General features: G+C 40.8%; 1 protein-coding gene across 2 annotated transcripts; it reads right to left on the bottom strand.

Moving 5' to 3' along the window:
- Positions 1-524: 524 nt before the first annotated feature.
- Positions 525-24,162, bottom strand: DDX58 (DExD/H-box helicase 58). Of its 2 annotated transcripts, XM_027663700.1 has the most exons (18): positions 23,860-24,162; positions 23,608-23,739; positions 21,993-22,171; positions 19,527-19,677; positions 17,608-17,733; positions 16,661-16,774; positions 15,553-15,706; positions 14,420-14,678; positions 13,542-13,704; positions 13,026-13,127; positions 10,685-10,842; positions 9,917-10,052; positions 8,889-9,037; positions 7,569-7,659; positions 6,683-6,853; positions 5,034-5,185; positions 3,064-3,213; positions 525-1,355 (listed from the first exon to the last, which is right to left on the bottom strand). In XM_027663700.1, exons 1-18 carry the CDS (start codon positions 23,963-23,965, stop codon positions 1,059-1,061), a joined length of 2,790 nt encoding a protein of 929 aa, XP_027519501.1. In that variant the 5' UTR covers positions 23,966-24,162; the 3' UTR covers positions 525-1,058. The 2 variants fall into 2 exon arrangements, with proteins under 2 accessions (XP_027519501.1, XP_027519502.1); XM_027663701.1 differs by lacking the exons at positions 525-1,355; positions 3,064-3,213 and adding an exon at positions 3,587-3,983.
- Positions 24,163-60,948: the final 36,786 nt, after the last annotated feature.

Below are 60,948 nucleotides of genomic sequence, written 5' to 3'. Positions count from 1 at the left end.
GGTATTTTGGACACATAATTCTACATACATACCTTATTACACTATCAAATGCATAAAGTAAACTGCAAATGTCTTTCTTCCTGGTTCCAGAAATACTGAATATTAACCTCATTGAAAATGTGTAGAATCAGCAGGTGCTTTAAAGGGTACAAATATAACAATGTTTCATAATTGTAGCAATTTCCATTTTTCCCAGAAAGGTCTGGAATCCGACTAGAGAGAAGGAATTCATGGCTGGGCTTTGCGAACGAAGATTTGGGAAGGGCTCTACCCACGTTTGTTGCAAGCGCGTTGGTGGCTAATGAGGCCAATATGAGACAGGCATGTCCAGTTGCAAAAGGCACAGCAGAAAGACTCCTTAGGTGGTAAATTCTGCAAGACACGGTTCTTTCTGCGTTGTCTTTTCTCCTCAAGGGTGATCCTGCGTGTGTTCTCAAAGGAGACAGCTGCGTTATAGATGGTGTGTCTCCAGACCTCCTGACTGGAGGCCAGAGTAGACCAGTTATGGTGATCAATATGGCCAAGGCTGAGATGTTGTTTCAGGGAGTCCTTGTATCTTTCAGAGAGAAGGAATATATATATATAAAAATAACATTAAAAGTAATTTTTTTAAAAGTAGCTAGAGTAGTGCCTAAAGTGTTTGTACGTGTAAGCCATATTGTCTGCATGGAGGTGTAATCCAGCCAGTAGTAGTAACAAAGAAGATGCTGCTTCACACGAAAATTCTTGAAGCTGTGGCCTGTCACCTAAAGTTAGATGTTTCATGTTAGTTGTTCATCTTGATCTTATTTTTTTTCAGATCAGCTTCTTCATAGGCACAAGAATTCAGACCTAGATACTTAGGCACATGTTCATCCTTCTCGTGAAACTTCTAGTGAAATATTTAATTATATAGCAAATTTTTTTTAGTGGCCATACTAGCATTTTATAGTCCAGCCAGATGTGGATGAGGGGCCCAGCATATCAGCATAAAGAACAAAGTTTTTTATACATGAAAAATGATCATCCAGTATTTCAGCTGAGTGCAGTAGGGTGATATATCCATTAAAATGAGGAGTTCAGCTGGATGTTTCTTCATCAAAATTCTTCAAAGAAGAATTAATATTTTTCCATTTCTGAAAGTCCATCTGTGTCCCAGTTTCAATGTCCTCTACTACAAAGCTTCTGATTTTGATGATTGGTAGATTATCAAATGTCTTGTACTTCACTGTGATCCCCCAGTCATGCTGGCAATTAGTTTTTTGGCAATGCATCTTGCTTTTTTTCTCAAAAACATCAAATGGACGTGGTTTCTGGTGAGGCTTCATTATATAACGCTCCTTGAATGCATCTCCTAGGACAGTGTGATGAGAGTCCTGAAACAACACATGGCAGAAGTACTTAGTAGTAGAAACAACATTCCTCATTTTTTTCTGATGTTCCTCTTCCCTTCTCAAGTATGTTTTCCCTGTTAAGGTGATTCCTGTCATGCAGGAGGCTCACCTTCCAGCCCCTTTTACTCATTGCTCTTTTTCCCCCCAGTCCATGGAATACCAGGGCCCAGGCCTAGGCTTATCAAAACCAAAAAAAACCTGCTTTGTATAACCAGTCACCAGCTTATATATATTTGAAATTACTAAGCTTTTTAAGAAACCATGCTTGCAGTATTTGAGCCTTGTGCATAAAAGTAAGAGTTATTCAGACAATGGACAACTTTGAGAGACTCCTGCTTTCCATGAGGGGTGATACAATTACTTTGGAGTGGTAGAAAAAACAGCCCTAACAAGATGAAGGAGGTGCAGTTGATGCTTATAACGTATATAATCAAAGATTGCAGAAATTAAAAACCTTACTTGAAAGCATATTTATAATTTGCACTGGAGTCTGAAAATGCTAGATCCTCCTGAAAATGCATCTTCCATAAAATATATAGGCTGAACTATGACAGAACTCAGTTTGTAGGCATTATTTAAAATGATTTGAGGGGTTATTTGCAGAGTACTAAGCAAAAACTCTTACTGAGGAGTCTTCTGAGCTCTTGGATCAATCTGCACAGGTATAGGCGATAAGCCAGCAGCGTACAATGAAGTAAAAGTCAGAGGTGCTTTAGATACCCCTTGAGAGTTGCCAAAGAAATGTAACCAAGTTTTCACAAAGCTGAGCTATTCCCAACTTCTTGCCCGTGCATCTTGCCTGTGCAGAGGAGTAGTGAACTCCTTCTACATTCCAAAAACAGCTGGTAAAAACAAAAATATTTTCTTGATGAATAAGGGAAGTGCCTGAAGGTAAACACTCTGTAATGCTCAGCTGTGGCCTGAAGCCTCTTATCACATCACAACTGCACTTTTAAGAGCAGGACAAATAGAAGCAGCTTCAAGAGAACAAATTGCAGAACTATAGAGGCTCAAAGTGCCCAGAAAAGCCTCTCTTCCATGATCATCACTTTCCATTGTAAAGAGTATTGCCTTCTTTGGTCTACAGAAAACACCTTGATGTTCAGAAAGAGTACAATCAGAATGTCTCTGTAAGATACATAGAAGCAATGTGAATTACCTGAAGAATGGAAAACAAAATAATACTGAAGAATTAAAGGGTTCCTCTTGTGAAACCAGGGTTTACCTTGCTTTTCAAAACTGAAAACTGGCCCAGAAGCCAAGGAGTTAAACAGTGAGCTGATCTCAGTACCTCGTATGGGTAATTTTTAGTTGACAGAAATGGTGGGAGAAATCTCTCAACTGCAGGGAGACTTCCAATCTTACACTAATCAGGAAGTGTAAATATCCAGCAGTAACACTAATAGGTTACGTAATTGAAGATCAGGTGGTTTTCCACAAAATTCATCAGTTTCAAAGGGCCTTAGGAAAACTGAAGTGATTCCTGCGATATATATTTGCACACCTTAGACATCATCAACTAATATATCAGACTATAGAAGAAGTCACACCTCTTCCTGTGGTTTACTGATTTACTCAGAATTTCTTTTCTGGTCCAGTTTGCACAAAATAGCCAACTTCCACACTTATTACCAATGCTGTTGGTTCAATAATGCTGACTTCCCTGATGTTCGTGGATGTGTTTCCATACCTTTATAATTCTGATGTCATCTGTACAGCAGGCATAGGCTTTGCATTTTCCACACAGAAGATTTTTTTTCCCTTCCACTACTTCATGTTTTATAGTTTCTTTCTTCCTGCAATCTCGTAATACCTTTTCCTTCATTTGCAGGCCACGTATCTTTATTAATAAATAAAAATCAAGATCATTATGAAATTAGAGAAGCCCCGGTGTCAGCTTGAACATGACTCAGGATATGTAACATCTAGGAACCTATTACTTAAAGGAAACAAAACAAAATAAAACATGCCTTGTTCTAGCAACTCATACCAAAGAAAGAACATGGTATTATTTGCCAGGTTTAGAATGTAGGACTAGAATAAGACTATGCGATGGACAGCATTTATGCTGCCTCTTCCTCCTTCCCCTCTAGCCCCTTGTGACCTCTCTGCTTGTAAGGCTCTTAAGTCTGTGTGAAGACTAAGTCGTGTGAAACTCCCTACAGCACAAGTAGCACTGCTGCTCTGGGAAGCTCATGGTTTGGAAAGCAAGTGTAAGAGACCACAGAAACTGCAGGTAGAGAAAGAAGAAACAACCACTGGAGCTGGGAACCAAATGCAGAAACAGAATCCTCTGAGAAGAAGCAGCCATACCAAACCTTGGAGGTGAGACAAGAAATTTCACCAAGGCCAGAGGGCACAGCTCAGTCTCCGAAATCTGTAAGTCCAAGGGAATATGGCAGAACTGTGTATAAAGCCTTTTTATTTGGAGTGGCTTCCACTGGCTTATTCCAGTCTTCTCTGAGCTCTGGGAACACCATTGGTACTGGCCACCAGTTGTATTTAACTCCATTCACCCCCATTTTCTGGGTCCAGTCATCCAGCCATTTTTTTATCAAATGAACAGTGCACCCACCCAAGCCATGAGCAGGCAGCTTCTCCAGGAGAATGCTGTGGGAAATGGTGTCAAAGGCTTTACCAAAGTTCAGGCAGACACCAACCACACCCTTTCCTGCATCTACCAAGCAGGTCACCCTGTCCTAGAAGAAGATCAAGCTGGTCAAGCTTGACCTGTCTTTCCTAAACCTATCCTGTCTGGACCTGATCCCCTGGTTGTCCTGTACGTGACAGGTGATGGCACTCAAGATGATCTGTTCCATGACCTTCCCTGGCACCAAGGTCAGGCTGACAGGCCTGTAGTTCCCTGGATTCTCCTTCTGGTCCTTTGTGTAGATGGGCGGTCACACTGGCCAACATCCAGTCACCTGAGACCTCCCTGGTTAGCCAGGACTGGTGATAAATGATGGAAAGTGCCTCTCTGAGCCCCTCTACTGAGCCAGCTCCCTCAGTACCCATGGGTGGATCCATGTCAAACCTGTGTGAGTCTAAGTGGTGTTAACCAGTTCCCTTTGGATTATGGGCACTTCATTCTGCTCCATATCTCTGTCTTCCAGCTCAGGGGGCTGGGTATCCCCAAAACAACTGGTCTTACTGAGGCAAACAAGGCATTAAGTAACTCAGTCTCTTCTTCATCCTTTGTCACTATGCTTCCCCCCACATCTAGTAATGGATGGGGATTCTCCTTAGTCCTCCTTTTGTTGTTAATGCATTTACAGTAACATTTTATTGTCTTTTACAGCAGTAGCCATATGAAGTTCTAGTTGGGCTTTGGCCCTTCTGATTTTTGGCTGCGTAACAACACAGCATCCTTGTACACGTGCCCAAGACAGCCTCCAGCTGTCACATCTCTCACAGGTCCTTCTCTGTTCATAAGCAACAGGTCATAAATTCTACCTCAACTTGTAAGTTTTTTGCAGTTACACTACAGTTGACATTCTGCAAGCAAGCAGTACACACTGTGCCTTCTCTGCTGATCTAGCCTTTGTCTGAAATCAAATACAATGAACACCTTCCTCAGGTTATTACTTGGCCCTAGACAGGTGAAGGCTCAATAGGTAATGCCTGTGAGATTTGAGTATGAAAACGGCACAAATCACAAACCTTTCTTGCAAATGTTGTTTCATCCCAGTTCTGCAGGTTTTCAATAGCTGCATTCATCATTTCTTCCTTATAACGGTTCTGTTTTTCATTCTCAACCACTTCCACTTTGCTTGTCACAAGGACGCACTTGCTGTCTTTTGCCCTTCCACGACCTATACAGCAACACATTTTTTCTCTTTAGTTACTCCTAACAACATTTACAAATGTGGCCATAAGAGCCTTTTGCGTGGCTGCTTTTGTTTCCAGTGTTCAGATTCAGGTAATGCTACTTCTGAAAAACATTCTCTCAGCTCTTTCTTCTTCAATAACAAACCAGAACAAGATGTCCCATTCCAGGTATCCTCGTGGATATCCCCCAGCCAGTATTGTAGTGCCTGCTTCTGTGGCCTCCCTCAGCTAGATTCAGGCATGCTTTAAAATTCAATTATTGTATAGCATCTTGCTTTCTTCTTGTGGTGTAAAATAAAAAGATAAAGGGAAGAAGTTCATCTCAGTCTTACTTATTAGTTTTCTGCCTTGCTAATTGGTGTCTATTAAAAACACCCCAAACCTATATATCACAAAACCCTGAGAAACTGGATATACAGTGCTGACAAGAAAAGAGACAACAAAGCAAGTGCCATCTCTGCCAGCTGACTGCTGCCTGCCTGTTTTTTGTTGCTGATACACAGGCAAACTAGGAACTACAGGGATCTTATACCAGTTTAGAAGTATTTCACTTACAAAGTGTTCACATTTCCTCTCGAGCTCCAGTTCCACAAAAATCATGACTGTATGTGGTTTAAAACTGACATAACCCGTTTCCTTTGGACTCTTTATGGCTTTTTATGAATAAACACTATCCTTTCACCCATACAGGTGAATTCTGGGCCAATTATTTCATTATAAGACAAATATAAGAAAATCACAGGACACAAACCCTGAAAACAGAAGACCGAGTACAATGGAGATCACTTCTTGTCAAGTCACAGTGTTAACTTCTTGGGTGAGAGTACAAAATATTCCAGATGCACCCTTGAAAGACTAGGCAGTTTTATGCTCTTTAGGAATGTTAAGCAGAAATGAGTATTTAATGTGGCTCTTCATTCCCCTCTGCTGGCTGTACTGTAAAATCACCAAAATTCAGGACCAAATTCTTGACATACTTCTTTGGACAAGCCAAGATATTGCCTTTTTTTGGTCTTAAATGTCAGAGGTCTGCATATGTGAAGGTCTCAGGTACCCCGGAGGAGCTGGGTTGGTAAGTGGGCAGGGGAAGGCCTTCAGAAGCCAAGGCAATACATGAAACTCCATTACAGCAGTCCTTTGTCACAGAATGATTTGCACTATTTCTGACTACAGCTCTTCCAGCCATAGTTCTGCTTACTTGTAAAATTATCTACTTGAGGTATCAGTCCTCAACAGTTCAATAACCTAGTGCAGCATGGCTAATTTGCCTGGCGAAAGAAAAGTCACACGACATCAAGGATGCAGCTCTGTGAACAAATTTGTCATGTCCCATCATTCATCTGACTTTGCTCTGGGGCACAGAAGAACAGCAAGACATGCATGTATTACTACAGTATTTCCAGTGTGCCATTCAGTAGCACTTCGTGTCCATTTCTAGGCCCAAACAGGTTTCTAAAGTAATAGCTCTTAACATTCCATACCTCTGACTTGGATCATTTTGGTGACATTACCGAAGTATTCATAGAGCACAACAAGGTTGCACTCAGAAATATCAATGCCTTCATCAGCAACAGATGTAGCAATTAGCAGTCTGCTGTCTTTGTCGGTTTTGAAGGCATCCAGCACACCCTTCTGCATTGGCAGGGTCATACCTACAGCAACAGAGAACAATGGCAGGGAAAAAAGTGCTGAAGAGTTCCTATCTTGAGCAAGATGCCTGCATTTGCTCTTATTTAAGTGATTAGAAATTAGTATGTCCTCTTGAACTGGAAAACTACTTTAAGTTTGCATATGCAGCTGGGTATGTATTATACCCACTGAGCAGGGATTGCTGTTGTTGTGTCACAGGAATTGTCATCCCAGGAAACACCATTTCAGACAAAACACCCAGCTGATCTTTATTGGAGAGACCCATACAGCTTAGTTAAAACCCAAGCTAACTCCTGACTTAAGCCGTAGATAAAGTATTTTGGCTGTAACTTCTGTTTACCTTAAAATGTCTTTGTTCTATCAAACACAAAATAAGAGACAGATCTATAAAAGGAACAGGGAAAATACTAGAATTAATCACAAGAAGCCATGATAGTAAAGTTTCTAAACTGCTTTTGAACTAGCAAAAGAATCTTGCAGAAAAGGGCTACTGACAGTGTTACTGCTGCTTTAACTAAAGATTCTGGATAGAAAAGGCAAGGGTCTACTTAGGAATTGGTTAAAGGTCTTCTAGATATGAAAGAACACAAGTGCAAACTTGTATGACCTTCTTGTGTTAAAGAGCACAGAGGATGAACACAGGAAAAGCAGAACCATTTTAGCAGCATAGCCTCCATAGGTTTAACCTATGTTATATCTCAGTGCAAATCTGTGTACCTGTTTTATGTTCTTTTCTTCCCTGACCCATCAACGCATCTGGCTTTATGTGGCTAAGTAGAGGGTTTGCTTCCATCCACTTCTTCAAAGCCTGGAAAGCAAATCAGGGAGTTAGATCCTCTGTCCAGGTTAAATGCTAGTTTGAGATAGACAGGTAGAGCTTGCCTATGCTTGCCTAGAAAATTAATACTTCCAAAAGAAGAACTAGAAGCAGAAAAGAAGGTGGAACTTGTGTATCAGGAGGGAATATTTATAATAGGTGAGAAAGGAAGGGTCACAGCTGTGATGCCAGATTGAACCATGCCACAACTGATTTCCACTTTTCCTACTCCTGCAACTTAAAGGCTGGCTAGAGAGCAATAAGCCTTTCCTTGCTAAAAAGTGTGCCTTTTTCTCTTATAAACAAACAGATCACACACTGCTACACCTCTGGGATCAGAGGAAAAGAGCTGCTATTTACAAACTGCATTTTCTCACTACGCAGTGAAAGTAGTGCCTCCAAACTGCCCTTACAGAAGAACAAAATTCAGCCAAGCCATGGTAGGCTTTTAAATCTGAATTGAAAAGCTGCCAGCAGATGCTTGGTATTGTTAGCTTGGACTTTACCCTGCCTTTAATTTTTTTCTGGTTTGCAATTCATCCAGCATGTCTATACCCAAGGATAAAACAAGTGGTTGTGTCTCTCAGCTGATAAATCTGTTGACAGTAGCCGGAGACTAATGATACTTTGCAGTAAATGTTTTAAAGCTACTGGAGCTAATGATTAGCAGCACATTTACTTCAAGCATGAACATTTTCTGGGAACAAGGCATTGGAAGGGAGAAAAAAGGTCATCCAGCCTACATCCTTGATCCTAGCCAAGTATGAAATAGATAAGTGATAAGAAGAGTCCAGAGAACATCTGCTCTACAAAGTCTTTCCTTTTTCTTGATCAAAAACAGGTGCTAGGACACAAACCTCCTTTACGCCCATACAAATCCTCTGGGAAATGTATAAATACCTCCTGACGTGCCATCAGTAATAGAGCTGCTGATTTATAACACTGCCACATTAAAGCCAAAACGCTTGCAACACATCTTGTTAAAACTGACTTTAGACCTGAAGTAAAAATCTGGTGGCTTAACAATCAACTATGACATGTAGTAAGATGTGCTCAAAGACACCACCCCTGCGCCATAGTTTTCAGAAAAAGAAAAAAGATAAATTTAGGAAGATCAAATATATGCATGTTTTTCTATTTCAGATCCAAATGGGAAGGGTAACAGATGAGGCATTGTTTTCCCACTTCCCACTCTAGGAGCTTTAAAATGGAATTCTTACAGCTACTAAGGCTCTTGTCTTGGCAAAGAGAATAGTGCGAGTTTGTGGGTTATAGCGGTATGCTTCGTCCAGGATGGAAGCAAGCTCTTCCAGCTTGGGGTTCTCATTTGATTCATCTTTTGAAAGGGCAGTCAGTTCTGGTTCTTTCTCTGAAAGAAAAGAAAAGAGGTGTCTTGAATAATTTAGCTCCTTTAATTCAGAAAGCAGAACTCCCACACAAACCTACTTTCAAATACCACACATATTCTCTTTAACTTCTCTTTTTAGCAGAGAAAGCTGTTGGTTAAATGCAACAAAACTCCCAGGAAAAACAAAATTATGAATTTCTCACATTTTGTAGCAAACTGACAGGAGAACTTCTGTGATATACTGTGCATCAAAACACAGCAACAAAACAAAATTAGTTCTTGCACAGAGCACTGTTATTTCTCCTTAGGAAAAAATGGACACACAAAGGCAGACAGCCCAGTGATTTAAAATTGCAATCAGCACTGCAACACACCAGAACACAGGCTGGAATATAGCCCACTGCTAACTAAATCAGAAGGCAGAGAACAGTGCCACCTCTAACTTTCAATCAGAAGGGTACAAGGGGTCCCTGCTTCTACCCAGAAGCCTGGGATTTATCCAGGAGCATTGGACAGGAGGTCAGGCAGTGCATTGATCATTGTATGTTGGCTTATCTGGATGCCAGCATCCATGATCATAGAGTATTGCAGTACTTGTGGGGCCCACCTGGAAGGATACTGCTCCCTTATTTCCAGGTCAGGCATTTAAGAACCTACTACAGCATCCAGCTACAATGGCTACTGTTTTCTTAGCTCTTGCACCAGAGTCTTGCAGTCCCAGAAAATAAGTCCCCCCACACACCTACTCTAACACTACATTTGCACCCACACAGACACTAGATCTTCTGAAAAGTGCCGTTTCAGGAAAAACAACTGCACTTACTCTGAAGAAAACACCTGGACCATCCTAGCATAAACTCTCTTCTCCCCTGCAATTGTCACAGGTACTGTGGGAAATACCTTGAAATTTGTTCGTCAGTTGCTTCTCTAACTCTGTATATGGCCCATTTTTCACATTTGTGAAAAATTCATTTAGGTAGGCTAAAGCATCTTCAATGCGTGCATCTTCACTGATAATGAGAGCATCGTTGAATTTCTGCTCAGAAAGAGACATACACATTTAAGCCTCATTTTTCATGGGACAGGATGAACACAGATTTTATTTACCTAGATTAAGTACTACAAACCTGTGATGTTCTTCCATTTCCATGACAACACAAGCACTACAAAGTCTCCTCTGCATTAATCTGTTCTTAGTGAGTATATTAAGACACAAGTCTTCCACACTATGCTTTAGCCTATGTCTAATTGTTTCAGTCTTCAACATCCTCACAAGGGGAAGCAAAGTGGCAGGCACTGATCTCTTTGCTCTGGTGACCAGTGACAGGTCTGGAGGAAATGGCATGAAACTGAGTCAAAGGAGGTTTAGTTTGGATATCAAGAAAGGGTTTTTCACCCAGAGGGTAGTTGAGCACTGGAGCAGGCTCCCCAGGGAAGTGGTCACAGCACCAAACCTGTCTGAATTCAAGACGAGTTTGGGCTCTCAGGCACATAGTGTGACTCTTGGGGTGTCCTGTGTAGGACTCAATGGTCCTGATGGGTCCCTTCCACCTCAGTGTATTCTATGATTCTAAATATAGCAATCAGGTTCAACCCCTGCTTCTAGGTGTATCAGAAGGAATAAAATGACTCCACCTCTGTGTGGAAGGAAAGAAGATACACATTTACCCGCAAGTGTTCGGTACAAATGAAAAGGTCTCTACAAATGTTGCTCTCCTTCTCCTTATCTGCCAGCTGCAACAGTCTGCATTTCTTCTGAGTGAGAACTATCCACTGTTCATATTTCTGTGTTCCAAAATCATTCTTGTTCATTTGGGAGATAGTATCTAGTAAAGAAGGAGGAAAAAAAACCACATTTGTTCATCTTGACTAGTAAGTAATAACCATTAGCCAGAGGATAACACACTTCCCATTAATGTTGGCTCTGAAAAGCCTATGCAGAAGAACACTGTCACGATACAATCATGGAACCACTGAGTCTGGAAGGCGTCTGTGGAGATCTTTAGTTCAACCTTCTGCTTAAAGCAGATAACCTAGAGCTGGTCCCTCTAGATAATGTCTAAATGGACTTGGAGTTCTTCCAAGGACAGAGACTTCAACTCCTTTGGGCAACCTGTTCCAGTGTTTGACCTCCTTACAGCAGAAAAGTTCTTCCTGATGTTTAAGTATTTCTGTTTGTGCCCACTGCCTCTTGTTGTGCCTCTGAGAACCATCTGTGAAGAGTCTGTGTCTTCTACATTCCCTGTGTTTCAACATATACCCAGATGTTAGGCTAAAATTAACCCAGTACAATTCCACTGAGGATCTGTGTACATATACACATCTGCAGAGACTTTAGCAACAAAATTAGAGCTCACATCCTACAAGAAACCTACAGTATTCAAAAACCTGCATGTGCATTGCTCCTTGAATTACCAGCTACTCAACAGTTAAGTATTCATTGTCAAAAAGTCCACAAGCATATTCTCCAAGGCCCTGTGTTTGAGGCAGAACTAGGCAGTACCTGTTTGTTGCCTACATACTCTGCCTGAGTGCTTCACAGACTTCAGTAATCAGAGGGTCCACAGAGGGAGAAGCCAATGGCACTCATGCAAGAGGAACTGTGATGCAGAAATAAGCTTCAGAAGTGTTTGCTTAAGTTAAAGTGAACTTTGAAATTCTCAGTGTATTTGTTATTTGATGGGGTTTCTTGGGATGGTTGTTTTGTTTGGGTTTTTTTTTTGGTTGGTGGAGGGGTTTTTTGTTGGGTGAAGTTTTTAATTTTCCCTTCCTACCCCAGAATATATCATCATCATATCATGGCTAGGCTTCGCGAACGAAGATTTGGGAAGGGCTCTACCCACATTTGTTGCAAACTCCAGAATATAGTTCACCCTCAAATATCTGGAAAGTGTAGTGGAGGGCAGGGGAGGAAATCTAGAACTGAAGTAAACAGGTTTAAGGCACTGTAGTCAGTGGGCTAAAGCCAGTCTAAGCACAGACAACATCCTTTAATTCAGAGCTGGAGAGACCAAGACTGATCCTGAGCATAGCCATCCACGGGTCTCTACTTTGTACCCCTTCAGCTCAAATTTTTTATAACAGCCACTTACTAGATACCATTTGAGAATTCTGCAAAAGCAGAAAAGACCAGTTTATTTCTGAAGGACTGCAGAATTAGGTGTCAAGATCATGAGACCTAATGATCTTCTCATAGTCATGCATTTTCCTCTCTGCACTATAGCTCCTGAAGCTGGAATCCTACTGACAATTGTTTAGTTTCTTGGGTGGCCATATCCTCTCTCTGGTGTTGTTCATGTTCCACAGATCCTACTCCAGAAAACTACCTCAAATGCTTTTCAATAGAAAATAATGGACACCTGGTAAACAGTGGAAGTAGGGGTAACCCAGAGGCATAAAGAGGAGGGAATGCTGACCAGAAAAGGTGGACAGGGCACCCTTAGAAATAACTCTTGAGTGCAACTCAGAGGTCAGAGAAAATACAAGAAATGTCAGAGCAGCAAGTGTGAAAATAAACTTTTCCTATAAGGAAGAAATTACAACATCCAAAGTAGCGCCATAACTGTGACCATTCTTGTTTTCCCAACAGAGACAGACTTAGGTATGAAGCAGTTGCAGAAATATTTAAATAAGAACATATAGATACCTCTCATCAGAGAAATCCAGCTCATTGCATTTTGAATGCAAGCCCCTTTATTTCAGATTCTTTAATTCAGAAGGATTTGACAGTGTCAATAGCACACCATTCTTAGCTCATGAAACACAGGTTGAAATTCAGGCAAAAAGGTTTCTGATTGTCAAACTAGTCATATATAACAGGAAAACAGTTGACTGTCCTATCTGTAATCTCTTATTTAGGAAATATTGGTTAAAGGCAAGTTAAAAATTAAGTAGAAAGAAAGTGGAAAAGGAGTGACTGTTCTAGCAGCTATAGGATTCACACTGATATAATCAAATACTGAACTGCAGTACAGGCATATTACAGAATCTTACCCTCTGAGTAAATTACCTGATGAGTAAATCTTCCTCATCATCGCCTCTGTTTCAGACATCAGACCTGAGATAATGTCTGCAAAGTGATTCTGAGCTCGCATTTTAACCCATCTGACATCTAGAGACAAGAAATAGAAGTCAGTGGCCTAAGTAAGTAAAACATTTTCTGCAGCACAGAACAAATTCTTGTCTAGAAGTATGCTCTCTATGGTGCTCTATGCAATCACAATCAGGTTTACTGTTAGTGAGTATTGTAGTTGCACAGAAAGAAACTGCCCCCAGCCTTCACTGGCAGAACTGGAAAAAAACCAGAGAATGTAGATTACAGCAAAGAGAAAATGTGACCAGTGAGCACTGCCTTACTGCACAGAAACAATGAAATGCAAGCCTAAACTCTTTTCAAGCTAGCAGAAAGCAAAGCTCCAGCTTAAGTCTTAAGCTTTTACCTTAATCTAAAAAAAGGGGAATTGGATAGCTGCCTTCATCATGGTGCTTTGCATCTCACAGGAAAATAAAAATGAAGTGTGCTTACGTGATTCTGGCTTGTTTCCGAATCTCTGCAGATCCTCTTTGTTCTCTCTGACAGTAGATATGGCCTGTATGTCAAGGCAGGAGCAGAGGGTACATATGTGCTCTATAGTTTCCTTGATGTTCTTGGCATTACCAACTCCAACAGAAGCAGTTAAACCTACAATCTGAGCACATACAGGAATAGCAGTGGTTGCTCCTTTGTCACAAATGGAATAAAACCAGGAGACACTATTACCAGTCACCAAATTGCCACCATCTTCAAATACAAGATAACAAAACAAGCAACAGAAGTAAACAAGAGGCAAACATGAAACCTTGAGAGCGAAATCTTGTCTGCACTTGTGCCCTCTTCAAGGCACTCAAAGTATTTAAACTTAAAATAAATTATCCAGCCATTTTTACCCATAACCAGCTGTATTTGTCAGTGCTTATCACACAGAGAAACAGCAAACCCACCCCCAGAACCATCCTTTGCATTCATTAAGAGATGTCTTCTCAGCTGGATGAAATCCTCCTGCCAGGAGAGGCAGTGGCTCCATTTTATTGTCACAGAAGACAGCAATGGAGAGGTGACAAGAAGATTACTAAATTACATGTTTTTTTCCGGTTCAGCTTTCCTGTTTGCTCTCACGTATTCCAGTCCTTGTCATGCTTGAACAGTCCTTGGCAGCTGCAGAGAAGATGTAACATGGGAAAAAAAGCCTGGAGGTGTCCAGGAATGAAGAAGTGTTCCAGATGCTACTGTTCCAATTTGCAGCCATTGTTAAATGGAAGTTTGAACTGGATCAGCACAAAAGGCAAGAAAGACTTCAGGCTTTGCTGACTACATTGCAAAATACTTTTCTTTAATATTTCCACCCCTGACAGCACGGGCCTTACCTGAGGCAGTTGGTTTGCAGAGGAGTTAAATTTTTGTTCCAGGTATCTGGTCATTAACACATTGTAAGGGTGGTTGCCTGTGGTGTTGTGACACTCATCAAATATCATCAGAGTGAAGATGGAGAGAGAGCTAAGGATCCCAGTCTCGATGACATTCACAAGAATCTGGGGCGTGAGCACAATGATGTCACTGTCCTGTATAACATGTTCTACCGAGACATTTGCAACTGTTTCACCACATATTCCTTGAACAGAATATCTGGGAAGAAGATGCAAAAGATAGGGTATGAAAAAAGGTATCTTGCAGGGCAAAAAAAGCTAGAAGAATGGACTTTTTAGCAAGCCTGAAAGGGAGTTACTAAGTTCTAAATGTCAAATAGCTGGAGCAGGCAGTTTGACCACAGAAGCTGAGATAGGAAACTGCTGAGGGTAAGCAACTGGATTTCAACTACCATTAAGTGAAATATATTAGATTTGAAGAGTGATGAATTTGTATATTTAAGGTGCATCTGTTAGTTGTCATGTAACATCCCTTTTCTGTATAGGTCTGGCATCACGGGACTGTTTTCTGTTCAGCAGTCTCCTTTTCTTATAAGCTATAAGGAGATATATGTTAATGTTCAGTAATCAGGTCCTTCAAAATCAGAAGCTATAGGTTGTCAATGCCCCTCTAAGCTATTTTCAGTCCCATCTGAAAGATGGACTTTCATTTTCTGATTAGAGGTTGAAAAGTCAAAGCAGTTTGGTTCCTTCCATTTGGAAAAAGAAAGACTCTGAAAATGACAAGAGGAATCTCACTGCTGCTGCCTGGAACTGCCTCATCTTTGGAAGCAGGGATGAAAGGAATCTCAAGAGAGAATACACTTCACCCTTTCCCAGAGATAAGCACAGATACTTTAGCCATTTCCATAGATGTGCAACAACCAGTGCTTAAACTTTTCAAAAGCAGACTTCAGATTCTCCAAACAAAGTCTGCCATAGCATTGCCATTCTTGCAGCTAGGCATCATCCTTATGTTAACATGAAACACTCCTGTTCACCAGTAAACTTGTTATGTTTTGCCCCTAGCTACAGGTGACCTAAAGGGAAGTTTATTTTCTGTGGAGGAAGACATCAGGTAGAATTACACTTACCCACTTCTTTCAAAATGCTGTCTGAATACATTTTTCTGTTGTTCATACACTGGCACTTTGGTTGCAAGAAAGACAACTTTTGGCTTTTTTCCAGAGGGCATGTTTTGCAAATGGTGTTCACAAATCAGAAGCGCCACGAAAGTCTTTCCAGATCCTTTAAACAAAAAACATGAAAGGTAAAGCACTAATACAAAAGGGTGCATTTGTAAGCAGTAGCTTGTCTCATCTGGATGCCCTGTAACAAAGGGGAGTTGACAAGGGGGCTGTTACACTTCCAGACTCTTTTTTTTTTGAACACATGCTTGCTGCTTATTCAGGTGAGTAATCATCTGTTCACTCTCACAGTCTCAGTCAGTAAAGACCACTAAGCAGAGGGAAATTAATACCCATTTGCAGTTGTATTTGAGTTCTTTGAAATCACTGAATCTAGTTTTGCTCTTACATCAAACCAGACTATGGTATAGACACTGGGCACTTTCAGCTTCCTTCCTTCCCCATGCAGTCTTGCTCCTCACACACTTCTTTTCCTTTGGCACTGAGGCTCACTGTGCAGGCCATCCAGAGTTCTTCTTTGTCCCTGTCTCTCCAGGGCTTAGGGGAAAATTAGGCTCATAACATGGAAAACATGGGTGCAAAGAAAGGTGATTGATCTGTCTTTGCCTGCTAACTTCAATCTTCTTAACTTAGCCCTGAGCTACTGCAAAATTTCTGTGCTGTCTTGATGTTGAAGGCATTGCAGTAGAGAAAACAGGGGAGCCTCAGGCTAACTCATCCTATTTTTCCTTCAACTTGCAAGTCAAATTTCTTAAATGTCTGCAAAGATCAGTGACTGATTTTACCTCAAAAATCCACACCAGAGACTGAGAAAGTGGAAGTCAGAACACGGAAATCTGAATACAGGCACTGAAGTGCCAAGAGGAACACCTGTCTTGCTCAGTCTCTGTGCTGCCCATGGCTATTAATTTCAGGTTAGATATGGATCTACTGCAAGAAAGACTGTTTTTAAATATAAACAGCTGAAAAAGTTTGACTTAAACCCTTACCCTTCCCTATCCTTCACAGCCATCTACACTAAGAGAATCTTTCTAAGAAATGTCTATTTTCCTACCTGTAGGGGCACATATCAATGTGTTTTTCCCATTGATAGCAGGCTGTGCAAGTTCAATCTGGTAGCTTCGAGCCTTCTTTGGTTCATAAACAGATGAAGACCGATGGACCATTCCTAGGAAAGAACCATGTTTTTGTGAAGTGTTCCAACAGAAATGCGTAAAATATATTGTGCCCCATACAGCTGCTGTGTAAAATGATAGATAGGGTAGAAGAGCCCTTGCAGTCCACCCAGAACATTCCCCAACAGCCTTTTAACAGGACAGATGCACCAAACATGAATTTTGTGTAGGTTTGATGGCATACTTTTGTTACCTCTCAACTGTGCTTCCTAAAATGAACTAATTTCAAGGTCTTGGCTGACAACTCTCACTTAACCTTGTCCTTTTTTTCAACTAAGGAAAAACCCACAAGGGATTATTTTTCCCCAAATGTATGCACAGTATTCCTTCCAGCCTTCTGCTCTACAGACTTTTGAAGTTATTACTCTTAAATTGTGGTCTTTTCAGAGGGTTTTCACTTCTGGAACAGGAACTAGAAACCACTGGTGGAGCAAAATTTGGCATACAAGATATGACAGCCACTGCACATATCCTTTGCAGCCACATTCAGCTCTTTAAATTGGTTAATATCTCATCATGTGTGAAGTAGTTATATCAGAGAAGAGACGCAGCAACAACAGTCTGGTGTTTGGAGACCTTTTTTATAATGAGCTGACAGAAGAACTTCTCACTGGAAATGTGATAAATGAGAGGCAACCCCTAACATTTGCAATGCCCAGCATGAGATCCTTTAAGCATTAAAACAGAAGACAGCTAACTCAAGTCAGAGATTCGTACTAGTTCCTCAGTACCTTCCTTTGTGGCACACTACATCCGTGTCCTTCAGGAGAATACCTGAAAAATGGAGAATACCAACCACAAGCTGTTTTTAATACTTAAGTCTTACCTGAACCCGAAGAAAGATTTTCACTGAGATTATTATCACACTCTGCTTCTTCAGCAAATGTTATCGTGGTTTCAAAGCAATTCTCAGAGGCACCTGTCATTTCACCATCAACATCTTTGCCATTATCTGTATAATCAGGGAAAAAAAACCACCATATTGTTGATCCTTTTGATTTTAAAATGTTGTATTTGCTGTGATGACAAGGTGATGGAGTTGGTCACTGGCATAGAAAGACTACATAAAATGATGCTGCATCCAGGCTCCCTTTCAAAGAAGATTGATAGCACTGAGAATCCTGGGTTTAAAAAAACCACATATTTGGTGCATGTATAGCTATCCATTAAAAATCAAAGGAGATAACAGATTGGGAGGAAAGCGATATCCTCTGTGTTTACCGACAAGACAACACTGTGTAACATGGACATTAACTACAAGCATGAAAAATACTTAGGAGTTCAAAGCAGCTTTGTAAATTCAAAGCTCTGTTCTCCCTTTCTCCCCACCTTCTGAAAGGACCCAGAAATGGTAAGACTATCTCCATTCTTTCTCTTACACTATAATTGAAGGAGATTACAAAGATGCTAAAATTTTCTTTGGCCTCATAATTATTACCTTCTCAAAGAACCATCCCTGGGCTTTACATGAAGAGTTTCTTTGCAAGCAAAACACATGATCATGATAGTGCTGCTTTTGGAGAGGGAGAACAAGCACATTTGCACCCCAGTCCAGCTCCAGAAAGTACACAATATCTGCAGTTAGCTTCCACTAGCAACACTTCTTAACTGCTACCAGGAAAATGCTTCCAGTATAGACAGTGTTTCTTCAACAGGCTGACTTTGTTTTTTTAAGCTGGACGTTACAGGAAGCTTCCCCAAAAGACAGTGATATCTTTAACTTATAAAATATAACTGTCAACCAAATAATATCTATAGCCACCAGCTATATAAAATAATATCTATATACATGTAGGTATTGTTCTTATCTATTATTTTACATGTAATTATTTAGAAATCTATTAAGTATGTATATAACTTTACACATATATAATAATCAAATCTCCAGATAAGAAATTACACCCTTTGACTACAGCAATAAAAACATTTAAAAATGAGAAATATTGCTTAAGAAATCACTTAAATATAGCTTGTCCCAGTCAATTAATTAATTAATTAATTAATTAAAAACAATTTAAACAAACACTTAGGGTTTGGGAGACAGCAAATACAGTATGAAGAAATACAGTCTAATTTATCTAAAATAATTTATTTTGTGGCAAAATAATGTATTCTGCTCTAAACTCTCCCATGCTGCAGGCTATTCATATTGGTATTTTTCAAGTAGGGAAGGTAAATTCAATGACAAAAGCAAAATCTTATGACAGGCAATTCTGCACTTTTACAAAATATGGATACTTGGTAAGGGCTGCTTATCAATTTGTCAAAGAAAAAACTGTATGATCTGCTCTGTAGATCATAGAAGTGTATCACTCTCTAGACTATCAAATTACTAATCAAATTTTATCAGAAAATATTGCATCTGTTGCAACTCAAGCAACCAAAAAGATGGCAAAAGGGGAATTACAGAAGAAGAGAAGGAAGAAAATAACTGTTTTGCAAGTTTTATGTCTTCAGACCCTGTGCTGTCTGATTCTGATAACCAAAAAAAGGTATTATTCCTAATCATATGGGAGGAAAAATACTCAAAAAACTAATTTCTGACTGTTCATAGGATAATACCTGTATTTCATATTACATAAAAGACATTTTAAATAAATTCTAAAAAGGATTTTATTTTTAGACAACAATAAGCAAGGTAGTCCAAAGATATCCTTTTAAATTGGTCTTATTCTTCTGAAAAAAAATTCATCTGTCTGGTACAAGAACAGGAAAAGAGCATCATAAAAACAATTCAAAATTTACCTTCTCTTAAATTCCACAGTTCACTTGCATTGTAATATCCTGCCATATCCAATGCCAGATGAAGACTTTTCGGCCAGTTTTCCTTATCCGAGCGACAGAGACATTCAATGAGTTTAGTTATCCCCGCTGCTTTGCTTCTGTATTCACAAATCTGCACACACCACAAACAGAAATTGCTGTAGGTTCTGAGTGATCAAAAGCACTGTTCTTTGCTTGGTAGTTGATTTGTTATGTCTGATGTTCAGTTGAAAATTGCATTTCCTTCTCACTGAATAAAAGCTTTTCCAATAAAATTCAGTCATTTACCTACTGTTGGTTCAGTTCTGCCAGCCTAGCTGTATAGTAAACTTACCTGGACTACATCAATAGGTAGGCTATTTGCTCAAATATTCACAAGCTCTGAAACATCACAGAGATAATCGGTGAATTTTCATCTGGAAAGGTCCTTGTAATAAGCTGTATCTGCCATAAACCTCTGAGACTGAACTGGGCCCCTCAGTTCAGGAAGGACATTTGTAGCATTAAACCTGCATTATATGGGAAAACTGTGGTTTAAACAGGTTTTAAAATGGCTTTTGGTGGTCTCTTTGCAAACACATGTTTCTTCTTCCCAGCACCCCCCATGTTATCCATGCAGGAATGTCCTGGGAAGGTGTCCTGAGGTGTTTCCCATTGGCCTTTGTTAACCTCTTCCTGTGATTGGGTGTTCCTGTAAGCCCCTTGAGACTTCTAATTGGTTACTCTGTGAATCCTCCTAAACCCTATAAATGTAACATCCCCAACAATAAACGCTCTCTTGCCTCCTCTCCACACCCGGTGTCCTGTGTCCCTGCCGGCCATGGGGCCACGTGCGGGGGGGGAGGGGGGAGCACCTCTCCCCTCCAGGCTCAGGGCCTGAAAAGACCCCTGAGAAACCCCTGGAGTTCCCTTTCCCCATCCTTCAAGGCGTCGCAATGGTTCTTCAGATGGAAATGGAACTAGAACTGGGCCGCCCCACGCTGTGAGTGGGGAAAGGGATCCAGAGACATTGAGGGGCTGGAGCAGGTTCAGAGAAGAGCAACAAGGCTGGTGAAGGGACTCGAGCACAAGTCCTATGAGGAGAGGCTGAGGGAGCTGGGGCTGTTCAGCCTGGAGAAAAGGAGGCTCAGGGGAGACCTCATCACTCTCTACAACTCCCTGATAGGAGGTTGTAGCCAGGTGGGGGTTGGTCTCTTCTCCCAGGCAGTCATCAGTAAGACAAGAGGGCATGGTCTTAAACTGTGCCAGGGGAGGTTTAGGTTAGATATTAGGAAGAAACTCTTTACAGAGAGGGTAATCAGGCATTGGAATGGGCTATCCAGGGAAGTGGTGGACTTTCCGTCCCTGGAGGTTTTTAAGATGAGACTGGATGTGGCACTTAGTGCCATGGTCTGGTAACCATGGCGGTGTTGGATCAAGGGTTGGACTTGATGATCTCGGAGGTCCCTTCCAACACAGCTGATTCTATGATTCTATATTCCTATGGTTCCATTCCAGAATATGGAAAGACAAAGGTACAAAATTTATGGCAGACCTGATGTTTGGTCAGATGCCATAGCTTTCCAAACGTTATGTACCTCCATAGAGAAACAGCACTTTAAAAGTAAAAAAGTTGGAAACCAACCTTCTCGGGAGTCGTAAGAAGTGAGAACACCTTACACACTCCTTCAGAGGGCATTGGTACTTATTATTAACCAGTAAATCATTGGTAACATGGTAACATTATCAGTCATTGATAACAGCACTGGGTAGCAGTATGGCAGCTTCACATCCAAAGGCAATGAAAACACTATCAAATTCTGTGACACAGCATTTAGCTAATGACTTCAGACCAGAAGTTCCATTTCACCCTACCTTTAGGTGCTGACAAAACCCAAAGAGCTACACAAAGTTTCTAGTAGTTGCTACAGTTAAGGTAATAGAATATGTCAAATCCCATAACAAGAAAGAATCAATGTAGGCAACACATAAATGCCACTTTGTCTATTTTGATCTGTATTTTTAGGAGTGTTAATGGAGTGTGAATGCTCCAGAAAGGGTCTATTTCAAAGGCATAGTAAGGCACCCATTCCCCTGCAATGTGGCACCTTGCAGAGCCCCTGAGATCTCTTCATGTGAGACTGGATTCCACAAAGATATACAGCTGAGCACTGTCGATGCCAAAGCCACCCAATCCTGCTTCCCTGCCTGCCATCCTTTTGCGTGCCTCCTTGTCCACCAAGCCAAAGGGGTGAAGAATGAGAAGTGCAAACAGCACTGCTGTGGGATGCTGCAGCCACACAGCAAGGCCTCCTCTAAGGAGAGGAAAGAAAGTCCTTCCCCAGGGGACTGTAGCCAGCCATCCTCCTTGCCCAGCCAGCCGTCACATGGGCACCAATTCGTCCCACAGGTGAGGCAGCCAGCACTTCTCTGCAGCAAAAATAAGCAAATACCAGGACTTTACCATACCTGCAGGATCTCATCACACTCCCTCTCTATCAGGCATGTGTTTATGTAAGGCATGAGTGCTACTGGGTCAATTTCTAGCATTGTTGCTTCTATCCGCTTCAACAGCTGTCTGTGCAGTTCCAGTTTTTCCAGTTTGCTGAAGTCCCAGTTTTCTATTGCTTCTGCCAGTCCAGTGTAACCTTTCAGAAAAAGAGACAAATTGTTACTATGAATTCAATCTCCAGCTAGAATAGGTAGGAACAAGATGAAAAAAATCTTGCTTTCTCAGCCACACTGGAGAAATTAAAATTATTTTGCCCAATAAATGATGAAAATCTAGGTGAACCACAAACAAGTTTTATTTAATAAGTGACTATTTTCCCTTAGAAAAAGGGAATACAAGTTTCTTTGTATGCCTAGCATGAAAAACCCCCTATGCTAAAGGAACACTAACGCTTGCAAATAGGAAAAAGAGTTACAGAATGTTACAGGTCACATCACTCAAGCAACCATAACCACCCCTGTCTTTTGATCATACAATCCTTGGATCCTTGCAGTCCATGATACTCTTTCAGAGGATTTCCCACAGCACAGGACACTATTCAGAATCACAAGCTGCTTTAGTCCCCTTTTATTTACCAGCTCTTTATCTTTTAGTCCTGTCCTTGGCTTCCCCCTTCTTCAAAAATCTCTACTGTATAAGATTCAAGTCAGTCCTTAACAGACAGCACTGCAGATACCTGAAGCCTAGATAGTCATCAAATAGCTGTCCTGGAAAAGATAGTGGCAGAGAAGCATATTTTAAGGACTTGTATGATTTGCTTGAGGGGTGGAAAAAAGCAGATCTGGGTCCCAGAGGAACTTGTGGGCACACAGAAGGAATTTGCCTAACTCCTTATTTTCTTTTGGAGGAGCAGGAGAATGATGTATACACTTACCACTGTGTCTTTAGACTAGTTACTGCCTACTGCTGCATCTGCCAAAAATAAGATTAATCCCAAATTCTAGTCTCGAGCCCAGTTAACAAGAACTTGGGATAGTACTTGAAATCAGCAAATTAACTTTTTCAGTTTCCTGCTGAATATACACCAAATTGAACACTATCAGCACGTTCAAGGAAGAATTTTTTGCAATTCAGAAATTAGGACTATCACAGGCTGGTAAAAAGTTGCTCTGGACCTAGTATTTGCTTTAAGGGAAGACTGGGCTATGTCCAAATGATAAGAAATTTTGTAATATTTATTCACTGGGATCCTATAACTATTAATAGTTAAGAGTGAGGAAATTAAACCAGAAGCGGCTTATGGCATGAGATTTTGGGGTTCAAGATATCTAATATATCACCAACAAGAATCTACGATAGAATATCCATGCAGAGAGGAAAGCTGGCAAATCCAGCTCCTTCACACACCTTCCAACAGTTTTATTTCCAGCCTCCGCCAACCTGCCTTTTCCTACCGCATCTCACCTGATGTGGCAATACCTACAGCAGAAGCCCACGGCCAGCGTGGTGACCCTGCACATCCCGGGTGCGCCGGGCTGCTCTGCCCAGCTCCCGGCTGAGCGCGGGCGGCACCTGCGGCGCTGGCAGGGCTGGGAGAAGCGGACAAAACCACGCTCGCGAGTGGGAACCGACCTGCTGCAACAAGGGCGTCCAGAAAGCCCCGGAGCCAGCCTTCCGCCTCCAGCAGCAGCACGGTATCCAGGAACAGCGCGGCGGCCGCCGTCACCCCCTTCTCCTCCTCCTTTCGCACTCTCTCCTTCATCTCTAGCAAGGGCCCAACACAGGCAGAGGGTGAGGGATGGGGGAAGGGGTTGGAGAGAGGCGGCAGGGAGCGGGGACCTCCCACCCGTGGGGCTGGGGGCAGCGGGCGCTGCCGGCTCTCACCGTCCGACAGCCAGTCCGTCATGTTGCTCAGGATGTAGACGGGGTTCAGGATCCTCTCGATGTACCGCCTGTAGCACCGCAGGTTTCTCTTCTCCTCCGCCGTCATGGCGAGGCCGGCTGCGCACCGACGGCGGCCCCGCTCTTGGTCCCGATCCCAGCCCCGGTCCCGGCTGCGTGCGCGGAACCCGCCCCAGCCCTGCGGGAGCACGGCGAGAGCCAGTAAGGAGCAAGTGGAACCCGCCCCCAAGCTGGGAGCGACGGGAAAAAGAAACTTCAAGCCAGCTGAAGAACAGAAACAGAAAGCGGCACGGCAGGGAAAGGCTGCTTTGCGCTTGCGTCTGCCCTACGCAACAGCAAAGGCAAAAAACCCAAAAAACACAACAACAACAACAACCACCCCAAAACAACCAACCAACAAAAAAAAAAAACAAAACCCAAAAACAAAAACAAAAAACAAACAAACAAACAAAAAAAACCCAAAAAAACCAACAAAAAAACCCCAACCAACCACCACAACAACAACAATTAAAAACCAAAACAAAACAAAACAAAACAAAAACAACAAAAAAAAAACCAACCCAGCAAAAACCTCCCAAAACCGACCATGCACGTGGTTGGAAAGACTGTTGACCAACCCCTTTTCTGGCTGCAGGTTTGGGAAAGCACAGCGAGGAAATAGGACCAAAGGCATCTCCTACCCCTTCTTCCTTTCTGCCCTCAGAAAGCCCTATACGGGTTTTTATCGGCTGTATCCCGGTTTTTAAAAGATAGAAGTACTTAAAGTTTTTGAAAACTGTATCAGGGAAGTGGACATCAAAGGAGGAGAAGGCTCACAAAGGGGGCCATCACGTTGCAGAGCAGAAAGCACCCAGAGTTCAGAAGTGCTGCTAAACATGACAAGTCCATATGCAAACCTCCTTCTAACCATTAATATGTAGAGTGGATGCATCATATTCAAACAGATGACTAACAGGTAGTGGCCCAATACAAGATACCTGCTTTCTAAAGGCTTAGCAACACAAAACCACAGAGTGATGGGTTTGCACTGGAATGGCAGGGGATAGCAGGGGACAGAAGGAGGCACTTTGAAGAAGGCATTGACATTGTATTTTCTACTGTTCTCTAGTCCATCTTTACTATCAAGTATTCAACATCCCTTCTCTTCACTCTTCTGTCTCTTCCACCTATTTCTAAAGGAGTTATAGGAAATCTTGTTTTAAATGATCCCTGTACCACCATGCTGTGTTATCACTGATCACTGCCCTCTCAAAGAGCCCTAGGATAGGAAAGACTTGCATATGGACTTTTAATATTAAGTCTGTGCAGTGGTATGGACTAGGGGAATGTCACACTCAGTTGAAGGTTACCCACCCTAATCTAGGGAAACACCAGTTAGGAAAGGACAGCTCCTACTGCAAGAAAGAGACAGGTGAATAAGTCCTAAATGGCAATATCAGTCACCCTGCATTCTTTGTACATTGCTCCTATGTTTCCCTCCAGTTCTGCAAACAAAGCAGAAGCTTATGGACGTCCATATCTGAGCTTATCTTCCACAGAAGGGCACATTAGCCTCCAATTGCAGAAGAACAAAGTAAAAACAGATGAGTTTAATGTCAAAATGAGCAAACAGGTGGGTTAAATTTTTCCCCTTGATCATGTCTCTTGCACTCCCAGGGAAGCCCAGATTACTTAGAAGCATGAAGTCAAACCTTTTCCTCCAACCCCCCCAAAATCATTATTTTCCCTCCAACCATGTGCAGAGCTAATATTTCCAGGCAGAGACCCAGGCCACACTGCCCCTTAGCTCTTGGCATGCCCTCAAGCACCACATCAACACCTCAAGAGCACATAAATAGTTCAAAATAAATAAGTAATATGCACAATTACAGAACTGGTCCAGTAATGAGACTGGGATTGTGGTTTGACTTTGTACCTGCCAGGTCTTTATCTGGTATGGAAAGGAAGGACACTAAGTGTTCCCATTCACCTCTTTAAAAAAAAGTAAAGTTGCTTAATTTGCAGCCTAGTGATGTGGCAAACAGCCTACTTTGACTTCTCAGGGATTACTTTCGGTTTTGTTTACCCAGTCTGCTGCAGCAAGAAGATCCCTCAGGGTTGAGTGTAACAGGGTGGAAGTGTCAGCCTTCAGACTAGCCACCCAACTCACCCTGCAGAGTGCAGCTATCAGATGGGCCAGTGACAGACACAGCAAGGAGCATTTCCTGCTCAGCCTCTGGGCACAGAAAAATCACAAGTGCCTGTTATGGCTTTCAATCTACCAATGACAAGTGATTTTAGCACTCAGGTTCCATCTAGCAGAAGGAGAGTGTGTGCAAGGCCCCAAAATTAGTGCTGCAACAGGATAGGAAAAGCCTTGCCACACAGTAACCCAGTCCCATGCTTTGAAGACGAGTGGGAAACAAGCTCTTTGCCTGTTGCTTCTCCAGCCTTGACGTGCCATTCTCAAACAAAGCTGGCAGAGGGAAAAAGCACCTGTGTACAGCAGGTGGATGGCACCTGCTGAGGAGGGTGGCTCCAGGCCGGGTCCTGCAGAGAGTGGGGACCAGTCCAACCAGGCTGTAGATGCACCTGGTGAGAACAGGCAGCTGTCCCAGGCTTGTATCTACCTTAGTGTTTGCAGGGTGGCAGTGCAGCAAATCAGCAAGTCTGTGGCCTGTTGAGCCTCTCACAGACATGTTTGCGGTAGCTGGTTGATGCTGCTCCTGCTCTCAGTGTCCAGGTGCTGCAGCACAAGCAGTGGGTTGCAGTGGTTCGGAGGATGCTGCATTGTCACAAGAACATGCTGTGGTGCTGGGAATGCCTTAATGTGTTCATGCTATTGCAAGTCATGATGCTGATCTTGCAGATCTTTCTAGGTCAGCCTGCAGGAAAACTATTAGTTTTTCCCTCTGAAACTCTTGAGGTGCTTGAAAGGATCCCCAAGTGACCCACCAAATCCTGCTTTTAGTCCAGCAGCTGGTGGAGGGAATGCTGCTCCTATGGTCCATGAATCACCTTTTTCTACCATTTTCAGAGCAGAGCCTGTGTCTGTGTACCTCAGCTTTAGATTTTGCAGGTCCGACTCTTTCTGGGTTGCCAGATGTAGATTTCCCCCAGCATCATTACCTGGAGGGTGCCAAGAAATTGTCCTCATGACAGAGAGTGCAGCACCTTAAGTGGTCTTGAGGCCAGTGGTCAGCCTTACGTCAAAGTTAAACTGATGGAAGCACAAAGATTGAAACTACCAGGTGTGGCAAACAGGTGACAGAAAAATCTTTGATCTCCCCTGAACTGCCCCTAGAGTAGTAAGACAATAATGGGAAAAATTGCTGAAGAAAAAGTATGGAATGGGTCTTTCAGGGAGCCCAAGGGTGACAAGTGATAGAAAATGTTGAAAGGGGGGAAACGTTGATTTATTGGTGTCACTGAGCATGGGTTAGAGCCACCAGGTAAGAGTGCTAAGTCACAAGGATGGTGGAAAATAAGGAAAACATGAATGGGGCATGTTGTTAAATCCAGTGGGGGAAAGCTGAAAAAAGGGAATAAAAAGTCAATGACATTTGCTGGGTAGAGGGAGCATGAAAGGCCAGTTACTGTAGGGACCTATATGTGTACACGATGATATTTAACCCAAGCACAGCCTCCCATTGAATACATTTTTAACTACATTTCTAAATGCTGTTGGTTCATAAAACATCAGAACATTAAGTAAAAACTTCTACTGAAGTGTCTTAGAAAGTTTTTATCAAATATTATCCCTAAAGCATGACTCAATTTTTCCACTGCAAATGAATTTGTTCATACTTAAGTCAAAGGATAATTTTTAAAAATGCAATTTAATTAGTGCCATTAAATATAATCTTTTTCATAACCCATTAATGATTTCCTTTTGTTTGAGTGAGTCCTCTGAGTACTCCCCCAACACTTGGTGGAGACACTTACTGGCCAAATGTCAAAAACAAAAAAACCCAAAACACATAAGCACTGGGATTTGTAGAGGCTTTTTAAATACACATACACACCCACACTTCTTCCTCTACTCGGAACAACAAAAGCAGCTTGAAAGTGCTGGGAGTGATGAATGCTTAACAGCCCAAGGGAGGACTTAGCTTTGTGTCCCCGGTCCTGCAGCAGCTTATGAGCACAGGGCTTAGCTTACACAAATGCTTCTGCCAAGGTATATTTATATATTATATAAATCTCAATCTCCTTCTAAGATTTTATATGACATCATTATGCATGAAATAGACCTAAAGACCAATTCAACTCTCATCTTCCCATACAAATTAACAAAGAATGCAGGTCTCAGTCTGACTTCATTGGATCTGACAAGAAACAGTAAAAGCCAGCCTAGATAAAGGGAAGGGAAAATTGATCTTAGTTTCTTGTAATTGCAGCTTCTTCAGGTAATAGGTCAAGATGCAGAATGAGATGAAAAGACATAAACAAAAATATGGTTACAGCAACTGAAGTAACAAGATAGTTGTTCATTTTTTCACTTAGTCTTTTCTATCCTACAAAAGAAATAATGGATAATAACCATAAACCCTTAGTCTAAAAAGAAACGGTGAAATTAAGTCCCAAGATTTTCTTGGATTTATTATGTAAGATGAAATATGAGTTTGGTTTAGTCCAGCATCCTGCTTCCAGCACCACATAGTACCATTTCACTGGAAGTTGCAAGACCCTCAAGTTAGAAAGCTGATTGTCTCATCCAGATCTCTAAGTGCTAGAGATTAGACAGATCTGAAGCATAGTATCTCTTGCAAAATTTGCATCAACCTTAAATATTGCCATTTCTGAGAATTAATTGTGCTACAGATATCTAGTTCTGCACTGAACCCATGAATTTTCTCTCCAGGCTAAAAGCTTCACAAGATTGTCTGCATACAGCTGGCATGCTCCTCCAAGCACTGCTTGCATTTCAGGTCAGTTTTATTGTCAGACACATAGACAAAGGGCCCACAGTTTAGAATTTGAGATACTGACAGCCTGAGTTGTCCAGTGGTCCTATGACCATGAAGGGGAGAAATGTCATTCCTCGCAGGTATTCAAACCTTCTCATTCCCATTCCACATGGTAAAGCACATTATGCTGCTGTTAATATGGTATCAGAATGCCTTGAGGAATGGCAGAGTTGTAAAGAGCAAGATAGTGAAGGGAAAAGACAATTTATGAGGGCCTCAGGTACCTTTTGCCATTTACCTTGGGTTATGTGACTTTTGTTTTGAACAAAAGGAATTAGAGCATCTTTCCCATGTTACGAGGTGGATGCATTTGTCAGGATAAAAATACTGATTTCAGTAACAAATGCCCATAACTCACAGTGAATCTCTTGCTGTGAAATGATACCCCAGCGTAATAAACAAAGAACAGGACCACATACTCTCACATATCCATGTCCAAATGAAGTAACCTGTTCTTGTGTTCTACTCACTCACCTCTAATATGTTATACTACTCTTTATTGCAGGACTCTATTATTCCGTTGTTTCCTTTAACTAAATTATTCCCTTTCTGTTTTCTCACAATTTGTATATTGTCTACCCAGATAAACAGTGGTTCTGATTCAGCAAATTGGTCATATTAGTTATTTGGAACAGATCATCTTTAGTGTTATCACATGGCACATACAAGACAACCAGGGGATCCAGCTCAGCCAGCATGGGTTTAGGAAAGTCAGGTCCTGCCTGAGAAATCTGATTTCCTTTTATAACCAGGTGACTGACCTGGTGGATGAGGGAAAGACTATGGATGTTGTCTACCTGGACTTCAACAAAGCCTCCATCTCCCATGACATTCTCCTGGAAGAGCTGACAGCCCACGGCTTGGGAAGGTGTACCCTTTTCTGGGTTAAGAACTGGCTAGCTGGCCAGGCCCAGAGAGTGATGGTGAATGGTGCTGCATCCAGTTGGCAGCAAGCCACTAGTGGGCTTCCCCATGGCTTAGTGTTGGGCCCAGTCCAGTTTAATATCATTATTGATGATCTGGATGATAGGATCAATTGCACCCACATGAGACACTAAGTTGGATGGGCAAGTTGATCTGCTGAAGAGCAGGAAGGCTCTGCAGGGCGACCTGGACAGGCTGTTTGATGGGCTGATTCCAATGGTATCAAGATCAGTAAGGCCAAATGCTGGGTCCTGCGCTTTGGCCACAACAACCCCATGCAGTGCTACAGGCTGGGGGAAGAGTGGTTGGAGAGCAGCCCAGTGGAAAAAGATGTGGGGTTGCTGATCACACAGCTGTGTGAACATGAGCTAGCAGTGTGCCCAGGTGGCCAAGAAGGCCAATGGCATCCTGGCCTGTATCAGCATTAGGAAGAGTGTAACCCACAGTATCAGGGTAGGGATTATCCCCACACTTGGCACCTGGAGTTTTGTGTCCAGTTCTGGGCCCCTCAGTTCAGGAAGAATATTGAGGTGGTGGACTGAACCCAGAGAAGGGCAACGATGCTGGTGAAGGGTCTGGAGGGTCCTCTGAGGAGTGGCTGAGGGAGCTGGACTGGTTTAGCCTGGAGAAAAGGAGACTGGGGGGAACCATCTTGCTCTCTACAACTCTCTGAAAGGAGGTTTTAGCAAGAAGGGGATCAGTCTCTTCTCCCAGGCAACTAGCGACAGGATGAGAGGACAGAGTCTTAACCTGTGACAGGAGAGGATTAAGTTGAACATTAGGAGTAATTTCTTCAGAGAAAGGGTGATGAGACATTGGAGTTGAATGTCCAGGAACGTGGTGGAGTCACTGTCCCTGGAGGTGTTTAAGAAAAGACCGTACGTGGCACTTAGTTCCGTGATCTGGCTGACATGGTGACGTTTGGTCATAGGTAGGACTTGATATTAAAGGTCTTTTCCAACCTATCTGATTCTGTGATTTCAGAGTAAATAAGGAAAGTACTTTCTGATTATATTGCCTTTATTGACAAAAGACGTCAAGTAGGACTAACTAATCAGAATACCTGAGTTATTGTTTTCTAGTACCACAGGACACAATGGTTGAAGAGGCAACATGAGATCATGGTCAGAAGTAAGAGAGAGGCCTCTGAGTATATTTGGTTGCTGCCTCTGTCAAGGAGAGTAGTTCTGTGGCAGGTAGGGAAATACTACTGCTTCCTTAGGTGGAATATATCCTGTCTGTGAATTCTGCTCTATGGCTTGATACATGTACTGACAGCTTGTAAAAAGGTGATAAGGTAATGTCATGTCTGTTCTGCATAGCTCCTCCTTCCCCTGCTCCTTTCCTGAGAGAGATCTGGAGAGCTTTGCAAAAGCCTTTGGCGTGTTTTGCTATGTAAATCTGATGTCAGACAGCATGAGCCAGAGCAGCACATGGATTGCTGTGACAGGGTAGAGAAGGGGCAGCAGGACTTCCGTGGATAACTGCATTCCCCATAAGCCAAGAGGACGTTCATATATCCCGATAAGAAAACCCAGGAATTGCAGAGGCCTTCTTTCCATCACTGTAATCTTATGTAAGAAGGCTGCTTGTGGGTTGATGACTCTGTTTAAGGACTAGACTTCCTCCAAATACAGAAGAAGGGCTGCTGAGGGCGAGACTGGCAGCAGGCAAGGTCCCTGTGGGAGCCAGAGTGCCCTTTACTCGGCATGGCTCTTTGCATGCATCCCTACCTTACTGCCTGTGGATTCTACACTCCTCACACTGTCCTTGACTGCAACATGCACAGACTCCTGCCTAGGCTTTTCCATGCCTAGTGCTGTTGAAAGTAAAATACACAGGAGCAAGGGTTTTGGCATTGAGACCCAAAAGAGCTCTTTGGTGGTCCTGAAAGCATAACATTGTATGTATGGTGAGTGGCTAAGACACATTAAGTGTGAATTTCAATGCAAAATGAATTAGCTTTGTTAAGTCCCTCATGTTTGCTGTGGAAGACAAATAGACTGTGTATGTGCCTGAGAAATGTTTTAATAAGTTAGGCTGGAACTCCCTCTGGTGATCAAGACTTGTATGAGATTTGACTAAAAGTCAAGTGAATAGCAGCTTTCTGAGGGTAATTTTATTTCTACAAAAGGAATCTAAGGTGATCTTTAAAACTGCCCATTTCTGTAAGTTCCTCAGTAATCATCCACTGGTTGACCCACCTTAGGGTTCATCTTTGAGTGAATGAACAAGAAATGCTTACATTGAACAAGCATAGTACTTGTTTACTCAAACACCAAAGATTCCAGAAAAATCAAGATGCCTTATAATAAAGAAATATTGGCCATTATACTATGAACTGCATAATCGCTTTCTTGCATAACCTTATTTTAAAAATTGTATGACACAAAACTCTTGTCCACTAAATATATAATTTATAAATACTTAAAATCAGTAATGACTTGATTTGATTGTGGAGTTCACGGAAAACCCTATTTTTTTTCTCCATTTTCTGACTTGTATCCTTCAATAGAGTGGTTGGATGATTAGAATGCAATTGTAATTTGCAGCCATAACACAGAAGGGACACAACTTTGACACAGAGAAAACAAACTGTACAGCTTCTGTTATGAGAAGTTGGAAACGGAAAATTGCAGCTGCCAGTGTAGTCAGCTTCTTTCATTATGCAAATGTCAAAGGTAGTTTTTGCTTTCATTTGAAGGTCAAAAGACTTTTTTTTGTCTGAGATCAAACATCCTCAGTCTACTGTGAAATATTTAAAACTGGAAGAAAGCTGGTCATATGTAAATCACACCTCTGGACCTTTTATTTTAGTACTGCACCCTAAACTGTGAAATTCACTCTATCTTATTCAACTCAATGATGTATGCACACACATATTTTAGTCTCAGAATTCAGTTTTCCTCTTACAGGAAAAAAAGAAAACAGTTTATATTTTGATTTTTGCAGGAAACTCTTAATTCTAGTCCACAGACTGCGGTAAAGTGTTTTTTTCTTAGAAACACTGAGTATCTCAAATCAGAAGGGACCCATAAGGATCATTGAATTCAACTCCTGGCTCCTTGAAGGACTAAAAATTAAACCATGTGACTAGGAGCATTGTTCAGACACTCCTTGAACTCTGTCAGGCTTGGTGCTGTGACCTTTTCCCTGGAGAGCCTGTTTCAGTGGCCAATCAGCCTCTCAGTGAAGAACCTTTTCCCAATGTCCAGTTTGAACTTCCCTTGATGCAGCTTCATTCTCTTTCCTTAGGTCCTATCACTGGTCACCAGAGAGAGGACAACACCTTCCCCACTGCTGCCCACCTTGGGGAAGGTGCAGACTGTGATAGTGTCACCCCTCAACCTCCTCCAAGGTACACAAACCAAGTAACCTCAGCCTCTCCTCCTAAGTCTTTTTAATTCCTTAGTTCATGGACTAAGTACAGGATGACTCACATGGGTCTCTCAAGTCCTTTAACCTGTGATTATCCTCTCAGGCTACCTTTGCACTAATGCAACACCACTGACCTCAGTGGATTTATCTCTAACCTCCAATCCAAGCAGCAAGTCGAGAAGCAGTCTCAAGGTCCCTCAGCAATGACCAGCTCTGTGTTGTACTGCCCTGAGAACAGTACAAAATTTTTTGCTATAAGGATAAATGCACAGTTCTCATTGAAGGAACATACCCAGGAGCTTGTCACATTTCCTGAATTCCCCCATGATCCTACTACTCAGTTACAAAGAGGTGGCTTACAGAAGTACCACAGCCTGAAAACTAACTACTTTGTGAAACAAGTGTCATTCTACTAAAACATGTGGAGTTTTTGTTTTGTTGACATTGACTTGTAATTGCTGACCCACTTCTGTTTGCTGGTGCATTTCAGAAATAACTAATCATTTAATTCATGTTCACAGTGGTCTGCTGGACAAAAATCTGTGCCATGACATGGATTATGGACTTATAAACTAAGCAAAAAATGCTACATGCTGGTCTCAGTGGCTTTTACATAGCTGATTTCAACCTATCTACGAGGCAAGGTCCTCCTCACAGAAAACATGTCAAGAAATTGGCTGTGAGCATGGAAGATTTGAAAGATCTGTGAGGGAAGAGGAGGCAGCAGGTTCCATGTTCCCTGCTCCCATGGTGCAAGCACTGCTTGCCCATGTTGCAGCAGGGGAGTGGTCCAGAGCACACCTGCAGTGTTTGGCAAAGGCACTCCCCGAGGACATGCCTGCCCACAGGTGACCGACGTCGCCCCACTGGGAGTATGAATTAAACAGTGGGATAAATTTTCATGTGTAAGACATGATGTTACCCACACTGACACTGATGAATGAGTGTATATTCCGTGGCACTGAAGCAAGAGTCCTCTTGAAATGTAATACTTCTAACAACAACAACAACTTATTTTCCAGCCAGCAAAAACACTTTGAACTTTGAATCCTTGACATCATTGCACAGTGCTCTTGCTCAATCACACAAAGGCATTTGTACATGGGAAAGTACCCCCTCATTTTGTAATACTATAATCACAAGAATTATTAGTGTGCTGAGTGAATATTGTGGAGTTTTTAATGGAAAATTAAATTAAGGAGTCAGTTTGTTAACCTTCTGAAAAAGCATCTCTAGAAGAAAACATTGAAATACACTTGATCTGATTCTTTTGACCAAGTCTGTGGCTGTAAAAACTCTTCTGAACAAACTGCAAAGCCCAAAGTAATCAGCTAATCCTTTTAAGCATCACAGCATCTGGTGATAGAGTGAGGAGAAATGGTTACAGTCCGAGCTAGGGTTAAATCAAGTAGCAGTTCATGCTTGTTGGCACCACACCAAGCTGTTAGAGCATGCCTAAAAAGCGTGCACAATTGTCAGAGCAGAACTTCATTGTAAAGCTCAATTTCCACCCAACTCCAGAAAAACAGCAGTTTTGAACTATGTTTTTCAAAATAAGGCAAATGATCAAGGGCCCAAAGTCCAGACTTGCAAATTAATATAGAACCAGATGGGGCGTATGTTGAGCTTTCAAGACAGACTATTGACACTTAGGTCTTAAAACCTCAATTATATATTCTTAAATTTTTTATGTTCGCAATTCCCCTGTCAATTTACTATTAGTGTATTGAGAGTTCTGCTTTTTATACTGTTGTGGTTAATCTGAAGTCATAGAAGTTATTCCGTATGAACAAGTATTTCATGCAATGACAGAATAGCTGAGATAGGGAGCACCTCTGGAAATAACCTAGTTCAGTTCTTTCTAAGTTCTTTGACTAGAACTTCAGTTCTAGTCAAAACAGGCTCAACCAGGATAGGTTGTCCTATACAGTTTTTGAATTAAGACTCTAGTCTAGTGCTGAATTAGCTTTACAGTGCAAATAATGTTAATGACGTTTAAGTATAATTTCCTATATTTTACTTTGTGTCCATTGCCTCTTGTCTTTTCACTGAACACTATTGTGCAGAATCTGGCTCTTTACTTATATATCTAACCAGCTATACCTCTAAATATTTTATTTATTTCTCTTAAAATCACACAGAGTAGCAAAACTCAAGTTAGGGGACTTTTTTCTATAAAACATCGCCTCTTCCCAGTTGGCTTTTTTCCATTTGAGAATATAATTCAATGATTGCAGAGTACTTAATATTTCTATTTTATTCCCTTCTTTGTTCATCTAACTTTTAGAAATTCAAATTACAGAGCCTTTCAGGACTTTAAACAAATTTGCATGGTTGTATTTAAATAGAGACACACACAGATAACTTCTAATAGGTCTTTGGTGAATTTTCAGAATATATATTTATCCTCTGTTATTACACCACACATGGATAAGACAAATCGGCAGCAATGGGACTTAAAAGACAGAAAATTAGACTGAACCCTACTTACATGTGTCTCACTCAACAAAATAAGGAGACCATCTCTAACTTTCTGTAGTAATGTAGAGCTAGGAACATTTCACTCATTATTTTGGTTTGTGGGCCAGCACCAAGAACATGACAAGAGCTCAAAAGACAAGAAGTAAAGTTATTTTTGGTTACTAAGGCTTGGAATTGCATTTTCCATGGAGAAATTTTCATCACAGCAGAGGAGATCAGTTTTACAGGTATGCCAACCCTTTCTTGCACCTCCCCATGGTCCTCTCTTTCAAAGGAGAAATAGTTCACACATAATAAGCTATTTTAGCCCAGGTCTGACCTTGCTCAGCGTTCTTAACTAAAAATAGTCCTGAATTAGGGTTACCTCTACTTTTCAGAGTACTTTAGTAATCTGGACTGCAATCTCAACCATAGAGTTTACCTACTCAGTTGGAAGACAGGGCAGCAAGGAAACAGTTTTTTTGGTAGAAAATATAAGTGAAGCCTGATCTTCTGTTCATTCCTTCCCTCTCCCCAAGACCAGTTCTTACCAAGATCTTGGTGACCAGCATAGTCACCTCCTCTAAGACATGAGCACCTTTTATTCCCAAGTATGCTATGATCAGATTGCATTGCTTTCTCAACCTTATTCTGACTCCACCTTCTATAACTGAAATAAATTATCTGGATTCACACTTTCTATCTTCCCTAAAGCTTACCATGTCCTTAACCTTAGGTATATAAACTAGCTGTATTTGCTAGCATCAGCAGTGAGTGCTGCCAGGGGAAGCAGCTGCACAGCTTGTTAGCATCCTCTCCTTGCAGCAGTTACTTCGCCTCCCCTTGAGGTCCAGAATAATTATCTCATTCGAGTAGCACTCATGGATGAAGTATAACCCCAGAGCACCAAGCCGCAGGCTGTATGAACAGCGGAAGTATTGAAATCAGAAGGCACCAGCCCTGGCCTCAGCATGTCTCACACTCTGACCACAATCCGCTGGGGAATTAACCACCCTTTGAAGCTCCTGGCACGGGCACGCAAAGGGCTTGCGTGGCCGCGATGTATGGGAATAGGGAAGGGAGCCCTCAGCGCGCCTGGCAGTGCCAGCCATGCACAGGGGCAGGAACCGAACCAAAACGCACCCGACCCAGCCGCTGACCGCTGTTTTTCACGGGCACTGGAAGCGCGACTCCAGGCTTGCATCCAGAGCTGTCACCCAGCCTTGCCGCTGCGCCGCCAGCAGAGGACACTCTGCAGTTTACAGCACAACTACAGAAAAGCATGTGAAGATGCTAAAGAAAATGCAGACCTGCCATCTACTGTGTTAGTCATAGCAAGCCATTGTTCAGGACCTATCTGCGTTTTAGCCTCTGTCACTCTCTTCCCATCACTTCCTTTAGGGCTGCACAGGCAGCAGAGAGAGCTCCCAGATGAATGACCCAGAATCACAACAAAGTCCTGGGTTGATCCATCCTTGGGACAGGAGCTTGCAAGGTGCTGCAGGAGGAGTTCAGTATGTCTATTTCTCATTTAACCACACTGTCTTCCTGCAATTTCTGTGCTCCTTGTTGAAATAAAAAAATACACCTCCCCCCAAAAAACCAAACCAAACCAAACCAAACCAAATCAAACCAAACCAACCAACCAACCAAAACCCAACAAAACACAAGGGCTATAAACAAAAAAAAAAAGTCCTTCATATCCAAGTTTTCAGACTGGATTTTTCTCTCACAAATTAAGTTCTGTGTGGTTTTTCCCAGGCGTAAGCAGAATCAAGTCTTTAGTTCATATTGTCACTAGATTCAGCACAGTGTGCATAAAATATTTGTGGACTTTTGTGGACATGCAGATCACAGTCTGGCAGAGATACATGCACATAAACATTGCATTGAAATTCAAGGTAACTTGCATTAGAAGAGCTGCCCCTTAAACAGAGAGCATTCCCTTGATTGGGACCAGAACCCCTAACATCTGTCCTATCTTCTGGAAATATTGTTAACATGTTCTCAGATCAACTGTCCTCTGGTTCCGTGTGGGTGTTTGCTGAAAACAGGAAAGGAAAAGCATGCCTGTGCTTAAATTTGTTTTTACCAGGGGCTAACAGAGAAAATAGTTTCACGTGTCGTTAACTAAGCACATAAATAGTATGTGAGAATTAAAACACAGAGACACACAAACCTAACACGTCACTCTTAGATTTCCAAGCCAAGACTAGGCTGAGTGGTTTTTCGGGAGGTTTAGGGACACCATCTGGCGTTGTCACTTGGAAAAAGCGCATTGTGTCCCGGTCCCTTAAACTCCTGTCCCAACGCTGTGGGACAGGTAAGAAGGTGACTGGAAGAGTTGCCAAATATGTAACTACATCCTTCATTGGTATAAAGTGTAAAGTGAACAACTTGTATGACAACAAATGCCGCATACCAGAGCCCATCTTTCCAGGAATGAGATACAATGCCTTGACAATTTTGGTGTTCACCTTTCACCAAATCAGGCAGCTGGCAGGCTTGGACCTGGCTTACTTTCTTGACCTTTGAGCTTACTGTCCAGACTGGTCTCAATGATGCCTTCACCTGAAGGATAAGAGTTTTCTCACCACTTTAATTCTGTTACTTAAAAGAAATGAGAAGGTTTGTTCTCATAATTTCTGACTTCTAAGGATTAGAATGACATCTGAATGCATGCAGATTTTAGAGCTAAGTCTGACACGAGCAGTGTATTTTATATGTTCATTTGTGTACAGAGCAATCAGAATTAGAGCAAGGAAGAGGTCTTTTTCCCAGCTTCAGTCCCCTCACCACAGAGAACAAGTCTGGGAATATTGCTGCTGTTCAGTATACTGACCTCAGAGGGTGCCACCAAGAAGAGGGAGTTCTACAGCCTCATTACTTTATTAGCACAGAGGTCTGAGAGTCTAAACAACCCTGTTAGGAAGGGATATGAGAAAAGCAAAGTGCTCGTGGTCCTGCAGCACTTGTGGGTAGAGGTAGCTTATTCCAGCATCTCTCCACAGCCTGGAAATATGCTGTGTAGATAGATTTCTTAGACATCTCTGTCCCAAGCAGGCTTGAGTATGGACACAGAAAGGCTCAAAGCCACAGCATAATTCATGTCCCCCATGGTTTTGTTTCCTTTGTTGACAGATATGCACCAGGCCATGTCCTTCAATCTGTACTAGAAAACAAGATGCTGATGACCAGGTAATTTAAAAAAATGTAAAGGCCAAAATTAAAAAAAAAAATAGTATTATGCATTATTACATCTTTTCCCAAGGGTTCTGAAACTCTTTCCAGGCACTCCAACACTATCCTTAGTCTAAAGACTAGCAGTCAAGGACATAAAGGCTTGGAAAAAACCTCTCCCACCAGGCATCTCAGAGTGAGGTCAGCCTGTTTTGCTCTGTGTCTGCAGAAATCTATGCAAGGGATTCAAATATGAAAGCACAGGGCCAAGGAGATTGGACTATGCACAGACCAGAAGGCAACACCAAGACAAATAGGAAAGTCAATGACAAATGGTAGAACAAGAATTCCTTGTGGCTAACTTAAATAATTAATTAATAAATGAACATAATTTTAAGCCCTCACATTCCTGAGATATATACAAGTAGGTCCTGTGGAATTCCTCTAATACTTTAGCATAGAACTGTAACCTTTTGTTATTTATATATACAGAACTCAGCGGAATCAAACGCAAGAGGGAAAAACTTACCAAGCCTATGATTAACTCCAATAAAATCTGACTTACTAAGATTTACTTGCCCCATTATTCTGAAAATATGCAAAAAAAGAGGATATTTAAGATGTGCTATTTTTATTCTTGAATATGCAAATGATAATTTCTTTTCTGAAATTTAATTCAATATATTTCAAGCAGACTGCAGTGAATTTCAGCCCTTAGAAGGTCAGATTTTCATCTACAGTCAAAGCTGTTATCTTTCTTTCATTTTCAAATCCCTCATGTTTTAAAAAGCTAGGTGTGATTACAGGCCAATATGTGTTATTCAAGGGCAAACAAGATAGGTTTTGCATACTTCTCAGATGGACTGCAACCATCATTATACTGCTGAAAAACTGAACAATAATGATTATAATCAATTGTGTATGCACATAGGCTTCCTGACTTTTAACTTGGTACCAAAATATGATGAGGGTCATTGAAAAAAAGGCCGAGTTTGAAGTTAGCAGGGAGTAAAACCACCATAATGCTAGACTGAAATATGGTCTGTTGTACTCACATCAAACTTTGCTGGGAAATTGACTTCTTTCATCATGACTTCACATTTGTTCTAAACACATGAGCAAATAAGTTGTATGTTTACAATGAGTTCCCACCTCTAATGGACTGTAAAAGCACTGATACATTTATTTATTTATTTATCTATTTATTCATTTAAATATTCATTTACTCTCACTGTAACTAATTCCTGTGTCAAATACAAGGTTGAATAGGTAAATAATTTGAAATTCAGAGCTATCTGGTACTAATTAATTGAATGCAAGATTTGATCTGGTGAAGTTTGTGTCTTGTTTCTTTTTCCACCTAGTATTTCTAAGACAGACATACCGTCTTTTGGCAATGATCAAAAGTCAGCATTTTCAACATTGTTGCTGTTGGAAAACAAGGTATCAATTACCCACTAGATGTGAAAATACCTTTGCTGAGCACTGCATTCTTTTTTACGACATTTAAGCTGTAGACAAAATTTAAGTGTGTTTGTGCATTAAACATGCCATTTATTTAACCAGCTTGGTGAGCTACAGGAGGCTGGGCCAGGCACCCTGGATGCATAGGTGAGAGACCTGTGATTCCTGAAACCCAGAGCAGCCTTGGGCTCTTCTCCTGCTATATTTACCAACAAAGCAGACACAGATCCACACTCTAGCCCAACGCCCTGTTTGGCTTCTAAGATCTACATTGTTGAGTACCTTGTCCTTAAACAAGCTGATCACACAGACAGATCTCAAACAGCACACACAGGCCTGTCTCTAATCCATTTTGTTTTAAGACATTGTCCTAGCTGTAGTGTCTCCCTCCTACTTGTTTTGCTAAAATAAGAAAAAAGTACACTTATAAAACAACAGATTTACTTTCTTTTGTTCCCCAGTACTCCCTGTAGTATGGTAAAAAATAAAGCCTTAAACTATTTTATGAATGCTATTTTAATAAAACAGTTTGTAAAATATACTTGTGTTCCTCCCATTTCTACTGTTTCAATAATTCTATTTATGGCCACTTATCTCCTTAAGCATTTCAGTGAGATGAAGAATCTGGAGACATGTGACAGCACGTAAAACACTTTGATCCTTGTTTTTCTGCAGCAGACTGGGAAATCCCCATGAATAATAAGGAAGGAAATCTAGGGGTTTCCCTGAATATCAGCACACTGCCTGAGCATCTTCTAAAGCCCAGTGCAGCAGGAAAACTAACAATCAAGCTCAGAATAGTACATACAAGTAAGAGAGGTTTGATGGATATGCTTAGGCTACACTTTTGCAGGAAATTAATAGTAACTAACACACAGCTCTTCATGTAAGACGATTTCTCTTTTCTTGCTTTGCACCACATCCAAGGAACAAGGATCCACAGATAATAGCTTAAGTGTCTTTCAGTTTTGCATGTGGCAAGCAAGTGGGTGGAACAAAGTTGGACTAAACAGTCAAATAAATTATCACTTCACTTTCAAAAGAAGTAGCGCAGGGAGAAAAGCTGTTCACAAATCATGCGTAAATTTATCAAAACATGTCTTAAAAAAGAGCACAGAAATATTTTTAAAACTTCAAAACAATTTGCTTTTTGGCATGTATTCTGTTTAGAAAAGTTCTGCATTTGTTACCTCTTTTCAAAAAAAGCCCACTTTTACTCTTAGTTTTGAAAATGCTTTTCTTTTTTTTAATTTGAAAATGGGACTTAATTTAAGAAGTAAAAAAAAAAATGATGTTAAATAATCTAGAAATAAGGAGGAGGTGTTAGTAGGAATAAGCAAAATGTTTGGTTTGAGGTAGAACCCAACTAAATCCGGGGTAGTTATCAGTTTGCTTTGCAGAAAGTAGTTCTGTTTCAGTTAGACTTTGGTTGGTTTCTATTCCCTGTTCTGTCAGCAATTCTTCCCATTCAGTCAGCATGACAAAGGAGAATTAATCACCCAGCCCTTACCTGGAACAATTTTTCTAATTATGATTGACAATTTTTATCACGCCCAATGCGGGGATCTGTGTCCTGAAGAGGTGATAGCTGAATTTGCTGCATCAGAGCACCGTGAGTTCTGGATGTACTTCAAGTTTCCACTGAAATACTACAGGTATCACATAGCTTCCACCTCAGAGACTTGCACCTGCATTTCAAACAAATATTGTATTTCCCTTAATGAACAGGTTAAATGTTGCTACATAACAGGACGGAATTTTTGTTGCTTCGTATTGCTGCCAGGTAGACGGCACCTGGCTAGACCAGTAAAAAGATCTTTATCTTAAAGGTAAAAACTGGCATGAAAACAAGAACAAATAATAAGCAAAGTGTGACATCATACAAAAGATTGTTTGTCATGTGGCTATTTGAGGATTTGTCTGAGTAAATACCACGAGTAGGAAACAGAATGCAATGGGTGAAAAAGAGTTCAGTGCTCAGTTTTACCCTTGTGCATGCCCTTTTTTTTTGCCCACCTTCAGCAATGCTAAACAGGGTCAAAGACAGAGGACACAACATTTTAGTCATGAACAGGGGACTATTACAATACCTTATTTTTCTCGTCCCTCCACCCCTTAAATGAAAATGCTGCCTCAAAACAGTTCTGGTGGAAAATAAAAGAGTGCATAACTCTTCATCTCAGCCCTGATTCAACTATCATCTTCTTATTCTACATTAAATAGTCTTGGATTAAAATGAGTAATTTTTTTAAGAAGGATATGCTTTCTTATTCTGTCTGAAAGCCACACTCATCATGTCACGTTCCCTCTCTGTCCTTGTACATGCCCTTTGGTGCAACATCACGTGTTCAAGTGTGTTTAAGTGCGGCTTCTGAATCAGGATCCCCCAGTAAAGTAGACAGGTCACATTTCTGGACTTGAGTGAGGTGTGAAATACATGGAAAACCACCCACTTCACATTAGCGTTGGTCTGGGGCTGCTCAGAGGTGCAACCCCTGGCTCCTAAAAGCTTTCAGGTAAAAATATGCAAGAAACTTTGAGGACAGAACACGGTATGTAGTTGACCTCTAGTGCCCACTTTAGCTGCCAAAATAATTCTTTTTAATCTAGCACGAACTTCCAACTGCAAAGTCTTCCTTCTTTGCCTGGGAGAGTTGGTGACTGAAAATGAGGAGACTGAAAATGCAAAGAAGAAGAATCCACAGCAAACTTTGAGGCCAAAGAGATTCAAGAATATTAAAGCTTTAATGTTTATTGAACGTTTAACTCAGATTCTTTTTACACTGCAAAACATTGGGCTTTGGGGCACAACAAAAATTATAAAGTTATACAGTTTTTAGATTAGTACAAGAGAAAACAGTCAATGGTTATTAATCTAACACAGTGCAGGTACTATTCCAGTATTTCATAATCTTATTTGTTGTGCTACCTTCCTAAATTGTCTTTAATGAACTATTTCTTTTATGTTCTTTTCCCTTGAGTGTCTGAAGTTATCTTCAGGGAAGTCATCTATATTTTACAAGATTCTTGGTAATGTAGACACTAGAAACTAAGTTAGCAACAAGATTTTAAACCTGTTAAAATGTACTCAGTCAACTATTGCACCAATTAACACAGCATTAGTGGAAATACTGTATGTTATTGTGAACCTTAGAGTTTCACACATTTCAGGGACGTGTGCCCTATATTTTTAAGCCGAGTGACTGATCTAATTGGTATCATTTTTATACACTGCAAATCCTTCTCATAGATATCTTTCATGTTTGTTATTCACAAGACTTGTCTTCCACAAAAATCTATTGCCCTTCACGAAGCAGCTCACAACAATACACTTTCATATTCACCAGACTGTATATTAATTTCTCTGTGACCCATTTGATCTCTCACATAACCTTTTCGATCCTGCTTTATGAGGAATTTGATCCATGATTTCAAGGCATGTACATCCGTATGTGCAGAAATAAGCCTGCCTTGATCTTGTTGTTGGACTTCCTCGATGTGGAGGAATTCAGGGCTTGGAGTGTACTAATCTTACGCTATAGAGTGGGAATTTACAAACTAACCGCAACAGACTGTGATTCATCTTTCTATTGCTGAGTATCACATTCTTCTCACAAACACCTGAAAAGAACGTTCTTAATCATAAAGCAAACTGATTTCCACTCAGACAGCCAGGGTGAAGTCAAAAACTTAACTCTTTACTTTCCTTCACATTAACTGCATTGACTTGGTTTTGCTCCTCATACTTTAATTGCACTTTGCTGAACATCCTTGGTTCCATTCTATGCTCTTACAGAGTCCGCATGGTTCTGTCTCTGCTCATCTTTCTGGACATTGCACCTCTCATGCAGTAGTTAACTGCAAGTCCTGCTCTTTCTCTGTCCAATGCACAAATGAACAGGTTGGGCACAGCTTTTTATTGAGGAAGATTGGTGCTTTTTGAAGAAAACCCTGGAAAACAATTCATGTGGTGGAAGGGAGGGTTTCCTGCTGTGGAAACTGGTCAGACACCTAAGAAGAAGTGTGGGGAAAGACAAGGAAAAGAATCCATGAACTCTTGAATTTGGTATGTCTAGTTAAACGAAAGAAGATTTGAAGGTTATAAGCAGGACAGGTGATTGAAATCGAAGGCAGGAATATTCATGGCCCTGGCTATCGTATGACTTTCTGTATTTAACAGAGATACAAGGGACCAGGGGCCCTTAAGAGAGATTCTCAGAGGTCCATGACCAAAGATAGATGAAAGATCACTCTATGAATGAAGCTGAAGGCTATAAGAAGGAGTTCAGCAAAGTTTGAAAAATATCTTTCATTGAAGTTTTGCTTTGGTTGTTGACAGAAGCATCAGACACTCCACTTGTAACAGACAACCACATATATATATATATAAATATATATGCCCTGAAAGATTTCTGCTCTGGTTGAGACTCTTTCAAAATTAGTAGGATTTTCTTGTTCCTACCTGCTGTTAATTTTTGAAAACAGAAGAAATTTAGCTTTAAAGCAACACTTCTCTTCTGCAAGGCATGTTGAGAAAAGCACTTCTATTGATAGGAGGAATCTCACTTTGAAGGAAATCCTCCAAAAGAAATGAGAATTAGCATGCTATGGGATCACAAAATGGTGTACATAAAAGTGAGTATATCATAACTATCAAAAAATGTAGTCTACTGTCCTTCTAAATGCCTTCTAACCACAAGGCATCTCCAGAGGCTCTGCATCAGTTGGCAATTGGTGCGATTTTTCAAGTACTAACATTAAACCCCTCAATGATGAGTTACACCATCTTGTCAAAAACAGGCCTGTGTAATTGTGCCATTGACTACAGGCACCTTTTGTGCTTTATGTTACCTTGCTTGTAAGGAAGGAGAGAGCTTGGAGTCAAATCTCGCTTCTCTAGTTTCAGCAAGACGCTTGTAACTTGCCTTCTAAGGTTTTCCACTAGGACATAATTTACAGAAAGTAAATATATTCTCCATGAATATTCTTTCTGAGTGGAATAGAAAGTTGTAAAAATATCAGTCTGGTAGAGATGTGGACAAAAAAGAACCCCAACAACATATATCAGGCATTTCAGAGGATTTAGAGGTGGAGTAGTTCTGACTATCAACATAGTTTTGATAAAATACCACGACTTATTGCAATATTTACTGAATCTGAACATGTCTGCACACTTGTAACACTCAAATCAGGAAAAGACTTTGTGCAAAATAGGAAGGAACTCTGTGTTCTGTGATTCAGAATTAATTAATTGGCAATAAAATATAAAATAAAATAAGATCAAACACAGTTGTTTACAGCCATAGCAAAGGCCTTTCTAAGGCTGCCATTTAGCTTATAACTTCAAATTTCTCCAAAATGTACAATAGATTGTAAGCCACTTCATGCCAAATTCCCCACCAGTGTATGTGATGCAGGTGATTAACAATTGTATAATATTTCTAAATAGTTTATAAGATTGCAAAAGTGAGTTTTATGTGTTTGGAAGAACAATGAACAGCTAAGCCACTGCAAATGTTGATGCACATTTTGAGTGCATCAGTCTCTGTGTGAGAAATCAGGTGTTAAGTCACAGTTTCTAAGGTTACTGAAGAAGACTAACACAGCACGTGACTGGTTTTCTGTGTATGTCTTGGTAGGTAATTGTTTCATTTAAGAATGAATCAATATCCTGTAGAAAACTGTTCAGTCCTCTGTAATGGAATAGAGTTATACAAGATCCTGGGTTAAACAGAGTTCATTTTCGTCCTCCTGGGTAATGCTTCATACAACTTTTTGTCTTTTTCCAAATCAACCATCTTTTAAGTTTCTCTTCCCTAAATTGCTGGGTTCGGAATTAAAGTGAAATGCTGCCTAAATGAAAATTAAAGGGTAGTCTGCCATTTTTAGCTCATGTGAGAAGAATTTCACCAACTGTACCTAACTTTGTTATTAGTAGAATTTTATTGGCTGCAACTCTCTTCATGCAATTCTATTTAACCAAAGACTTTGGATGTCATCCAGATGTTCACATAAATTATATTTTACTTTACTTGACACTGACCTCATTGATGCCCTATGGCCATAAAAAGACTTGGCAGCCTCTCATAACCCTGAATCTCTAATCATATTTTCTAGAACAGATGTACATTCTTATTGTTATTGATAAAGTGACTGTCAGGATAGAGGTCATATGGAGAATAAGCTTCTTCTAAGGCACAGAACATAAAGAAAAACTCTTACTGATTCAAACTACAACACAATTTACTATGCTGGGTAGACTACTGATTCTCATATTAAGAGACTCCTACTTAAATAATATAGCATAACATAGCTTTGCTTCAAACTTAAATGCCATAGATTTCATTAAGTTTGTCCGAATACCTGTATAGGTGTTGCTTACAACAGAGCAGGGTGAGGTCCATGCCCCTGCAACCCTGCTCTGGCCATCAGCTCCTTCCCAAAGTTATTGTTAATGCTAGTGAGCCTATGTGCTTGGGTAGGGAACAAGAGGGTGAATGCACACATTCTCCAGTGAAACAGCAACTCAATTGCTATTTATAAATTATCCTTTTAAGTACAGGAAAAGAATACTAGAGACATCAGTTCAAGTTCAGCCAACAGACTCCGCAAATCTTCCTTCAAGTATTATGTGTGTGCTGGTGCTCCAGACACTTCCTAGAATTTGTGTTTTCTCTAAATTTTTAGGTGTTCTTCTGTGGGATGAAAGATCTTTAGAAAGGTTATGAGACCTTTTTTTTTTGTAAATAAACTCACATAACATGATTCCCCTACATGTTTTTCAGCTTCACAAGCTCGCTGAACTAGTCAGCACTGAGTAATTCCATGGAGTTATTTTATATCTCTTTTCTTCCTCTTCCAGAAAAAGGAGAATTTTCTTGAAAGGCACTTCTGCTGCTTCAGTGAGCTGCCCCTCAGACAAGCACACTCCAAATGTGTCAATGAGAGTGCTCTTCTAATGCTCTTTTGTGAAATAGTTTTGTTGAAAGTTGGAGATCCCACACAATGATAGTTTCACTCTGGACATAACAGAAGATTGAAAAAACTCTAAATTTTTAATTCTTCATCCCATTTGAACATTTTGTTAATATCTTCTGTCTCAACAATCTAACACAGTCAGAGCCGCCTGATTTTATCAGGATATAAAGACAAACAAATCAGTGGGATTGCTGAGGACCATCTGGAGAAAACACAACAAGAAATCCACATCACTTTGGGGAAACATATTTGGTTTAGTCCACTTATGTGTCACTGGGGCACTAACAGAAGGTTGGTAACAGTGGACATCTTTTCCGTCATATCTTGTGAGATAAGATGCACCTTGGCAGATACTGAAAAGTGTCACACAGTGGCACAGATCTGCACATCTCTTCAACAATTGGACCACCATTCAGGGTGACTCCCTTGTTTTAAGGAGTCTAAATTTGTAAATCTTTTCTAAATCTTTTCTTCAGCTTACAAGGAGAGCCCCCTTCCATCATCCTTCTGAAAAGTAACACATGCCTCTGAAGCCAAACCAAGAGGACCATGTACACTCACAAGACAGTAAACCTACAGGAGAAATAATAAAAAAAAAAAGCCATTAGTAGATATTTCCTACGAAATAATGAACTTCCTTGTCATTTTATTTCCAAACTGCTACTTTTTCATGGTGTCTGATAATCATAGAGAACTCTTCTCCTCTCAGGATACACAAACCACAGGATTCCGATGACTCACACTGAAAGAGCTTTCAAACACACAGAGAACGGAAGGGCATGCTGTTTCTGCATTAAAGCTTCCTGCCAAAGCTCCAGACTAAGCACACATGAATATATTTGGACAAAGTTTTAGCAACAACAGTAAATTCACCTCATTGTAACCGTTCCAGTGAGACAGTGTTGCCCATCTTATGAACTGTCTGATTGCATCCTGTTTGCCATACACTTCCTTTTTGACAATCACAGCTGAAAGCAAAAATACTTGTGAAAGTGTTTGCACAGAAAGGTGCAATATTGACTTTTTGATGCAAGGATATAATCCCCCTTTTGACTGATGATAAGCAGAACAGGTGATGAAGCTGAAATTTTGAGTATTCTTCAGACAGGACCTGTAATTTGTTTTGTCTTTATTTGACCTTTATCATTATAAGTTCCCTACTTGTCAATCTCTTGGTCTAACATAAATGATATATTAAAAATTAAAGTGAAGTTCTCTCTTCTTGAAACTGCAAAGATAAATCCTACACCTCTGACATCCTCCAAAGTAAAAACACTGAGCTCAATGCTCTGTAATGTACAGGAGTCCTCATAAAAAAACTTTAAAGGAAAGATGTCTGGTGAGACTAAATACACACGGATCGATAGTACAGTCTGATGCTGTTGCTCTCAGTAAAGCCATTTGGCGCTTCCACAGTGCTTCTCTGGAGATATTCCATTGCACTCACTTACTGTTTAACACCTAGATTGCATTGTATGGGAAATAATGAAGCCTGTTCAGCCACGTCTTTCTCAAAGCAAAGATTGAATATTCCTGAAGTAACTGGTCAGCTGAACTTACACAGTTTCTCAGGTCAATGCTTGGACTTCAATGGAAATGTGCCAGTGGAAGTTCAAGAAAATAGACCAGATGAGTGCAAATGGTTTGCAAAATAATAAATTTCAGATTCAAACAAACACCAAGGGCCAGAAAAAGACCTGCATTCTTAAATGTCCTGTGCAAGAGTGAATGCCTGCCTTGAGGAAAAGGTGTGAATGAGTCGTGCAGAACTTTGAGCTGCTGAGCTAGTTTCAGAACTGCAGAATGAGACACCCATGGATTTATAGGGGACCTCAAGTTTTGCTATCTGAATTTCACCCTCTGCAGCTGCAAGTGCACTGCGTCCAGTAATTTGAACTTAATTTGTGTTTACTGTAGTCCCCAGGTACCAGCCCCTTACTGACTGCAGCTCCACCACTGAGGACAGAGGTAGGTGTTACAGCGAGCAGACTGCACCCCTCATATTTGTACAATTTTGTAACAAGAATAGACCATTTGGGATACCAAGCAAGGGCAATTGGTGGATTGTGGGGGAGGATGACACAGGTTTGTTGGGAACCTCTGTGTGATTGACAGGAAAACTGTGGGGATAGAGTACAGGCCTTGCAAGGTTACAATGACAACAAGATGCAGGAGGTCTCATCCTTTAAAAGGATGATAAGCAACTTTATCCACCCAACTGACAGCTCTATTTTTATTGGTGTGCAGAAAGCAGAGAATACCAGTTTTTCTGGGGTGATGAGTGCATCCTGCAGTTTGTGCTTTTGCCTCTCCCACAGAGAATTATTGAGCTAATTCTCCTCCTTCTATCTGTTGCATTTGCAGCTAATGGGACTGCAACTGACACAGCTTTTTATTGTTATTCTTCAAAAATATCAATGTAAAATTCAGAGTAGATAGAACACCTTGCATGAAAGATTTAAAAGGGTTTTCCTATTGACATTCCTGCTTTTAAAACATTTCATCCCATTCCAAGTTAGTAATGGTCATTCTTTCTCCTTTAACCTTTCAGGCATATTTTGGTACAATTATTACATAAGATCTATAAAGGACCTTGAAGAAAATAATTTTATAAATGCGTGGTATTATTACTGGAGCAATGGATTTCTTTATCCTATTTGTGTTAATCTGCCGTCCAAACTATTCCCTATATGAAAATTTTCCTAAGAAATCGAAATCATAACCTGCTTTTCATGTGTGCTTATCGTGTAGATAACAAAAAGCAATGGTTGTAGGGCCAACTGTTAATTACCTGTTTTCTGTGTCCCATTTGGTAGTTCAAAATCTGCATCATTTTAGATATTTGAAGGTAGCATAAACTTAATATCAAAGTGGGTATGTGCGTGATATAACAGGATATTAGGTCCTGGAAAAAAATTAAAAGCATGCTAGGTGTACTATTGCATGTATTTCAGTTTTTTAGAGCTCTGGATTTAAGTAAGACTTCAGAAATACTGTCCTATATGACATTATTTTAAGTGAATATGGCTTGGATTATACTATTCTAGGATGGTTGCTAAGCTTTTTGTTGAAAGTTGGAAATTACTTGAATTACTTCAAGTAGTGACAACACAAGTGTCAAAGAGGATGTATGTATGGAGTAAGTTTTCCTTGGGTCTACCTCAGTCAGGTATTCAATATTGTTGCTAACCACTTTGATGACGGAAGAGTGAATGTGTTTCTTGCACCATCAGTGCGAGATGAGCTACAAGGTTAGATGTGCTGGAAAGCAAGGTTAGAGTTCAGCGTAAGTTCTGAACATTAAAGAAAAGGTCTTTGAACACTGGATTCAGCTTTCAGTTGTGACAAATGCAAAATTCTAGACAAAACAATGGCAGTCGAATAGTACAAATGCAGGGTGGGAAGTGTTGGGAGCTCTGCAGAAAGGCTTCTGCAGGGAGGTGGTTTCGAAATCAAAAGAGCTCCCACTGGGTCATCAGGTCAGGTGACTAACTTGAAATCCAGGGAGAAATTGCTCAAGCTCCACCGAGACATCTTCAAATTACTTTTGTGCTCAACTTTTGGCATACTCCCTTAAAAACAGTGAAATATACACACAATTACATACATTACAACTGGAGATCCAGAAGAGAAGAATGAGGGTGATCAGAGGGCTAGAAAATAAAGCTGATAAAGAAAGACTTAGAGATGTAGAGTCATCTGCTTGAGAGAGGATTAAAGGGAGCCTAGGAAAAGAGTAGAAGACACAAGTTTAGGGAAACTGCACTAAGAGATGTGAAGATCACTTGGGTCTGGATGTCTCAGGTCACTTGAGGAGTTTGTGAAGGCTCTCCACGGAACATCATTGTAAACACAATCAATAAATAATCCTCAGAATAATTGTCAGGGGGAGGAAGGTGATCATGATTTGCATTTGAACTTGCTAGACCTTACAAAATGTCACATGGGCACCACACAGTAGAGAAGCAGTATAAAAGTTTTTAGTAGTTTTGAAAGGATTGGGTGGATTAAACATACAAAGACAAAATGCAAGGGTATCTTAATTTGGTCAGTCTTGAAGGCCATGTGCCTAGACCATCCTCCAAAATTAGGTCCTTGAAAACACCAAAAATCAATTTCAGTGAGATACGCTTAGTTTTAATGGAAGTAGAATTAAAACACTTCACTTTATTAATTGTGAAAACTCTAAGCAACTAAGTCAGATGGTCTAGGAATAGAAAGGTATATGCATTTCTTCCCCAGCCCATTGTGTCTCTGCAGGCAGATCCTGGCTGCAACCATGGGTGGTTGCAGCCAACTCACTGACTTTTTCAGTAGTAGTAGGTTTTTCCCACTACTCTGTAGGAAATTCCCTCTTCTTTTCCAACCCTCCAATGTTCAGAGGTCTGGTCTCTCCCTAGGCAACAGCAACCTACAACTCTTTCCTTGAAAGTCAACCTCTCCACTTTTTAATGGAACACAATATATCGCTGAAAAACCCAAGCAACACAAACTCCATCCATCACACCTTCATGGTGGAAAGAATACAAAATTAAGATGACAGTAAACAAGGACCAAGAATTTCCAGAGTCTAAGACCAAGAGGAATCACTCCTGATGTCTGGGCTAGCCTCTTAAATAACACAGATCACCAAATTTCTCTGCAATATTTTTTATCTGGCAAAAGCATATTTTTTCTCTTTAAATACCAAAATTCCAAACTAAAAATTTCAGCTGAAAAATCTGCCACATATTTTAAAAGATTGCTTCAAAGATTATTTAACTTTACTGCTGAAAATCTGCACTTTATTTCTAATCTTCACCTGTCTTGCTTCAGTTGTCATTCTCTGGTTCCTGTGATATTTTCATCTGCCAGGCTTAAGAGATAAAGTCAAAGGCTTGGTCATTATGCGAGTGCAGGCAGGCTGGGATCAGATCATCTCCTGACTTCCTTTTTGGTAAACCAACTATTTTGAGTCTCCTAGTATGGGACATGTTTTTCATGCCATTACTCACTGCTGTGGCTCCTCCATGAACACTTTGTGCTTTATGAACATCTTTAATAGTATTGCAGAAATAGTTACATCAGTGGCACATATTAAATAATTGTTTTAAAAAAAGGCAAAAGTTTTATTTCAACTTAATACTTTCCAATACATTTCTTAAGCTATTTTGGCACTGGCATTACAGGGGGAACTTACATACAACCCACAAATATCTCATCAGTGGTTCCTATCTAACTATATTGCCTACATTCTCACCCTGAGCTAACATACAATATTGCACTTATCTATATATTTAGATCTGATTGTTAAATCCATAATGCAGTCTCTTCACAGTTCAGTAATTCTCCAATATTTATCTTATGAAGAATTTAAATACTAGCCATTTTATTTATTTTTTTTCCTAAGTAACAGATGATGTGTCAAATGTTTTAGATTTAAGCTTAATGGAATGAAAGTGGGAAAAGTATTTCAATAATTGCTTCAAAATATATAAAACTGTGATAGTTTTCAATTTCAATTATTATGTTTCTGAATTATTGTGTTTTGTTTCTGACAAATTTTTCTGTTTGCAAGTCTTTGCATGTATGCCTCCATATACAAAGAGATAGCCCAAAAATGTGTTGATTGAGCCTTTTGATAGAAATAATGGGGATTTTTGGTCAAAATCACACTTCAAAACAGGGCCCATATTGTTAGGATTTTGTATGTGTTGTGTTTTGGTAGTATCAAAACTTGCTATTGGCATTTTAATAAAGGAAACTCTGATTTTTCAGTTCAAGCAATTCTCAGCATTTATTTAGGAGACGTTTAGAAACCTTAAGATAGTTACTATCAGAAGGCAACACTTTATTATCAAAAAGGCCTCAAAATTTATAAAAAAACCCAATCAGCCGGAGGTGCTTTCAAAATATTTATTCTCACAGGGTATTTCAAAGGTTTCTTTATTTAATTTTCCTCTGAAACAGACTATAAGTGTCAGATTTCCTACAAAACAAAAAATACTGTACCCAACCGACTCTTACATTTTGAACCTCGGTCAGTTTTCAGAGTACTGTGGGCTGGTCACAAGGACAACAAACCCCCAGATGCTGCAAAACAGGAAGGAATTGTAATACATGGTAGGAAAACAATGACTCACACGGATGCCAAGCATTTGGGACGGTGTGATTCACATGCCTTATCGTGTCTGCTTGCGGAACAACACCACCTCACCAGGGCAGAGGAACTCAGCCAGCTGTACACTTCCAGTCACAAACAGGACGCATCCGCTAGCGGCGAAAGAAAAGCAGTGTTGAATGCATAATCATAGCCCTGTGCAACCTGTACCCCCATTCCCACCACATCTCCCTCCAGAGCCTTCCTGGTACCTTTGCAGAGGCACCATCCCGCAGCACAGCTCTGCTCCCTGAACACCAAGCGCTGTGGATACCCCATCAGATCCTTTTCCTCTTCCTTGCCTGGAGGCTGCCCGTAGAGCCCATAACTAGCTCAGGCAAACAAAAGTAAACTTGACAGCTGTTTTTTTCACCCCCACAGGACCATCAGCTTTGCCCCAGTCTTTCACAACTGGAGCCAGCATTTTGCATGGGTGAACGAGAAAGCCAAGGGGCACGGTCCAAATGGCAAAATCTGAACTGCCCCCAGGATGGTGTGTGCTTCCTGTTATCTTCAGAATAGCAGGTAGGGTTTTTCGTTTGATTTTCTCCTTTCTTGTTTCAGAGGTCACCACAGTCATCTCTAAATCTTCCCACAGATTTGCCCCTTCAGCAAAACAGGAGATCTGGGCTCCTTCCTCTTCCTCCTTGAGTTTTTCAGGACAGACATCATGTATGCACAGCAAAGGGAATCATTGCCAAGTAGCAGTGAAACAGAGGGGGTTTGGTAGGACAATTTTCACGTCTTCATGGGGTTTGCAGAGCTCAGTGCTGGGTAGGGAGTACATGCTGTTATCAGCAAGGGGCAGGGAAGACAGTGGTCTCTTACACATCCTGTTATCGAGTTCAGTGCTGATGGGGAAGTGTATGGGTGTCAAGGGGTAGCAAAAGTTCCTCCTCTCACAGTTGGCCAATCCCACCAGCTTCATGAAGACTGAACTGCCCCGTTGATTTCACATTTACCATAGAAGACCTACTTGGTGCAGTACTGCTCAGTGCCAACACTCCTCCTTGAAAATTATTCTCACCAGACCCTAAACACTTCACTTGAAAATTTTGGGTCCACAACACAACTAAGTAGTCAAAGCTGCTAATTTATTTTTTTTTTTTGTGAGTGGTGATATGTTTTTTTATGTTCTCCACTGTCTTCAGACTGTGCTTCCTCTTCCTTCTTTCAAGGTTCCTGTATTCACAGATAGTCACATTAATATTGTCACCTACTTGAAGCAATTTCAAAAAAATTACACAACAGGGAGCACCATGAACCGTCACACTAGATACAAGCAGCAAGTCTAGAGACCCGCTTTTAAGACTCTCCCCTGTGAATCACTGCAAATTGTTTGTCTTCTGATGTATGTTTTTTCATCTCAAAGGAAAAAGAGAAATCCTGAAATAAGTAACTAAAACTCACTTTCAGAGCACACACCTCTTTACACATGCAAATAATTGCTAAATATTAGCAATATTTGCTAAGTTACAAAAGTACCATCCTTCACATAATTATCTATAAGCATCTTTAGAGACTCTGTCTTCTTTTTTTTCCCTCTTACACATGTTGTGCATTCAACCAAATATTTGGATGTTGGCAATGAATGAAAGTCCTCCCATTGTTAAGTTTTTCTTTAGGCAGACAAAATTACTGATTCAGATAAATTTTGCAACAATAATTTGGCTCAAGACTCAGACAAAACTTGCACAACTGACTTTCCAAATCTTCTTCATCTGGTGGAACCAGAAAATAATGCAATAAAAGGTATTAAAATAAAATTAAGCAAATATCTCTAGAAACACGGGGTTTCAGTCACCTTGAGTTTGGCTGATCACCTGGCTCTATGCAAATATCCGAAGAGCTTCCTAATTAGTAATGTGTTCTCAAAATAAGTGTTGTCTTGCCATTACCTTTTCCATGAGTAGGTGGGGCCATGGGCAATATCAAGTGATCCATTCCAAGGGAATAGCCCACACATTTCAGAACACAGGTAGTTTCAGAAGCATTGCAGATTAATTTGAGGTCCAGTCCTTGTCTGTAAGATTCAAAGAATGACCTCAATAATTCCTGCACAAAGGAAACCAAGGACAATGTCAAAAAAGCCCACTTAATGTGTCTAGCTTCTTGTGGGCTTTTTTTTGATTTTACAACTACACGTCTGTCAGAGAAATAGATCTAGAAACATATTAGATGTTTTGACAAGTCAGCAAAAGTTATTAAAAAGCATTATCCTGAGACTGCCAGATGAAAACAACCTTCTACCTTTCTTGGCAATTTATGCTGAGACTTATTCTCATTATGCAAGTCTATTTAATTGTTAACTATTCGTAACTACCTTTTAGTAACTCCACGGTAGCACTGTGTACCCTGTAGAAAAAGCGGGTATAAAAAAACCTCATGTACTTAGTTTGGCATAAAACCAGTACAACAGCAGCAGAGTCTCAGCAGATCTGTATTGGATTCAATTCTATACTGCACAGTATTTTACACTATCTCATTCTTTTGATCAGACAAGGTGAGTATCTTCAAGAAAAGTCTTTGAACATGATCATGTCTAGGGTGTAGGATGGCAGACTCTGATTCAAACTGCATCTTTTCCTTACAAAATCAAGATTTACAGGTTGTTAAGGATGAATGGGCTCATTAAGAAAAGACTTCATTTTTTTATAAAACATAAAATAAACCAGTCAGATAATTGGCTCATTGTGGTTCTCACCAGGCTTTCCACAGTCCCTAGCCTTCTGACTAGCCCTAATTTCTCTTTCTTCTCCCTCAGTATTTGCACCCTCTATTAAAAGCTGCCTCACCTTCTTCTAACTGAGGCTCTCATCAATCTCCATCACTGCTTTGAAATTACAGTGTCTCTCCCCAGCATGGAGAGGGGCAGGAGGTGGAGAGGGGAGCTGTTCATCTGGGCATAGTTTCCAGTGTCTGTGTACTGTTACAACTACGGATGTGCTGCCTTGTGGCCAAGAGTCAGACACTCCTTTCCCCTTAGCATCCACTTTACACTGCACCTGAGATTTTGTAAATTTAGCTTTGCTGAATTTGCAAAGTTATCATATCTGCAATCAATCCACAGAAATTGGTCTTCTGTGTAAGAGCCTGGAGTAAATGACAGCCATTATAATTAGTAACCACAACAACCACTTCCCTGACTAATCATACACATGAAAGCTTATTTATCAAACACCTGCCCGTTTCTAGTTTCTGAAGCAAACACAACTATCTGCCCACCACTGTGGATTCTCAGAAGAGTTGTTCATCGGTACTACTACATAAAGGGTGTGTCATTTTGAACATCTGCATTTGAACTAAATTCAGCTGCCTGCTGCCAACTGGCTTTCCTCGGGTGAAACTCAGAGTTGAACACACACAGACACAAAGACAGTCAAGAACAGGTCAAGACATGACAGCAACACACAGAATTTCGGTGACTTGTAACACTTGTGTGACCAGACAGCAAGTACAGTAGGAAGGAGAGTCAAGAAAACACTAGCTAACTAGCTCTCAGACTGAATAGAAAGTACAATACACATTATCCAAATTTAATTAATGCAAGCAAATGCCTTGGTGCACTCGATGTATCTCATGGGTCTAATTTTTACTGCTTTAGGAAACAATATTGTACATGCTTTCTTCCTCTTCCTATGTTTTGGATTTACAACCTATTTTGGATTTAAAGAGAGTCCTGGGATTTTTCTTCCTGTTACTCACTATAATTAAATACTGTTTATGTACTTCTGAGTGGAAAGCTTTCCAAGTTTTTTTTTTTCCTTTGATTATCAATCATTACCTGCTGTAGATTTCTTTTTTTTTCTTTTCTGTTTCAGTCCTTTGTGACATCTTGCTGCTCCTTCATATCTTATATGACAAAGTTCACTTTCACACCTACAACATTTAGCACTTGTCCTTTAGAGCTGAGTTGTTTCCCCCCCACCCCTCCCCCCGCCCCTCTTGTGCAACTGCCTTCTCCTTAGCCCATAAAATCAGTTGTGTCATCCTGTAGATTCTACCCACAAGCACCTCTGACTTAGCCTCTGCTCCAGACAGATTAAATTTTGGTTCCTTTTTCATCTTCTGAAGTTCCTGACATCCTTCTCAATTATTGTTATTATCTTTATCCCCTCCCATATCATATATTATATCTTTGGCTTTTTTTACTCTGAATATGTAAGCCATTACTTCCTTTTTTCTCTTTTCATTTAATCCACTGACCTCCATCCCCTGCCTCTTGTTGAGGCCTAAACTATTAATCTGAATGCTGAAGATCCCTCCTGTTCGATTGTCTCTCAATCTACAAGGCCAGTCAAAATGCCAGGCCAAGATAATATTCCAAACTTACAATTTTCTCCAAGTCTCTTACCCCTTATCTAACCCCACTACATAGTCTTCCTGGCTTCTTATTCTGAGAGTTGTCCCAACACTGTTATTTTTCTGGTTTTTTTCTCTTATTCAGCTATTTCTCACCTTCTTTGTGATGTAAAACATCCTTGCCCATTCATCCACAAGCACCTTTCACAGTTTTGTTCCACGTAGCTTCCTCACTAAGATGAGATATGAGAAAATAAAAGCATTGCATACCTCTCATAATCAATAACTTTGGACATTCCATTAAAATCTTGTATAGTTTTTGATTGAACCTTTTGCTTTGATTTTCCCTTTGTTCTCTGCCTGCTTAACCCACAAGGGCTGAGCCTACGGCTTTCATCAGCTTCCAGGAGTGTCACTTCTTCTGATCCCACTGAAATGTATAGCCATAAGGGTTAGGCAGCATCCACTTACACACAGAAGGGTTTGGGGCTGGGATTATCTCTCTGTTGCCATTCAGTTCTGCAGTGTCAGGCACAGAGGTTCCACACCTGTGTGGAACTAGTTTAATGCAGCTAATAAGGAGTAAAAACAAATAGTTCAGATTACTTAACAGCTCTCGAACTAAACCTGTTTGCATTTTGCTTAGGTGTATAATGACCCTATAACGTGCTACAAATTGTAGCCAACTCCATCAGTAAAGAGTTTTTGTTTAAGTCATTCAGCCACTAAATGTTCAAGTTTCCAGATTTGTATTATTTTTTCATTCTCATGTGTTAAAAGAGAATGTAAGACTAGGGAACATGATCCATGGATTCTTCTTGCTTATCTTCAATGGCCAACCAGAAAACATCTTCAACTGAACTGTTGAACACAGGTGATTTGGCTGTTTATGGCCATTTATACAACATTGAGCCTAAGTTCAACACATGAGGAAGGGGCTTCCTTGAGATCTGAGACACCAGGACCCCAGTGTAAAGTGTTATCTGCCAGAACATGTCTTAAATCTTCTGTCCTTCCTAAAAGATCACGCACCCAGGGACAGAATCAAGGAAATCCAGATCTGTCAATAAAAACTTTCTGAAGTCAGAGGTACACAAAAACTCTTTGTATATCATAAAGAAAAACTTACAGTAAAATTACCTAAAATTAAATATTTTATAAACTAAATCACAGGATACGACTAAAAACCCCTATGCTCATTTCCCCCTCTATTACCTGTTTGTCGGATCATTCCTTTACAATTTTTGAGGGCTTAGCAGATCTTTTAAGTACATTGAACTTCCTCTCTCCTCCTGACTCTTTTTTTCCACTGAAACCTCTGGTTATTTGTCTCTCAATAATAATATAAACGGATGTAGCCACCCACAGCCTTGTGGTCAGTCCTTCAGAGTCATTTTTGTTTTTTATAAATGCCTTTCCAATCCCATTTGCCAACTGACAGCAATGCCTGATTAGAGGGGCACTGCTAGTACATAGCCAAGGAGAAATTATGAAACATGCAAGCAGGAGAAGAACCGCCATTGATACTAAAAGTTAGAAGTTACAATGTTGGTAGCTGAAGAACCAGTGTTAACAGGAGAAAAAAAGTTTTGCCTACAGATTTTCTGTATGCAGATGTCTGTCTTGTTTGTCCTCACATGTCTCAGCCTCACACTGCTCAGAAGTTTAGGCTGTGTGACCTATCAATGGAAGGCTTTATTAGTTCATATAGTGGTAATGGATATCCAATCTATTAATGACGGCCAATAATGTACTCAGTCCCACCAACACACATGGGAGCAGCAAGCTAAGATTTTAGTGCCTTTGAAAGAGAAGCCCATCCACTTGAAACTAATAAATCCATGAAGCTTGATAAATTAATCATGGTCATTATTTACACATACAATAATTTTGTACTTACTTCATTAATCAGAGAACATAAATAGCTAGAAATGGCTGGGGGAAATAGAGGCACAGATGCTATCTTCCCAAACCCAATAGCCTTTGACCAAGGCCAAGTGTGGGCAGGCTTTGGTAGTACATGCTAAGCTTGTACCAGCGTGCTGCGTAAATGCTGCTGACAACGCATAGATGACATCTCAAAAAGAAGAGGTGAGAGTGGTGCCATGTGCTGTTTGCTGCCTCACCAAGGGCCACCAGTCACTCTTCATCTCAGCTTTATCTTGACTCAGACTTGTGCCAGCATAGCACCAGTATGCTCCCCTCCAGAAGTTTCTGTTGAAAATTCCCAGCTCTCTACAGAAAAAAGGTCCCAGTTGCAGAGATGAAGGGTGAAAACCTTGTGCTGATAGACAAAACCAGAATATCGAGTCAGGAAGTTTCTCGTTATGTAATGTTCACCTCAAATGCTTGGAGATACAGAGTTCCCCAAACCACGTTGTAGGTCCTCCTTTTGAACAAACAGGCTCCACTTCAGCTCCTCTACCCTCTGGCAGGTGAAATACAGCAGAAGTAGGAAGACTCAATTGTTCTGCACTTCTCAGCTCACTAAAGTCTGAGCAAAGAAGGTGCTTTGTGAAATATTGACACCTTTCTTGACTGTGGCATGTACAAAGAAAATTTCACAGCTAGGCTTCACGAACAAGGATTTGAGAAGGGCTCTACCCACATTTGTTACAAGTGTGTTGGTGGCTAAAAAGGCCAATAAGAGATAGACAAGTCTGGTTGCAAAAGGCACAGCAGAAAGACTCTTTAGGTGGTATATTCTGCAAGGCACAGTTCTTTCTGCATTGTCTTTTCTCCTCAAGGGTGATCCTGCGTGCGTTCCCAAAGGAGACAGCTGCGTTATAGATGGTGTGTCTCCAGGCCTCCCGACTGGAGGCCAGAGTAGACCAGTTATGGTGATCAATATGGCCAAGGTTGAGATGTTGTTTCAGGGAGTCCTTGTATCTCCTCTTTGGGGCTCCTCTCCTGCGGCAGCTGGTGGCAAGTTCACCATAAAGCAAGATCTTAGGGAGGCGGTGGTTGGTCCTTCATGGAGACGTGCCCTGCCCAACGCAGCTGTGTTCTCATCAGCATGGTCTCTACACTTGTGACTGCTGCTTGTTCTAGAACAGATGTATTGGTCACAAAATCTGACCAGTGGATGTTTAGGATTGTACAGAGACAGCGTTGATGGAAGTGTTCTAGGAGTCGCAGGTGGTGGCGATAGATGACCCATGATTCAGATCCATACAAGAGAGTAGACAGCACTGTGGCTCTGTAAACACTGATCTTTGTACTTTTCTTCAAGTGTTTATTTCGCCAAACTCTTTTATGGAGTTTTCCAAAAGCACTATATGCCTTTGCTAATCTGTT

Source organism: Corapipo altera, unplaced genomic scaffold (genome assembly GCF_003945725.1).
Source record: "Corapipo altera isolate COAL_440 unplaced genomic scaffold, ASM394572v1 61129, whole genome shotgun sequence".
Classification (NCBI taxonomy): domain Eukaryota; kingdom Metazoa; phylum Chordata; class Aves; order Passeriformes; family Pipridae; genus Corapipo; species Corapipo altera.
Note: the sequence above shows the minus strand (reverse complement) of the source record. Positions and strands in the feature narration are given on the sequence as shown.

Coding starts and splice junctions, on each gene's coding strand:
- DDX58 (XM_027663700.1), bottom strand. CDS start 23,965: ATGACGGCGGAGGAGAAGAGAAACCTGCGGTGCTACAGGCGGTACATC. Junction 15,707..16,660: donor ATTGATATGTGCCCCTACAG/GTAGGAAAATAG, acceptor TTTTGTTTAAAG/GATCTGGAAAGACTTTCGTG. Junction 7,660..8,888: donor AGACAAGAGCCTTAGTAGCT/GTAAGAATTCCA, acceptor TTTGCTTTCCAG/GCTTTGAAGAAGTGGATGGA.